We start from the raw sequence: 64,075 nt of genomic DNA on the forward strand, positions 1-64,075 counted from the left end.
TGGACACAATTCCCACCACCTTTCTCAAAGAGGTTTTAGACAGTGTGATTGGAGATATCCTAAAAATTGTAAACAGCTCTCTACAATCAGGCGTCTTTCCAGACTCACTGAAGACGGCTGTAGTTAGGCCCTTACTCAAGAAACACAATCTTGATCCCTCTGTGCTGGGTAACTACCGACCCATTTCTAATCTGCCCTTTCTGGGCAAGGTTTTAGAAAAATGCATCTTTCATCAATTGGATGTGTTTCTACAGAACAACAATGTGCATAACAAATTCCAATCTGGCTTTAGGAAAGGCCACAGCACAGAAACAGCACTTGTAAAAGTAATGAATGATCTTAGGGTGTCTGCTGACAAGAAACATGTTTCCGTTCTTTTACTTCTAGATCTAACGGCTGCATTTGACACGATTGACCATTCAATTTTAATACAGCGTCTGGAGCACTGGGTAGGCCTGTCTGGCACGGCCCTGTCCTGGTTTTCCTCCTACCTAACAAACAGAAGCTATTTTGTCAATCTAGCTGAGTTTGACTCAGACAAACACAACATCGGTTCTGGTATTCCACAGGGCTCGATTCTTGGTCCTCTGTTATTCTCCCTGTACATACTGCCATTGGGAGAACTCATTACCAATCACGGAGTCAATTTTCATTTCTATGCTGATGATACCCAACTATATCTTTCTGTAGCTCCAGATGATCTCTGTGCCTTAGACCCGCTGTTGACCTGTCTGTCTAGCATTAAATGCTGGATGAGTGAGAACTTTCTCAAGCTAAATGAGGATAAGACAGAAGTTCTCATAATCGGTTCTAGTGAGCAGAAAGAATCGATAAAAAGCAGACTTGGCAACCTGACTGTAGAAAGTAACAGTACAGTAAAGAACTTGGGGATCACTATTGATTCTGAACTGAATTTTAATTCACACATTAATCATGTTACCAAGATTGCCTTTTTTCATCTTAGAAATATTGCACGAATCAGAGCCTATTTGTCACTGGACGATGCAAAAACGCTAATCCACGCCTTTGTTTTTTCTCGGCTTGATTACTGCAATGCACTTTTTTCTGGATTGCCTAAGAAATCAACTGACAGATTACAACTTGTCCAAAATGCAGCAGCCAGAGTCTTAACTAGAACTAAGATGAGAGAACATATTACTCCAGTCTTGGCCTCATTGCACTGGCTTCCGGTTGTTTTTAGGATTGATTTTAAAATTATTTTACTTGTTTATAAAGCTCTCAATGATCTCGCACCTTCCTACCTACATGACTGCCTGCCGAAATATGTCCCAAACCGCCCCCTAAGGTCTTCCACTGCTGGCCTGCTCGCTTTGCCTAAAAAAATGGCAACTAAAAATACGGGGAAGCAGCTTTTTGCTTCTACGGGCCGACGGCGTGGAACAAACTCCCACTGTACCTTCGACAGGCAGCCTCTGTAGACATTTTTAAAGCTCAGCTCAAGACCCACTTTTACACCCTTGCTTTTAATTGATTTATTTGTCTTTTAAAAAAAATGTTATTCATGTCCTCACTGTATTGTTTATGCCCTGCCTTTCTTTTCTTTTTTGTGTAAAGCACTTTGAGCTGCATTTCATGTCATGAAAGGTGCTATACAAATAAAGTTTTATTATTATTATTATTATTATTATTATTATTAAACACCAATCCAATTATTTATTGCTTAACCCTGTCTTCTTCCCTGAAACTCAAATAGTGTAATTAGTGTGGCACAGCATTTCATCATCAGAATGAACAGGGTACCTTCACCCTCCCACTTCCTGTTGTCATGGGGAATTCCACATAATGGTATATAAAACAGGTCATAGCATGCATCCAGAAACACATTGTTACAAGGACTAGCAGCACACCAGTGTCTAAAGAGCAGCTTCATACTAATCTAACAACTGATCTAACAACTTCTACTCAGGTAAAATAGTTTTTCTCTCATGCAGTGCTGGTTACATTTTGAAACTTACTTACTACTCTAATCTTGAGTGTAGAGTAGAACTGCAATATAGTCATAAATTGAGGATTTAGTGTAAATTGAGTCACAAAGATTAAAAGAAGGTATCAAATCGGGGTCTGTAGCCTACTGTAGCCTAATGCATATCAAACTGGGGGTCCTTGAAATTACAAAGGTTGAGAATCACTGTCTTATTTTATTCACAGATCTCCCCACTCAGAAGACATGGAATTTGAATCTCAAAGTGCCAAGATGCCCCAGGGCCTGAACTTGGAAATATCCCACCATCCTCTGACCATGAGACGCGTTGTCAACCTTGTTGTCGCCATGGAGAGGCTAAAGGCCAGCAAGTCAGAGTTCTCCTACAGCACTGAGTTCAGAGATGAGGACCTGCTCAACATGATAGTGGAGAGTGCCATGGAAGGTAAGCAGACATGGGCACATGGACACATGCAAAACCACAAGTCTCTTCATGTCAACTTTCATCAAGGTTGACCTTTACATTTTATTGTACATTTTGTATATCTTAAAAAGGGAGAAAGGCATTGAATTTCAACTTCTTCTTTATCTTTAGGCAGACATTTTGTCCTGGCCCAAATCTGTGATGGCACACTAGTGAAGTTTTACAGATAAGATAATGGGGGAACACGCTTTTTCAGATTATTAGGAGGACCCTGTTCTGTTTAACCGATACAATGAGTATATGAAGCTCATTTTTACACTCTCGCTGTTCCATGTCATTGAAGTAGTTTCAGGTTTTACACTGGAATGAGGAATCAAATCACATATTAACTTCCTATAGTCCTTTGGTTCCCTGTGGTGGGAATGAGATTGATTGTGGCTCCAAAGGTGTATTCTTTAAGGTTTTTAAATTAATAACATCTCATTTCAGAAAGTTGTAAAGCCTTGCCCTTCGACCAAGTTTGCTCTACAAGACTCATAATTTTCAGTGTGACAAATGTATTGACAAGACATTCAAGTAACCTTAGTCAGGGCTTGTCTGTGTACAGGGAGACCATATCTGGGTTCATCAGGACACATTACGCTTATTGTTTTATGTGGCCCTTAAAGTGTTGCAATACACTTCCGGTGTGTCTGTGTCACCAGAAGTTCGGGCCAGGAAATAACTGTCCTCTAGTAATTTTATCTATTACCTATTGATGAATGAGGATTTGGTATTGACAATTATATAACTATCTAATTACATTAAAATAAATCTACCAAACTTGAATGATCAAAATACAGGGCTGTAGTTTACCTGTCTTTCAAGGAACTATACAGGGAAACTGAGAAATCTCCAATAATTCAGCACCACAGATTGTACATGTTGCTTTCAAGGTAGATTACCATTTAGACATGTTGAATATTGTATTATTTAAAAGGATTTTCTTTCTTTGGCTTTTCACTCTGAATACTGTTGTAGAATCTGGAGATGCTGTTGTTGAACATTTACATACAATAAATGCATTTAATTAAACCACACTACTATAGAAAGTAGCCTGCTGTCATGTTTTGCAAAATTGCAATAGGTCTTGTGTATTGAAAACTCATGGCTTACCGGTATAAGGACTTTATACTGTAGTGCTTATATGACAAATAACATTGGTGGTACTCGCAGAAAACAGAATTCTTGACTTGTGGTTTGAGGGCTTCCCTATGTTTTTTCACCCTATCAGAACAAATTGTGTTAGAGTTGACTTCAGAGCCAATGGATGAGATGGATGGAGCCGCTGCCTTCAGCAGGACAGGAGAGCACCAGTGCAGGGTGACAGACCGCAAGAAGAGAAATTTGGTGCTGGTCCAAGAAGCAATGGAGCTCCATGCTGTAATGCTGCAGGGTGGGAACACCAATCACATAGGTAAGTGACGGTTTGTCTAGAATAGTGAACAGCAGTTTATTGAGGGGTGCTAGACAAACGAGGAGTTTACCTAATGGTTTAGATTGACCTTTCTTTCTGTTCTTTTATCAGCATATCTGAACATGTCCACCTACATCCACCCGGCGCCCAGTGCCAATGCCCGCCCTGTGACCTTGGGTATCAAGGGCACAAACCTCTACCTTTCCTGTGCAATGGATGCTGGCAAGCCAACCCTGCAGCTAGAGGTAATATACATTACAGCCCAGTAAAAATACTCAAATACTCAATTATTCTCCTGACTCCTGGGCTACTGATTTATTTACAGTAGGCTACCACCTAAATGATTTGTTTCTGTTAATATGAGAATTAAGCCACTGACCATTGACTTTGGACCACACAGGAGCTGGAGGACAAGGAACAGCTGAGAAGAATAAACAGGAACAGCGACATGGTACGCTTTCTCTTCTTTAGACGGGACACAGGGCGAGATGCCAGCACCCTCATGTCCGCTCAATTCCCTGACTGGTACATCAGCACGGCCGAGCAGAACAGCATGCCAGTGGACATGTGCCAAGAGAGCTCTTCCCGCTACCAAAGCTTCACCATCGAGCGTCAGAGTTAGAAGATTTGTCTCTGAACATCTAAAACTGGGATGCACAAACTGGGGTCTGTGGACAGTGGCCCGAACTCAGAAGAAGGAAAAAATGCCCATTGCAGGCCCAGTGTAAAATATCTTGCGAGTATGTTTTTCACTCCGTCCTGCATGTGTCCGTCCGTCCCTCCGTCCGTTTTTCTAGTTCAGTTTGATTCATTTGTATCCCACCTCCCATTTCAAGCCTGTACAAAATTCTGGACCTTGATAAACCATGCATGGTGTGGGCACCCCTGTTGAACGTTGCTGGAGGGAACTACTGGCAAAATAATGTGTACTGTATGTACTGAGTACAGCAAGCTAACATTCGGTGTATTGACTTTGTCAAAGTTCACCACAAGGTGTCTTCATTGTGTTTATTGTTCTATGAGCATTCACATATTTATTGTAGTGATATTTCACTGTATTGTTACTGAAAAAGATTTGCTATTAATTAATTAATTTATTTATTTATTTATTAATTTATTTATTTATTTATTTATTTATTTATTTATTTATTTATTTATTTATTAATTTATTTATTTATTTATTTATTTATTTATTTATTTATTTATGTATTTATTTATTAATTTATTAATTTATTTATTTATGCAAAATTGTTACCAGATATGTATAAATATATTTCTATATATAATATTTATATTTATTTATTGATCATTTGTAATGTCCTCACCATGTTTATGCCGTGGAGTGCAACAAATATTTAACTAGATACATTGTGTAATTTCTCTAAACTATGTACAGCACAATAAACTTCAATTGATTTAATTGATAATGAGCTCATGGTTCATGGTTCATGTGAATTGCTCAGGTCAACTAAGACCCCTGAGATTCATTTTCAACCCTTTCTTACATGGATCCCTCCTGAACCCCAAAATGGAAAGAATACAAAATAGCATACAATTTTACCCCAAGGAATGCATTAAGATTCAATCACATCTTGCCTATGTCAGAAGTCTATCTATATCTCTCTTCTCACAAAATACTAGTGCTTCTGACAAAAGCAATTAGGTTATTATTGTAAATGATAATCTGTCCTAAATATTATAGTATGCTGGTGTCGGTATCCTGGTCAGTGGTCAGTATCCTTTTATTTTTTTAAAGATATGTTTTGGGCTTTTTGCCTTTATTGATACAGTAGGTTGACAGGAAACGGGTAGAGAGATGGGGGGGAAGACACACAGCAAAGGTCATCGGGATGGCGAGTCGGGACTCGAACCTGCAAAACGCTGTCAGCCTGACAGCGTGTCGGATTACCAGCCTAGGTGCCGGACCGCTAGATCGGCCCAGGCCAGTGGTCAGTATCCTGGTGTCAGTATCCTGGCCAGTGGTTAGTATACTGGTGTCAATATCCTGGTCAGTGGTCAGTAATCCTGTGTCAGTGTTGGTCTTTACTTTTCTAACATTATTTTTCACCCATATATCATTTAAATGCATTTTTTTGGATTGTTGTTGCTGTTATTTTTTTATGTTTGAAGATGCCACATTTAAAAAGCTTAACTCCATTTGAGCACTTTTTGATTAAAGATTAATACAAAAAGTACACCAGGGTACACCCCAGGGTGACACAATAGTGAAACACAGCTGAAGGGTACCAATAAAGCATGGATAGCCTCTAAGAAACGCGTTTGACGAGGACTAAAGACCTGACCAATGGTGTCTTTTGATGTGCCGAATGGATAAAGTTATATTTGAATGGGATGTTGGAATCATCTGGGGACAATGTAACAATAACGGGACATTCATTTGGGCGGATTGGGATACTTGGATTATTCATATTTCTTGTAAAATAATTGTATTATGGCCCCTTGCTTTAACAAACATCACCATCCTAATATCATACTATAGCATCGCCTATCACTTTTATGCAGACGATTCCCAAATCTATATGCCCCTAAAAAAGGAAAGCAACAGTTCCCTGACACCTCTTCTTAATTGTCTTAACGACATTAAGGCCTGGATGGTTCTTATCTTAACTTATAGTGTAAAAGAAAGCAAAACGGAAGTCATAGTGTTTTTGGGCCTAGTGGTCCTGGTGTTGTACCACTACCCACTGACCTTGGTCCCCTGCAGTCATATGCTCAACCTGTTGTCTCCAACCTTGGTGTCAAATTGGACAATGGATTCAAATTGGACAAACAGGTAAACGCTGTGGTTAGATCCAGTTTTAATCACCTGAGGCTGCTTTACTTGCTTTACTTGCCAAAATCAAGTCTGTGCTTTCTTTGAACGATTTTGAACATTCATGCTTTTATATCCATTTGTTTGGACTACTGCAATGCTTTGTATCTTGGCTTAAACCAGGCTTCCATGACACGTCTACAGCTGGTCCAAAATGCTGCGGCACATCTCCTAACTGGAACCTGCAGGAGTGACCATATATTACACCTGTTCTGGCCTCGATCTCTTCACTGGCTCCCCGTTCGTTTTAGAGTTGATTTTAAGATTTTATTGTTTGTCTTCAAATCACTGAACGTGCTGGCACCTCAGTAGTCAGTATCTCTCTGATCTTATAAAGGTTTATACTCCCTCAAGGCCATTGCCGTCTGCAGGCCAGTTGAATGTCAAGGTCACAAAAAAGCCACGTTTAAAGACCAGAGGTGACCGCGAGCCTTTTCTGTCGTAGCCCCCAAATTGTGGAATGAGCTTCCCTCCCATGTGAAACTGGCCCCCACCATCGAGACTTAAACCACCTTTACACCGTTTAATTCCGTTTGTGAGTTTCTTGTTTGGCGTTGTTATGTGTTCTTTTACTGTGTGATTTTGCTGGTATTTCTATATGTTTTAGCTTTACAGTGTATCTTTCTGTACAGCGCTTTATAAACCATGAGTTGTGAAATGTGCTATATATAAATAAAGTGGATTGGATTGGACAACTACCGTAACAGACTCAGGGATGGAACAGACTTGCCACATATAACGACCATTTAAAATTCTCCTTGGACCTTCCTACAAAAAAATAATCTAAATCCCTATTACTCTATGGACCCTTCAGAGATTCAAATGGACAATACTTGGAACTGGAAACTCTATGGAAAACTCTCCCAATGAGGAACATCCTGAGATATTCCACACGAAAAAGACTAGTACGAATCTAACATGCCTTGACATGGGGAGATACCTGTTAAAATCATACACAAGAAAAACTTCCAAAAGGAGATACGCATTCTCCATTTAATATATCACACTATATCATCCCTATCTCATCAAAACAGAGAACTTTTACCAAAAAAGCAAGAAGTCTTATTACATTGTACTGCATCTCTCTCTCTCTAACCCTCTCTTATAAGTCTTACCTGGAACCTTAGGTTTAGGCATAGCTTCTGTGAGGTAGGGTTAAGGTTAGGTTTAGGCATATTTTTGTGAGGTTAAATTTAGGGTTAGGTTTAGGCATAACTACACCAAAGACAAGAAGGAGTACCCATTCCAGAGATTTTCTTTTCCTTTCGACTTTGTACCTTTTTAACCTTGGATTAAATTAAAACTCTTGAAACCTGCACCTATGCCCAAGAATGTCATTACACATGGTCAGTATCCTGGTGTCAGTACCCTGGTGTCAGTATGGTGTCAGTCAGTATCCTGGTGTCTGTGAAGTACAGGCATGCACTCTCACACACGTGGTAAACATTTTTGGCTGCCTGCTAGGCTGCTCCAAACAAAACACCAACTGCTTGTATGATCAATTTATTGTTAAGAATTCTGACGTAGGCAATTCATTGAATATTTGGCAATCAATCTATGAATTGACAAATCATTGCATCAGTTTTTATAAAATGTATTTTCATGTATTTTCAAAATGCGTATCTGCATCTCAAAATACATTTTGTATTTGTTTTGTCATACATTTTTGCCTCAAAGGTATCAGTATCAAAATGTACTTAAAGTACCAAAAGTATAAAGTACTCTTTATGCAGAATGTCTCATTTAAAGTTTTCAAACGTATACAAATCTTTTGAAAATAGCAGATCTACAGCTTGTAGATTGGCTATTTTCAAATGACAGACATAGGGCTGAAAATATAAGTACTGAAAATTTGACATACACAAGTAAAGTACAAATGCCTCAAAATTGTACTTAAGTACGGTTTTATAGTTACTTTCCACCACTGTCCATCAGTACCTCCATGAGAGAAGGCAAAAAGGATGGGTCAAACCATACAGACAGGAATCACAGGATCGACCAGCTTGGATGAGGTTATGGAACTGAAGCATCTTACCATGCATCCAATCCAAATGGCTGATTTCGTTCATGCCCCTTGTTTTACTCAATATGACTCAAACTAAAGAATAAGAATGAGTTTAGACACCATTTTAGATTCTAAACTGTTTCACTACAGGCTCCTATAATAAAGAATAAAGCTTTCCATCCCTCTATCAGGTGGAGCTTTTTCCATCTCGTCTAATCTTGACATACAATTATTTTATCATTTTATCATCATTATATGTTGACATTTGCATCCTTCCGACAGATCTCAGCAAAATCCCCAAAAGTCATTTTTAATATATCTACATGTTTATAGCTTTGTCCAGGTCCACAACCTCCCTATTTTCCTCCCAACCTGTAAACCCTGAATGCTGCACAAGTTTTTCATTTTTACGTTGTCAGATTTATACTTTTTAGATGTATTTATACTGAAAGTAGCAGATCTACCTCACACACACAACGTGTCACATCTGTGAGGTGTCATGAACTTGAGACAGGCTATTTTCAGAATGCATCTCTGTTATACGACAATGTATTAATCAGGCAGAGTGAGATATAGGAGAAGAAATGAATGATGATCGATGGCAGGTGTTTACACACTTCAATGTTTGTGTTTACACAAACACTCAACGCTGGGCATAGGAAGGGGCCTAATCGTTGTATTTTTGTCTCTTTCTGCTATATATATAATAATATTCTATTTATTAATTATGTTTACGAAAAAGAAGAAAAAGAAAAAAAAAGCTCTGTCACAAGACAGAGAAATTATTGTGCAAAAAGCACCAATATCAAGAATCTTCTGTGGTGAATGCTGCAACTTCCCCTGACCACTAAAGAGGAAGTGAAGAAATATGTAAAATTGTGAATCAGTTAAGTCTATAAGACTGTCTAGTGTCTACTAAGCTAGCTACTTGAACTGATGGAAATTTTCGCGCTGCTTAAGAAGTTAACTAATCTGGGGTGACAGGGTCGGACATTACAGACGTCAAGATTAGGAAATTGTAGAATAGATCAAAGCACTGTAACATCTTGTCTGTTGTCATGTTTGAATGTTTTGAAGTAATATGTGCACACCAACTGGAATGATTGGAATTATTATTGCATTCAGGTGTTTTTTTTCCTCAGGCCTACTGGGGTCGATGGGAAAGATTATATTCTTATCAGAAGCTATAGCCCCTTTTGGGACCCTCGGTTACCTTTTCTGAATTTTGTACGGCGGTACCCTAGGGTTCCTGATCGGTTATTCCACTCTCCATAGGACGCAGATTTACATACTCTCTGTTCGCGGAAAGCCGCGCCGCCGCTTGAGTGTTGGTGTGATGTTTCAAAGATGCATAACACAGCTATAGGAGACACCGGAAACGTGTGCGAAAGAGCGGTAATCGGTGTTGCCGTTAAGTATTTTTAATATCTTTTTAAGTTTTGACTTCTCTGTAATTCTCTCTTCCTCACTTCCCATGTCCCGCCTCCCACGACACAACAGCATTATAAACATCCTGCATGTACGCGGTCGGCCAATCAGAGGCAGTAACTAGGACGCGCAGCTAGCCAGTCTCGGTGCGGGAGGCGGTACAATGGGAAGTCAACAAGGAAGTCAAGGAAGAGAGAGGAGAGAGAAGTTCAGCGAAGCAAAATATTATTTTTTAATTTAAGTATTAAAAATACTTAACGGCAACTCTGATTACCGCTCTTTTGCACACATTTCCGTTGTCTCCTATAGCTGTGTTATGCATCTTTGAAACATCTCACCAACACTCATGCGGCGGCGCGGCTCTCCGTGAACAAATCTGCGTCCTATGGAGAGTGGAATAACCGATCAGGGACCCTAGGGTACCGCCGTACAAAATTCAGAAAAGATCCCAAAAGGGGCTAATCAGACGCCTAACCAGAGGTGGCGAGCAGTGAAGCACAGGAGGATATGCCAATTTCCATGCAGGAGAAACATTATCCAAAGCACCGTACAATGTGCATTACATTCACACACATATTCATACACAGATAGTGGAGGCAAAAATGCAAGGCACCAACCTGCTCATTAGGAGCAGTAATGGGGTTAAGTGTCTTGTCCACCTCCCTCCCCTACGCCCCTACGGTATGTAATTTGCCTGAAGCTACTCCCAACTAATGCCTAAATTATGTTCCATTATATGATGAATTGTAAATTGGGCTTAGGCCCTAAATCTTTCCTTATATTCATTATCAATCATTTTGAGGAATCTTGAACTATGGGGCTGGACTATAATCAGTTCTGTGTGTTCTTTGCGTTAATAATGTATCTGGTCTGCCATTTTCTGATCTTTAGTAAGTGTGACCTTTCAATCTTGAAGCGCACACACACACACACACACACACACACACACACACACACACACACACACACACACGCACGCACCTGTGTTTTTATCAATTTATCACCGTTTGTAGCAGTAGCCTGCATAGATGACCATTAAACCAAAAATGTTGTATTATGTGGCAGTACAGCATTTCATCATCAGAATGAGTGTGCTACCATAGTTTCACCTTCACTTCCTGTTATCTATGGGGAATTGCACACACACTGCTAAGGGTAGACTACTACAGTATATAAATGCCACAGGTCACAACATGGATCCAGAAACACATTGTTACAAGGACTAACTAGCACACCAGTGTCTAAAGAGCTGCTTCAGACTACTATCTTCTACTCAGGTAAAATAGATTTTCTCTCATGCAGTGCTGGTTATGTTTTGAAACTTACTTGTAGTGCTCAATTCTACACTCAAGCTTGACCACAAGAGAGGTTTCAGTCATAAATGGTTTCTGTCTGTGTGCTTATGTCTATTGTGTGTGTGTGTGTGTGTGTGTGTGTGTGTGTGTGTGTGTGTGTGTGTGTGTGTGTGTGTGTGTGTGTGTGTTATATTAGCAAGGTTGAGCATGTTATCTTATTCCATTGGTTTTCAATGTGGTGTGTGGGGACTGGGGACCCCAGAGGCCTTTGAGGACTGTAACTCCAAGATGCGGACTTTAGATTGAAAAACAAACAAAATTGTATAAAGCAGTACTTTATTGTTAAGAATCACCCTTATTCCATTGTGCCCAGATCTCCCCACTCAGAAGACATGGAATTTGAATCTCAAAGTGCCAAGATGCCCCAGGGCCTGGACTTGGAAATATCCCATCATCCTCTGACCATGAGACGCGTTGTCAACCTTGTTGTCGCCATGGAGAGGCTAAAGGCCAGCAATTCAGAGTTCTCCTACAGCACTGAGTTCAGAGATGAGGACCTGCTCAACATGATAGTGGAGAGTGCCATAGAAGGTAAGCAGACATGGGCACATGGACACATGCAAATCCACAAGGATGTTGTCTGTTCATGTCAACTTTCATGAAGGTTGACCTTTAAGGATTTATCTCAAGTTTTGTAAGTTAAATCAGAGAAAAGCATCCAAAAGCATCTAAATCTGTGATTTCACACTGATATGCAGCAATGTTGCATGGTACTATAGTTAAACTGGGTGTCAAGTTTTGCATGGCTCAAGTTAAACTGATTAACGGGGGTTTTAGCTGCTTAGCTAAAACTAGAGAAAATCCTAAGAGCTGTGGAGCCAACAACGCCATTTATATAACTGTATTCCATTTATTGCAATATGATTAAATCTATTTATGATGCGAGTGTTCCTGACAGAAACAGAATTCTCAACTTGTGCTCTCTTTTTTCACCCCATCAGAACAAATTGTGTTAGAGTTGACTTCAGAGCCAATGGATGAGATGGATGGAGCCTTCAGCAGGACAGGAGAGCACCAGTGCAGGGTGACAGACCGCAAGAAGAGAAATTTGGTGCTGGTCCAAGAAGCAATGGAGCTCCATGCTGTAATGCTGCAGGGTGGGAACACCAATCACATAGGTAAGTGTGTCTAGAATAGTGAACAGCAGTATTTTAAATTAACCCAGAAGATTTTTGAACCTGATGTTGATGAACAAGGATTTTATAGTTCCCCTAAAGGTTTAGGTTTGATTTTTTCTACTCTTACTCTGTTCTCCAATCAGCATATCTGAACATGTCCACCTACATCCACCCGGCGCCCAGTACCAATGCCCGACCTGTGACCTTGGGTATCAAGGGCACAAACCTCTACCTTTCCTGTGCAATGGATGCTGGGAAGCCAACCCTGCAGCTAGAGGTAAAATACAGCCCAGACAATACTCTGTTCTCATTTTATGGTCCTGGCTGGGTGAGAGTAGGCTACTGATTAATACTACATAATCTACATTCACTATAGCAGTGGTTCCCAAAGTGGGGTCCGGGGACCCCCAGGGGTCCTTGAGGGAGAACCAAATGGACCCTAACGGGTCCATTTGTACAATCTCAGAATTAAATTAACATTGATTTTGCTATATGAATTGGGGTCTCAGAGTTATAGAAATGCCATTAAATCGGGGTCCGTAGACTAATGCATGTCAAACTGGGGGTCCTTGAAATTAAACTGGTTGAGAATCACTGTTAGAGCCGTTAAAATCTTCTCTTATGGGGGTCTCTGGCATGTCTTTTCGAATGGGGGTCCACAGGATATTAATTAGTGTCAATTTGGGGGTCCTTGACATGAAAATGTTTGGGAACCACTGCACTATAGCACAAAATTACTTGTTTCTCATATGAGGATGAAGCCACTGACCATTGACTTTGGGTTCTTCCTTGCATAGGAGCTGGAGGACAAGGAACAGCTGAGAAGAATAAACAGGAACAGCGACATGGTACGCTTTCTCTTCTTCAGACGGGACTCAGGGCGAGATGCCAGCAACCTCATGTCCGCTCAATTCCCTGACTGGTACATCAGCACGGCCGAGCAGAACAGCATGCCAGTGGACATGTGCCAAGAGAGCTCTGCCCGCTACCAAAGCTTCACTATCGAGCGCCAACGTTAGAAGATTTGTCTCTGAGCATATAAAACAGGGATGCTATAACTGGGCCAAACTTCCCCTGAAAATGGAAAAAAAGGCCCATTGTGTAAAATATGTTGCATTTTATTCAGTTTGATACATTTTAACACTATCAGTGATATAATGTATATCCCACCAGCCACCACCCGTTTCAATGTGTGCATCATTTTGGACTTACACCATGGTATGGGCACCCCTGTTGAACGCTTCTGGAGGGAACCACTGGCAATGCCTATGAGAAAATAACTTTTAAAGCTTTTAAAATAGTATGTATGTACTGAGTACAGCAAGTTAATGTATTGACTGTGTATTGACTTTGTCAAAGTTCACCACAAGGTGTCTCTATTGCGCTAATTGTTCTATGAGCATTTAGAGTGATATTTCGCTCTGAGTCTGATTACACTGTATAGCCTACTATTTAATACAATTATTTGCTATTTATTTATTTATGAACCATTTTAACTGATATTTATGAATATGTATTTGTAATTTGCTCACTACAACTAAACCTGTCCTGTCCCATGGATTGCAACACTTATGCAATAACTAAATCCTGTATTTCCTGTGCAACAACAGAAGTACGGCACAGTTAATAAAATTGCTTCAATTGATTGAATAACAGCATGGTCTCACAACTCACTTTTTGATGAATTGAACAAGGTGGACCCTCTTGTAAACAAGTGTAATGCTTTATTGGGTCGTCCACTCACGGTTAACAGTCTTTGTATTGAGTTGTGCTTGAAATGTAGGCCTACTGTAATTCTGCAAACTGTTAATAAATATTTCAATCAAACTGTTGCTGGTGTGTGTGTGTGTGTGTGTGTGTGTGTGTGTGTGTGTGTGTGTGTGTGTGTGTGTGTATGTGTGTGTGTGGGTGTGGGTGTGTGTGTGTGTGTGTGTGTGTGTGTGTGTGTGTGTGTGTGTGTGTGTGTGTGTGTGTGTGCTCAATTAAATATTTACATGATTGTATTAAATAAATAATTCTGAAAGAACCCCCCCAGGCCCTCTATGTCTATGCCCCAGGCCCCCACAGGTGACGATCAGGTGTTAACCTCACCCCATAGACTGGGCGGATGGTGGCTCCGTGATTGGCTTAAACCTTATACTAAAGGCTTAAACTAGCTAATCACAGCACGCCCGTGCCTCCTGGCCATGGGATAAACTCAGATCACAAACTCTGAATAGCGTTTCGAATATTTAAACACACCAATGGCAGGAGAGGAACCGTTAACCCGGCCGTTTCAAAACAACAGGCTTGCCTGTTGCCGACTTATGCGCATATGTGAGAGTGTAAACAAAACAGTTAGGCTAGGCTACCGTACCGTGAGTCCGTGGCCGGATTTCAAGTTAACCAACATAAGTAAACCGCCGGGAGTGCTAACAACAGCTAACCGTTTAGTTGCATCTCTGATTAGCGAAAGAGAAGAATTATTCTAGATCATGGATGATGAAGGGGGGACCGTGAAGGAGCCGGAGCCTTGCAGAAAAGGTAGCCAGTTGGCTAACAAACTAGCTACTGCTAACATTACTAGTCATTAGTGGTGATATTATGGTTAACCACTCATTACTACTACGACCACATTATTATTATGATTATAACATCTGTCACGTGATTTATTTCCACTGTCGAGTTACACATTATTTTATTTAATCAAAAACGACAATAACCACGAAATGGGAACTGAAAAGAATATAATTAATTTAATTAATAGGGAAAGAAATCAGATCATTGTTAATCTGAATAAATGAAATGGCAGGCAGGCTGTACTACTTGATCTAAATAATACAACAAGTATGTCAATTTGTACAAAAACACACACTCACAAAGCTATCCCAACTGTAACACTTGTTTGGCATGCAACTGAGTGTACTCAGTTGCATGATGATGATATACATCTTGTTACATCTTGTTATCTTGTATCAAGCCAAGGCTAGCATGGGCAATTCTTGTGAATAGGAGAACTAGGAGACATACCCACTTTTCTGGGCATATCTTGATAGTACACTACATGGTACATTCAATAGCCGATCTACAAGCTGCTTTTCTGAGAAGAGATTTGTTGTAGAGGGAAAGGGGCGTCAACAAAGTATACTGTAGACTAGAGTTTAAGTACATCATTATGCGTCAACTCTGTTTTTGTCTGTCACAGAGTTACGGAAGCAGAAGTTAATGGAATACTTGGCAGCAAAGGGGAGGATGAAACCGCCCAACTCTAAGTAAGAGAACTGTGTATTCATGATTGACATCTCTATTTGCCTCTTTGTGCATTCACACATGTAACATCGATTTCATTTACCTCCTCAGGCCATATCTCCGAGGTGGAAATGAGGCTAAAAAGCCTGCTATGTCCACAGTAAAACCTGACGTAAGTGTAATGCAATAAAATGCATGCTTTCTCTCTTTTCTCTCATTTATTTACTTTACTGTATTGTATTTTGAAAATGACAGTAGTTTGTGCCAGCTGTGGGAGGCAAGCCATAAAACAAACTGTTTTGTTGAGGCAACCAGTGGAGAGAGGACATCCAATCCACTTTATTTATAGGAATTTGGACAAGACATGAGATTGTTTTCTGAGGAAGAGTACAAGGAATTGCAGTAATTTAACCAAGATGAGATCAAATAATGCATTATTTTCTCAAGGGCAGCAGGATAGAAGTATTAAAACATTTTTCTTTAAATAAATGAATGGCTCTGACCTGACAAAAAATATCGCTCTGCATAGGAAACTATGCAATGACAAAGAACACCATGAACCCGGTTCGACTTGGATTCGTTGAGAGTACTGTAAATGTTTAATTATTGTAGGTGTGTGCATCTCTGACCTCATCGACTTTATCAGTGCATTTTACTCCCTTAGTAGGGAGGTAGAAGTCATTTGGTTCTTATTTTATATCACATTGTCATTTCACAAACCTTTGTTCCATTGAACTCTATCATGAAGAACAATGTTTCCGATGTAGACTTCTCCGTAACAATCTGCCATTTCAGTATAAATGCATACTTGTGAATGGATTTACTTGACATTATGTGTAACAGTTGTTTTCCTCTCCACACAGTCAGCCAAAAGTAAAGAGAACCAGGCTCCAAATGCAGGGAATATGAGAAATGAAGCCCAAAAGATCCAACCTCAGATAACTAAGGGTGCTTCACAGCCCCCAAGAACTGGATTGAGTGAAAATGGAGCGCATACAAGAAAATACACTATTGCATCCTTAAAATCCAACCTTAATGCAACCAATAAGCAGATTAATATGGGAATTAAACCACCCGTTCGCTATAGTTCATCCAAGTCTCTTTCAAACATTCCCCGCCCAACTGCATCCCAGCCAAATCGAGACAGTTGGGCTACCCGTGTAGCCAAATCAGGCACGTACAGTTCCAGAATGAGCCTTGGCCCCATTACCAAAACCAGAACCGGCCTCATTCCTGCTGTGCTGCAGCCTAGAACCACCATCCCAACAGCAACCACCACTGTGCTGCAGCCTAGAACCACCATCCCAACAGCAACCACCACTGCCAGTTCCACAGCTAACAGAGGACACTCCAATAATACCACAAGATTAGTCTCATCAGTTGCCCAAAAATCTACCTTGGCTCGAGGGAAATCAATTTCCACCACAGTTGGTCTCAAGCATACAAGAATCACGGCCACTGGGGCTTCCGATACTGTCATTAAAACAAAGACGCTGAACAAAACTGTTTCAAAACCACCTCCAGTCAAATCTCTTAAGCCATCACTTCAGAATCGACCTACAGCATTCAAAGCAACATCCACCAGGTCCACAACAGCACCCACCAAGCAACATCAGAATGAGAGAGTGACAAAATCCATTAAATCAGTTCAATTGTCAAAGAAGGCTTCAGAGCACAGATCTGGGCTTGAAGGGACTGGTAATGCCCAACCACAAAAGGTTGGCTCAGGAGGATCCTCTGGGGCAGGAGGCCAACGGCAGAACACAGTGTCGAACAGGACCACACATACTGCCGGGATGAAAGGGAAAGACAATGTGCATAGAGGGATGGACAACAAGAGTGCTACTGATTCAACAAAAGAATCGCATCAGAATCGACCTCCTACTACTGTATTCAAAGCAACATCCACCAGGTCCACAACAGCACCCGCCAAGCCAGAGCAGAAGGCGAGAGTGACAAAATATGCTAAATCAGTTCAACCATCAAAGAAGGCTTCAGAGCACAGATCTGGGTTTGCAGGGACAGGTAATAACCAATCACAGAAGGGTGGATCCGGAGGCACCTCCGCGGCAGGAGGCCAGCGGCAGAACACAGTTTCAAAGAAGGCCACACATGCTGCCGAGCTGACAGAGAAAGACAAGGTGCATAGAGTGGCGAATAATAACAAGAGAGAAGAGTGTACAAAAAGAGCTGGTATACCATATGTACCACAGACAGTGCCACGGCGTGCGAAGAGTCTCAGTCTGGTGGAATGGGCCACAGACACGAAGACCCCGAGAGCACAGCCTACAGTAGTGCCTCAGACAGAGAAACATAACTTGACAGCAGCTCAGGAGGATAGAATGTAAGTTTATTTAAATTATTTCCTCTCGCATACAGTGTTGTGCACAGAGAAGATGATCATGACACTACTATATTCATGAAATTGATGTTGCTTAACAGTAGCTCTATTATTCCCGTAGCAATCATTGCTATATAGTGTTTGTTCAATAACAAGGGTCCCCACATCTCTTCAGCACTTAGTTTTAAGTAAATCAAAGTCTGGGGAACTGGAACACAAGCTGGAAATGTGTTATTGTGTGGTTCTCTTTAATGCAATAAATTGTCAAATTAACTAAAATATCACAAGCATACCACTCTGGGTCTGAGGTAGACCTAGAATGCCTGTGATCATTTAATTAACTTCGTAAATTTTCATGTATCATAGGCATAGAACGGTCGCTACTGTCCCTGGTTGATTTCAATTGTGTGCGGCCTGAATGTGATAAATGCTCCGTTTGTACTCACCCATTAAATAATTCCAAAAACGTGGAGGGAAATATGGTCCTCTAGTTTTATATCCATGTGAAAGTTCTGGCACAAAACGTGTATTTAGTAAATTATCTCCACTTTTTCAAGAGATGCACACGGACTTCTTTCTCTCCGGCGAGGGGGGACTGGAATGATCGATGAACTGATTTTAGACGTCATCACCAATTGACAAGGGAAACACAAAAGTTTAGGTCACACAATTGGCAGGTGGTGTGATTAATTACCCAGCACCTATCGCAAGGCACCTGCCAATTGTGTGACCCAAACTTTTGTGTTTCCCTTGTCAATTGGTGATGACGTCTAAAATCAGTTCATCGATCATTCCAGTCCGTGTGCATCTCTTGAAAAAGTGGAGATAATTTACTAAATACACGTTTTGTGCCAGAACTTTCACATGGATATAAAACTAGAGGACCATATTTCCCTCCACGTTTTTGGAATTATTTAATGGGTGAGTACAAACGGAGCATTTATCACATTCAGGCCGCACACAATTGAAATCAACCAGGGACAGTAGCGACCGTTCTATGCCTATGATACATGAAAATTTACGAAGTTAATTAAATGATCACAGGCATTCTAGGTCTAGGTCTGAGGCAAGAGCACTTTCACCGCTTAGTGGTTTACTCTATTATTATTATTATTATTACTAGCACTCTATTAGCAATTACTCGTATTGGAGTTTAAATTACTTACTTACTTAATCCTCTTCGTCCCAGGTGGGACATAAGGCCTTAACGATCTTCCTCCATCCGGACCTGTCTTGGGCTGCATGTTGTGCCTCCACCCATGTCAGGTTCATCTCCTTCAGCTCTGCTACCACAGTTCGGCGCCAGGTTATTTTGGGCCGACCTTTCTTCCTTTTCCCTACAGGAGTCCATCCTAGAGCCTTAGGTATACGATCCTGTGCCATCCTGAACACATGCCCCATGTGGAGTTTAAATTGGTGTCTTTAAATTATTAGGCACTAACCTGGGAAATATCCTGTCTTTGACCTTGAATTAAAAGTCAAATAATTTTCAGTTTTACGCTCTATTGTTTGGTCTAAAGGCGAAAGCTCCGGGAATGGCGGGAAGCTAAGGGCATCTCTTACAAGCGTCCTCCAATGCAGGTGAGGCCTGCTCACGTCGGGCGTACTGTGGCGTTGCCACAGCCTTACTGGACCAACATGGACGATGACGATGATACCCGAGCCCTGATCTGTGCTGTGGACAGGTCCCTGGCTGACTGCGTGAAACTGCTGGAAGAGGTACTTAAATCTGTTCACAAATAAGCAAGTGCCAGTAATTTAACACTGTTGGCTTTTGGGCTGCTTTCAGTCTCCACTTCAAAGTAGTTTCAGACTGCAGATAAAATTGTGACTCAATGGCTTTGAAATGATATGCCCCACTTTATATTATATTAATAACTACCCTATATTTTGTTGTACATGTTAAAATAGGATGCTAGGGTTCATGTGGTTAATGATACAATAATAAATCAATGTCATGATGCAAACCTGCCTGTCTGTGAAATTGTATCCCTAAATTCTCATTTTGTTTTGTTTTCTGTGAGTTCTGAAGAACTTTCTTCAGAGACGTGCAGGGTGTGTTTATCTCTGAACTAGGTTTGTTTAGTGATGTGTTCGTTGGTATGCTCCTGTTTAGTGATGTGTTCGTTGGTATGCTCCTGTTTAGTGATGTGTTCGTTGGTATGCTCCTGCAGGGTTGTTTAGTGATGTGTTCGTTGGTATGCTCCTGTTTAGTGATGTGTTCGTTGGTATGCTCCTGTTTAGTGATGTGTTCGTTGGTATGCTCCTGTTTAGTGATGTGTTCGTTGGTATGCTCCTGTTTAGTGATGTGTTCGTTGGTATGCTCCTGCAGGGTTGCCTCCCAGAGCAGGTGCTGGAACACCTCTCTCGGTTGCCTGCGATGGCTCAGAAGTTTGCCAAGTACTGGATCTGTCAGGCCCGCCTGATGGAGCGACAGGGCAACCTGGAAGTCCTGCCCATGTTTGAGGAGGCTGTGCGTGTAGTTCTGGAGGTAAGTGTCCACAGTCAGGTAATGTGCTCTGCCCATCACCTGTCAGTACTCTGTTACTAGCTGTAAACCCATGGAATAGAATTCTTCAGAGTTTGCATTAAAGTCTTAAAGCACTTAAGCCACTTTTGTGGAGGTTTGGGTTGTGTACAGTAGTTGCCTTGCCATCATTTTAACTAAAAATATTGATGAGATGGCTTTTCAACAATTGTGGCCATCCATGATGAACTTATATAATATTTCTTGTTTTGTAATGTTAGATATTGGCAGAATCTGCTTTTGGTTGCTTTCATATATGTGCTAAATAGTGACTTTGAGACCTGTTTTACAGACCTGTGCAGTGTAAGTCAATGAGGAGACTATTTTTGGAATATCGGACCAGTTAGATGGTCTTGCTCATAATTTCTTTATCCCATGGCTTGAAATGTATCTCTGACTCACTGTTTTTCATACCTTAAGAGGGAGCCCCAGTAATAAAGCCAGCTCAACTTTGTTTCACTATGAACAGTGTTTGATGTGATACTGATTAATTACCAGTCCTTTGAGAACTTCACAGGTCTACCTAGTAACTTCTATGTTTGGGTCCCCCATATTCACACAAAAGATGATCACTTTTCACACCACTGAATATTTTTTGTTACATGCATATTCATGACATATTAACCCATTTTGGGCAGGAACCCCTTTTGGTGTTAGCATTATGTTATGCTTTAGCTATTGAAAAATAGCTGAAAAATCGAAGAACGACTGACATAGAAACATAGCTTTTTCAGAAAACTGTCAGGATGTAGAAGACATTTTTAGAATCTGATCTCAGGTCAAAATGGGTTAAAAGCATAACACAAAAAAAGCTTGAGAGCTTATTTCCAATGTAGTCCCATAGCACAAAAAAAGCTTGAGAGCTTATTTCCAATGTAGTCCCATAGCAATGTACTGTAGATGGGCCATAATGATGACCATTCTTCCATGTTCACAGTGTGTAGAATCATGTGTCCACATCAAACAAATTGATTACTTTATTTCCTATTCCATGTGTGACACAGAAGCATGGTGTTTTTGCGAACTGCAGTGAGCCATTACTATGGAAGCTTGCCTGGCTTGTCTGTCACGCTGTAACACCACCCGCCCGCCACCAGAGGGCGCATCTGTATCACACACAAAAACATACACGCACAGTAAAAAAAGAAAAGAGAAAAAAAGGTCTGTGTGTGTGTCAGACTGCCACAACAGCTGCGTTCGCTTCCCGCGTTCACACATCTTACTTGTTGCTATAAAGTCACATTGTGTAGGTCCTAGGTGCTGTTTGAGATGGTAAAATAATAGCATGTCAAATGCCTAGGTATTAGTTAACACTCACACAATGTGTTTTATAGGGGAATCACATTATGGTCCCGGGTGCGCACTCGGACCACTTGGCAGATGTTTTGGTAGTGTGAACGATGCGTACCGTTCCCGGTAGCAGATCGCCCAACCGCACCCGGGACCGCAATAGTCTCGGATACGGATTGCTGCAATGTAAAAGCCATCCGTGCTAAAAGGAGGAAAATTTAACTAATTCAGCAGCAGTAACCGAGTTTTCTCTCAGTCAGTTGATTTTTCATATCCATATGAGTGAAACGGCCGTGATTTGTTTATTTTTCAAACAGTTCTTCTATGAGGCCATCTAAAATCCCCCTATGGGGATTACAATGCAAATAAAAAGTACATGAACCAGTGGACTTGGCGCCCTCTACTGATATTGACGTCAGACTTCGGCGCTCTATACAGACGAGAGATAACTTTACAGTCCCATTGAGCTGACCATCAGCGCACACTGCTTTAGTTGTGTATTGTTATGTTATTATAACTCAAGACAACGTCAGGAACACAGCCAAACTTTATTATTTGCTCTAAACTCTGAAAGTGACTCGTCTGTGACATTTTCTGTCTCCCAAAGCCCCATAGTCCACAGCGCCCCTCTGAGGCACATAAGTTGAATGAAGTGTACCCGGGTGCGCTGTTGAATCTCGGCCAATGTGAATCATGGCCAGCGGCGACCAGGCAACCGTATTCGGGAACGGTTCGAAAGAAACTGACTCAGTCCGTCTCAGTGTGAATCCCCTATTAATGGTTCTGGACCCTTTAGGTATCCACCCTATCTACTCTTATGTTTTACATGTGTGAAGATTGCCAACGCATTTCATGATAGTGTCACATATGGACCACCGCACCCTGGTGATAATGGAATGGTAGCCATATCAATATGATCTGTATTTGCCTTTCACTTATACAATCTTTCTCCTTTGTTGTAGCCTGTGGACGGGCTGCGTGATGTCGTGTTTGATATCCTGAAGAAAAAGGATGAAATTCAAGGTCAGGATGCTGTACACACCAATAGTTGAATTGCTGCCTTCCAAAGTTAAAATGGGTTTATTGCACTTTCACCTCTCTCCTGTAGTATTAACATGTCCCCAGTCCATTGTATATCATCCAATATTGTACTTGCCCTCATGCTATATTGGCTGATCACCATCACTTAGTTGATTATTAAGCACATTATTATCCTGGTAATGGAAATGCAAACTGCTTTCTTATCACCAATTTATGGTGGTTAATGGACACATCATTCTTTTTTTTCCCAGGTCGTGCATGCACACCTCAAGAACTGCAAAAGCAGGAGGAGTCACCCGTACAGGGGCAGAATCTTTCTGAGGCTGCAGAAACCCCCACATTTACCCCAAATCCTGTCAGAGCACGAATCTATGGGGAAAAAGGCAGCTCATCCATGGTCAAGTACAAAATCACATCAACGCCGACTCCGAAGTATGTGAAGACTTTACTAAGTAGTAGTACTAGTTATAAGTATAGATGATTTAAGTTATGGTTAATCCGGTTGTATGCAAAGTCATTTTGGTCTTGATAATGACTTTATGAAGCTGCCTGAACACTTTACAAACTACTACATGACTGTTTAACCACATTAATGCCATCCTCCCTATGCATGCTATGCATGTCATAATTGGCGAATGAACATAGCCGATCTACAAGCTCACAATGTTACACGTAAACTTGTAGATAGTCTATTTTCATTTAAGTGTTTTGGCACAGAGGGAAATAAGGTACAGAACCCTGGACGACCTGAGTCAATGATGTGAGTGGTTAACTCCCCAGAGGGTGAACCGGGTGAACGTGAACAGCACTACTATGGCAGGAGGAAATGTGCAGTTCAGTGGGGGCGTCCCTGAAACAACATATTTTCAGATGGGGGTCCGCGGCCAATGTGCAGTTCAGTGAAGGGGGGCGTCCCTGAAACAACATATTTTCAGATGGGGGTCCGCGGCCAATGTGCAGTTCAGTGAAGGGGGGCGTCCCTGAAACAACATACTTTCAGATGGGGGTCCGTGGCCAAATACAGATAATTCTGGCATAGACATAGAAACATGGGTTTTTCAGAAAACTGTCATGATTTAGAAGGTATTTGTAGAATCGTCCTCGGGTCTAAATGGGTTAAGATGTTCAATTAGTCCCATTTTACTGCCCTATCTATTAGCTTCACTCGTTATAAATAAAAGGGGAAATAAATCATAGGCACAAGTTTCTGACAGGCAACATTCCCAGCCAAGACCTGTTCTGACATGATGAGGCAGTTGTGACTGATACATGTCCATTCAAACTCTAGATGGGCCCGCCCCAATACTGTAACTTTGGGGCGGGCCCGTTATTAGTGCAGCCGTGCCCGGCAGCCAACGGAAACTACAGTTCTCAACCGGCCCGAAAATTAAGGCTCGGCCCTACCTGAGCCCTTATCAATCCCTGTACACAAGACACTGCCCCGCTGCCACCCTTAGATCTCCATATATGGAGCTGACCTGTTCTGACATTCCATATGTTGATCTGACCTCATCAACCCCTGTACACTCAAGACACGCTCTATATATGGCCTGTAATGCAAACATTCCATATGTTGATCTGACCTCATCAACCCCTGTACACTCAAGACACGCTCTATATATGGCCTGTAATGCAAACATTCCATATGTTGATCTGACCTCATGAACCCCTGTACACTCAAGACACGCTCTATATATGGCCTGTAATGCAAACATTCCATATGTTGATCTGACCCAGGCGGATGCATGCACGCGACCTCGCATCTGCCCTCAGAATTGGACATGCATTGTTGTTATACACTACAATGATTTGGATGTGAACTATTCTAATTCATTTTGTCTTGCTTTGCCTGCAGTGGCAAACAGAGGGAGCCAGTGCGGGTCAATGGCCAGGAGGTGCGCTTCATCACTCCCGTGAGGCGCTCCGTAAGAATTGATGGGGCCTCTCTTCGCTACCCGGCCTCCCTCCAAGACCATGACATCTGTGTGTCCACCTACAATGACCTCATGGTCCAGGAGGACGGAGATGGGGAGGCGAGAGAAGCTAGCCCATCCAGCCATGGCACTCCCATGTACGTCTACATGGAGAACGAAGCCCTGAAAGACAAGGTGCATGTACAGCTATTTACCAACGATGATGATTAGAGGGCTTAGTATACTTCATTGTGCAAGGTCTCACGCACCAAAAATAGCCATTTAGCTATTTTAGGTGCACACCGCCACACAAAACTAGCAAAAAATAAATCGGCCATAAAGAGGACTACAGAGTCGGGACTCCTATCTCAACCACTTAAATATTCTAAATCCTAAATATTCAGGAATTGTTTGGGGGTGGGGTTTTAGTTTCCCATGTTTCCTTTTCTCTTCCCTGTCCTTATCGTTCATTAACCTGGTTGTCTGGGAGTGAAAACTTGTGGAGTCTTCTGGGGCATGCGTTTGAAGCAGAGTGGTTGGTTTCAGACATGCACTCATCATTGTTATACTTTTATACTTTTTATACTATATTTTAAAAAAATGTTTTTTATTTTATTTTTACTGGCTTGTATTGTTTATGGGTGTTTGTAACTTTGTAATCTACTCCTCTTCTAACAAGGGGGAAAGTGCGGAGGGGCGGGTGCCGTATTGATCAATGCATTTGCTGCTTTTCTTAGTTTTAGCTATTTTAGCTATTTTTGCAGGGCAGTGGCATTCGAACATGGGGCTAAATGTCGTTTTTATTTTATTTATTTTTACAATTTTTTTTACAGCGATTTCTTAATTAATATTTACTAGAGTCCTACTAGACCCCAGGAAATTACATCTGGCCACAAAAGATCATGGGATCTACTGAATGTGAAGGGGGATACTAAGGGGATGCCATAATGTGTCGTAGGCTCAATATGTCAGATTGTCACCTCCCCCTTCACATTCAATAGATCTTGTGAGCTTTTGTGGCCAACTGTAATTTCCTGGGGTCTAGTAGTAAATAAAAAATCACACCCGTGTGAACTGAGTGGTGTAAGGTCACACGGGTCTGACGTAATGAAATCACACCCGGGTGAACAGGGTGAACATAGCAACCATGCTCATTTTTTCTGCACAGACTAACAAAGCCAGTTGTAGGAGTGGTTTACACCACTCAACAACCATGCTCATTTTTTCTGCACAGACTAACAAAGCCAGTTGTAGGAGTGGTTTACACCACTCAAAAAAGAATCGAAAAGAAATACATATTTAGCCCCATGTTTGAATGCCCAGGCCCCCTGTCAAAAATAGCTAAAATCTCTAAAGCGAAAGAAAGCAGCAAATGAAAAGAGAAAGGAAAAAGAACACTCGTCTTTTACTTTCTCTAATAACAACCTAAAACGTGAACCTTGGTTGGAAAAATTGCAGTTGAATACATTGTGGTGATGTATAGTATGCTATGAATCGCACTGAATGTTATTTGGTCATTGTTTTCTCTTACAAAAACAATGTATGTACAATTTTGTACATAGCTATGTATATAATACATGTTTCTTTAAAATAAAAGAGCGAGAGAGAGCCTGAACTCCTAATTTTCAGAAGAAATGTTAAGTTAAATGTACTCCAGTTGAGGAAGGAATTATAGAATGTATCCCATTAATTTCTGATGGGCTTTACTGTCTTCAGCTGGGATTATTCACACCTGTCAGCTATGTCATACAACATTGCTGATCATTTGTTACGTCAATTCTTGTCTAGACATATATCAGTCCACGTATCGGTCCATATGTTGAGTACAGTCACCCAGGGATCTGTACTTGAGTCCTCTACTTTTTACCACTTTGATGAAAATAGCCAACATCTACACAGTATCGGTGGTTATCGTTCACCGAACAGACATGCCCAGAATAGGGACGCTAGGGTTTATGTTATGGGTTCACGTGGACGTGGTTGCGTGAAAAAACAATGATATTGTAATTTGTAACTTTGACAAATTCTGCAATAAAGGTTTGTGTTTAACTGCTTTTCACAAGTTTCAGTTGATGTTGATTTTTAATATCGTACTGAAATTAATGTAAAACATCTGGGTGGCCAGTGAAACATATATGCTAATCTAAATATGCCAGACCACTGTTATGGTCTGCCTGGGTGATATGGACAAAATCAAATGATCACAATATTTTTAACCAAATAACTTGATATTGTGATAATATTGTACTTACTATATACAAATGCATACATACATGTGTGTCTATGTCTATATAATATACAAAATGAGCTGATTTTTCTACAACTGTTACTGTTATAATAAAAGGTGTTTATGAATAGCCTCAGTTAATCTAATCTACCACATATTTTATAATTTCTATTTGTTGTATTTAGTTTTGAATGAGGTCTTAAAAGTTGTAACATTTTGTATTACATGAAGTGAGATCGGGGAAACTGGAGTTACCTCTGTGTGGCATGAGGTGGTATTGCAGACAGTTCTGACAAAGATGTGGTCATTCTTATACCCACGTGTGTGTGTGGTGCACGCACACACGTTTGCTGATATAGGCTGTGTAACACCTAAATTTAGCTAACATCCTCCTTGTGCAAAAATGCCTTATCCAAGTGTGCGTGTGTGAGGTGTGTTTAACATTGGTGTGTGTGTATGTATATATATGTGTGTGTGTGTGTGTGTGTGTGTGTGTGTGTGTGTATATATATATATATATATATATATATATATATATATATATATATAATACTATTACTATAGTATATCATGGGAGAGAGTAAAACTCAGAGGTGGTGTCGTGCAGTGCAGCCCTTAGCAACTGGGTGAAATCAAGCTGGTGGTGTTCTCATTCATGCATGGGATTAGTATGATGATGTGTCATGCGCATAGAAAATGTACAGTTTGTGTGTGAGCACAGTGCAAGCATCTCAGCCAAGCACATTCCCCACACATGGCAACACTGGCTAAAAATAGCTTAGAAGCCCCCTCATTCACTACTATAGGTTATTTGCTCCAGCAGGCACAGGATCACCCCATCTCATACCGCTACAATCACTCACTACCAAACCTCTTCTTTGTCATTTTACGCCTCCCATTTCTTTTCACCCACTTCTCCCCCTCATTCTCACCCCCTCCCATACCTCCATTTGTCTCTAGTACATCACACTCTTTCTCTCTCCCTCTATTTGGTGCCTCTGGGCTTGGATTGGCGAGCCTGTTGCCAGGGGGCAGTGGTGATGCATTTCATTTCATCAGGCTTTTATTAAGGCAAATTAAAGAGGAAACTCAGCAGGGGTGCTTCTACCAAGCTAGGGTGCCACCTCTCTCACACTACAACATTCTTGCACAGTGGTGCAGGAATAGGGATCATTAGCAAAATATCTTTCTTTGTATCTCTCTCACACACTCACAACATGTCATGATGTGATGTTGGTGGCCTGGCTTTCTGGCAGATTGGTCATTTTCACTATTTTTTTTAAATAGGGCTTAACACTCATGAATGAAGTAAGAAATGGTATAAGTAGCCTATGCTTAAATTCATAGTTAGAAAATGTTTCAGATGTAGAAAAATAATCAGGTGATTTGATATATTTAGGAAAAGTCATGGAAGGGGAATCTTCTAAAAGCTTCATGGGCAAAGATAATCAACTTTAAAATCTCAAAAAATAGGTCAGAATACAGTGCATATTTTTGTTTGCTCAGAGTTTGCAAAGATAATTCAATTCCCTGGGCCAGTGGGACATTGGGGAGGGAAAGAAATCCAGTTACTGACATCAGATCAACATTTGATCTGAACTGGATTTTTTTGTTTGGGTTTTTTAAGTAGTAAAATCAGTAAATGTGTCAACCAGTGGAATAAAAGTAATGTCTTACTTTACTAACCACAAGCTGCTCTCTCACTTCTCAATCTCATCACAGGTGGTATACCAGCACAATATCTAGCATGGTGTCTCAGTAGATAGCACTGTTACCTTGTATCTAGAAGGTCCATAGTTTGAACCTGCTTGGGGCCTTTCTGTGTGTACTGGAGTTAACCAATCGATCTGAACTAGTAAGTAAAAGTATACAGTATGTAGGGAGAGTGGAAACGGAGCGAAAGAGAAGCAACTAGAAAAAGTGCCCCTCGGGGCACAGGTCTCCACCAGGGCAGGTCAGGTTGTGGCCTCCTGGTGGCGCTATAATAAGCCAATGTGAAAAGGGTGCCATTTCTTCCCACGCCTTGGATGGCAATTGGATGATTTGACTCATTTTGTTCCAAAAATGTGTTTTGCAAAAATCTACCTGTTGGTGGCGCTATAACAGGCCAATGTGAAAAGGGTGGGATATATTCCTCAGCCTAGTAGGAACCTCTGTGAAAGATTTCACGTAAATTGCACGCTGTATTCATGATTTGAGGCTTTTTGTTCAAAACAGGCCAATCCTGCAAATTTTGAAAGCCAATATTAGCCAATCAGGATGGAATATGAATATGATTTTTGGACAAAATATGGAGGAGTAATATCAAAAAATGTGTTTTACAAAAGTCTGCCTCCTGGTGGCGCTATAACAGGCCGTTCTGGAAAATTTGGGCCAGAGGTTCATCGTTGGCATCCAGAGAGTGGGTGTGCAAAGTTTGGCATCGACCGGGTTAACGGTGCCGAAGATTAGCTGGTAGTAACAGACGGACGGACACACACGCGGACGGAGTGCAAAACATACTCTCTCCCCATGCCTTCGGCCTGGTGGAGACAAAAATGTAAAGGGTTGATTTAAGCAAGCAGCAGACCTAGCAAGCCTGGGTTAAATGTAGACTACATAGACTTGGTGCACCAATATGGATCACTTTTATACATTTACTTGTGCGTTTTTCTCCTCAATAGAAATTGATTGAAGCTGAAATTTAACGTTTCCTAAATGTAAGCAGTTTATTAGCATCTTTATAGTTTTTACAAATATGTACAAAAATAGTAAATCTACAAGCTTGATGCATTTTTTATTATTATTTATTTAGAGTTTAATTGGTTAGGAGTAAAGACAATGAAGCATAACTGAACACAACAGTGCTGACAAGTTGCTTTATTTGTGTGTGTCTGTATGCATGTTTATGTGAATGATAAACACACTCTCTTCCACACACTACTGAGCAGTAGGCCTACAATAACCTCTCCATGCCTGCTGCATGGCCGGTGATGGACAGGCGGCTCAGTGAGACATGTATCTCTGGAGCAGGCCAGCAGGGCACCCAGGCCATGTGAAATAATCCCTCTTTCACTGGCACAGCGCCCAGTGTGGTATTACATGCCCTTGAGCTGTCCCCTCTCTCACACTCTCTCTTTCTCTCTCACACACACACACTGTTCATCACTCAGTGCTCGGAAAGGTCACAGAGGCTGTGTGTAATGTGCAGGGGAGGGGTAACCAGGGGTGTAAGTGAATGAAAGTGTGTGCATGTGGAAGGGAGAGAGACAGTGACCGTGCGTGCATTAGAGTATGGCTATGTAGAGGAAGTGGAATAAGCTGCAGTGGATTTAGCATCCTTGTCGTGGCTGCAATCGCGGATCACATGATGATGCACCGATGACACATTGTAGAAACACAACGACGCACACAGCATGCCTTTTAAATAGACAGGGAGCGTTAACTTCTTAACACCGCCGCTTACCAAACCGTCATTACCATCTCTCCATCCTATAGCCATGGCCTCACTGCTTCACACAGTCGTGCTGCAGATTTATTGTAGGGATGAAGCCCGGTGATGAGTTTTCAAGGTCACTGGGCATATGCAGGCTTCCTGTTGATGGTACATTTAAGCTTGCACAAGGCTTTCATTGACTGCACAGCAGCAGTTGGTTTCTGGCACAGAAAAGATGTATAGCGCAAATCTTTGAAAATAAAATCACTTGTCATGACATATGGTGGACAGCCTCTGCGCTCCCTTCGGAAGTCGCAAAACTGATTTTCTGAAAAGGCCTGTAATGCTTAATTTGTGCAGGCAATAGCAGATCTAGAAGCTCACAACATGCTTGTAGATCTGATATTTTCAACGTGTGATAATGTTGTATGGCAAAGTATAAGTCAGGATTAAGGTCCCCACAAAGTTCATGACAAGTCCCTTTGGAAGGATTTCAAGTCTTTCTCAGTAAAATGTGCTCCCTACATCCAAATAGGCCATGAAATGCATCATGCAATCAATGTTGTGATGTCACTAGTCCGGAAATTCCATCACCACTCAGGGCCAACACCTTTTTCCAGCACGATTCCAACGTACACTGTGATTCTTCATTTTATTGTAGGCAATGAACTGCCTCAATTGAAACAGTCAAATATGCCGTGTCCATTTAACTCTAAATGTGTAAAAATGTACCTGAGAAGAGATCTTGTTTTGTTTCATGTGTTGCACTATAGTTAAGTTCGCTGCCTGGTGCTTGAAAACACTTTCGGAAATACAGTCTCACTTATTTTTCAGCCATATCCTAATATGAATCATTTCCATTCCATCGTCTGGCTTGACAGAGAGGACAGCTGGGTAACATCCTCCACTCCCTAAGTAAAAATGCACTGTTAAACACTCAGATTGGCCTTTGACATGCCCTCTACCACATGTGCCTATTTTTAGGTTGTGTGAACTCTGAGGTACATGAAGCTCAGGAAGTGTTTCCTGGAATATTATAGATACATATGTGTAGTAGAGGTTCAGGAAATAGGGAAACTGTAATCCCACCACCTACTATCGACTATGCATACATTATGTACACATAATGTACTTTCTGTATTTGTGTGCAAAATGTATTGTATCTGGTAGTGGTTATTGTACCATTTTGGAGTATTGTATATATTGTATAAGTTTCTGGAGGTATTGTCATGGATTTATTATTGGCATGTACGATGTAGCTTTGAAGTGTAATTATGTATTCTGCCACTTGGCCAGTTCCCACTTGAAAAAGAGACGGTTAAATAAAATATAAATACATAGTATGAAGCCCAATTAATGATATGGGTGGCCGCTATACACCTGTATCCTCTAATATAAATATACTACTACATGTTCCAAATATCTATCAAGTTGTCATGATATGTTAATAGTCCATACTCCCGCCATACATCCTTAATGTTATATAAAATCAAAGAACGAAAACTTAAATCAAGTTCCAGGTTAAATTAAACTTTGTTTTGCTTTTTATATCCCAAGTGAACTTCAAATATAAGCATATGCCACTACCAACATGTTTAACCGAGATAGGAAAGAGGCCCTTCCGTCATTTTCAAGAAGCACCTGTTGCTGACATTGCTGCCCAAGTATCAACCTTTACTACGCAGTCTGACTAATATTACAAAACCTACACTGTCTAATCCTGAAACTCGTTTAAGTGAAAAGTGGTCCTCCGGTGGGAGAAGAAGAAACACCACACCTCTCCTGAGCAAAAACCTTTTTTTATTTCTCGTTGAAAGGAACTTGGTAGAATATTACAGCAGAACACACGACTGAAACAGCTGCCATTTCACGTAACACAGTACAGGAAGAAGGATGTACTTCAATCTCATGTGTATATTATATATAGTATATTTATATCGATAGAAAAGAAAAATATTGCTCCCAGATGTTTTTGTATGGCAAATTATCTGCTGTTTTGAGAGGGTGGATTTGGGTAGCGTAAAATTCAACGAGAGGTTCACACACTAAAGGAAGTGGGACAATGAAAGTGACATTCCCCAAAGCATGGGGAAGCTGTGGCTTTTTTATGTTGAGAAGTAAACTTGAACCTTTTTTTCTCCTCCATTGCAGTTGCACCGTTTCAAGAAAACTTGAAACTGTTCACAAAATGGATAAATACCATCATACAGCAATCAGAATATGCAAAAGAAAATAACACAAGGCAGCTCCATATAGAAGCAGGCATGCAAAACATGATCATATTCAAAAAGGAGCAGTAAAGACATGTATTCATGATCGTTAATGTTTACGTTTGCGTCATATGGCAACTGATGGTTAGCCAATTTGCGAGAAAATATTGTAAAACGGGTGTACTGAGATGAGGGGACAACTTGATGTTCTGTAAAGTGTACTGGAGTGCTGAGTGTTAGAGGATATACTATCTGAATGAGGTTGTATCTAGAAATTGCTAATATACTGTGTTAAGTTATTTTTTGTACTCTTAATTTCCTCTAAGGAAGAAAACAAATGTTAGGAAAAAAAAGCAGGTATGAAATATCACCCTGGATAGTTGCATCCAAGCTTAGTGTTTTAAATAAGCCACTTTAGGCAGCATTATCTAATAAATTTCTCATTTCTTAGACATATTTCAATATATCTCTTTTGAAAAATAACTCTATCTATACTTGATCTTTTAGTAAGTAAATCTTTTCCAGTATGTTTTATATATATATATACTGTATATATATATATATATATTTATTTATTTTATTTAGGTACAGCACCCAATTGTGGGCTTTGTTTTCCAAAAGCACCTTTCTTTTTTTTTCTCTCTCTCTCTTTTTTTTTTTTTTTTTAACTTTTTTTTTCTTTTTACAATCAGACTGAATATTGGTTCAGTCGTTAATGGTCTGAGTTCAAGATTAAAGGATCCAAATGGCGCACTGTCATCAAGGTAGATTCCATTGAGACTGTAGCTCAAGCCCGGCAATAATAAGCTTTGATAATAAACCCCCTGAAATGAAGACCAGCACTAAAGGTCCAAGCTCACCACCTCCCTCAGAAGGAGGGTCTGACTTGGGCCTCCATCGTCAGACATCACCAGTTGCCAAGGACCTGACTGCAGTGGCTGGCTGACAAAAAGTGTACTCAACACGTCATGAAAGTGGTGTACAGGTATTGCTGATATACCCATACAGATCATGGGCCATGTTCGGGCCCTGGCACACAATGCCATAGTATTGACTGTTCACTGCATTTCAGCTATATTGGAGCAGGGTTGGCACCTGAGGGACGGTGGGAGGCACCAGTCCTGCTTTGATATAACCAGGTGGCGTTCTGAGTCCAAATGAGCTGTGTGCTTTTAACAGATCACCTTAAGCGACCTTGCTGAGTGGATGTCCTGCAATGCCAAGGATGCCCCCTATAGCTGAGAAAAGTGCTCTGGTGTTCTCAGACAGTGTGGCTAATGGCTATACCTGGTATAGCCACACAAGCCACTACTAGGACAAAACACAGCCGTGGTTAAGCGATGCAGGTGCTTTCTTGACATCTCTAGCTCTGAAATGTGTCACTCTTGCCACACTTCCTAAATATACAGGTCAGGTCCAGGTGAGCTCTTACCATTGGATATCAATCACAGAGTGGGACTGGCAACCTACTGCGTTGTGTGTCTTTGAGCACTGTCAAACTTAATTTGCTGGGCTACATGTGTGAGGTTATCAAATGGACAATCAATAATATATATTTTTTTCATCAATGGGGAATCTCATACAGGAGCTGACTACTGCAGTCCGCACTCGTTTAGCTATGACATCCATCTAAAACTTTAGAACACGATTCTCTTATATAGACAGTAATTTCTCAGTCAAATATACTTTGTATTTACTCCATGTTTTTTTATCATTTTAAGTTCGATTCGTCATGCACATAATAGTCGTTCCTCTATCTCGTTTCGCTCTCCTGGCTTTGCATCATGTCACCTTGAATACAAACAGCCGTCGATCAATCGTCGTCCACGTCGTCACCCTCAGACTCCTCTCCAGCTCTCCTCTCGTACATTTTATCCCTGTGCCTCTCTTGGATCTCTTTCATCTCTTCGGCGTAGCGGCTGAACGCGCCCCCGAACTTGCCCCACGCTTTGAATGGGATGGTGATAGAGTTCCTGTAACTGGGCTTAACTTCGCTCACCCTCAAGAAAACTCCGTACTTGTTGGATCCCACGTCGAAGAAGAAGCGCTTGGAGTCCACCATGATGGAGGTGCCCTCCGGAAGCTCGCTGTAGCCCCCGGCCCCACCGCCGCCACCAGCGGCCAGCTCCTCGTCATCTCCGCCGTAGTCATCTATCAACTTGGCCAAGGCGTCGCGGAACTCTATCAAACCTTGAGCGGGGAGTGCGATGGTTTGTCCGGCCTGCATGCCGCCTCCTCCGGGGATGCCGCCGCCCCCGACGCCAAAACCAGGCCCACGGTTGACGGTCTGTCGGATCCGAAGGAACCTCCCCCGCTGGTTCTCCTTTAGGTCGAGGTAGTATTTGCGGTTCTCGCGAACCAGGAACTCGCTCTTCAAGGCCCGCCTAGGCCCAGTGTCATCGCCGCCGGATGACTGAGCGATCTGCTCCGGGCTGCTAGGCCCCAGTTGGGCGTAGTGCTCTATGAAATCCCCCAGGTAGTCGCGGAACTCCGCCGCCACTGACATGGACAGGGTCAGGCGACTTTTGGAGCCCCCGGCGCCGACCTCGGCGATTTTGATGAACCGGCCTTTGGCGTTCTGCTTCACGTCCAGGTAGAAGCGTTTGTTCTGAATGTCCAGCCGCTTCGAGGCCAGCTCCTGGGTCTCCGGTTCCCGTTGGTGGTGCTGGTACCCGCCGCCTCCGCCTCCGCCTCCTCCACCACCACTGCCGCCGCCACCACCGCTCCCTCCGCCGCCACCACCGCTCCCTCCGCCGCCACCACCACCGCTGCTGCCACCGCGCTCACTGCCACTGTCCCCATCCGCCATCTTCGCCACCAGCAGCCAGGTTCTCTAGTCTCTCTCTGCGTATCTCTGACCCTCCTCCCCCGCCTCTTCCCCGCTGCTCGTCGAGCTCGCACACGGAGGAAACCGGACGCTGACTGCTGCGCCGCGATAGGCCCGCCGGGAACGTCCATCACGGAGTCGGCCCGGAAGCAGGCATTTTAATTGGTGGATTCTCCCTGTCCATCAAGGCATACTCCGCCCCCCATCGATGACGTTTAAGTACTTTTTAGCATAGATATGCTTTTTAGGGTTTTTACGTTTGACTTTGTTGCGCGCGCCTAAAATAGCAGATCTGCAAGCTCATTACGCGTCTCGATTCGTCGTACAGTGAGCTTGCAGTTCTGCCATTTTGGGCGCATGCCACTGGCGCGCAACTAATACGTATACAAATTAGGCTTTCTTGTTATTTACAAACAATATTTGGTCTTCGTTTCCGATGTGTAATATTGCTACACAATTGTTTCCTTTTTGAGTATATTTACATTATAAACCAGATTAATTTAATAATTTAATCCAAACTATGCCCCCCCCCCCCCCAATTCGTGCATTTTGTAATGCGTTTAGGGAAATAATAATACATGTACTTCTTCAAATTGTATCACCGACAGCCCCGCCTACTTGTTGGTATCGTGTGCAAAGGCTCGCGGAGGAGTGTGGGGGATGGGGGAGAAACGGCTCAACGCTCAGTGAGATAGTCGCACAGCGATTGGTCCAAGGGACGATTCGAAGTAACAACGCCCCACCCGATTGGCGTATTTATTTTCACCCGCGAGGGGTCGCACCACGCGCATGTACATTTTACGAAAGGGGGCTTATTGTTTCTCTCCTTTTCCTAGAGCACGATTTTTTTTTCATTACGGTCTTGACTTGAACACTTCTCTTTACTCTACAATCAAACACACAACAGGAAAATGGTACGGATCTATTGCTGTTATTCATTGAACGTCGTGTTGCAGTTCATGCATGATTATATATGTTGTTTTATCCGTTCTTCTCACTGAACTATTAATTTGTTTGGGTCAGAAGCCGAACGGTGCAGCATTTTGACTAAAACCGAACGAGTGTTGCTAAAAGGTTAGCTGCTAACAGGCTAACCACCGTCGGCTAACGCGCTACGTTGACTCTGGGTCGCGTTTTTACCCGGCTCGTTGGCGGCGGCTTAACTACCTGATGGACGGGGCTCTTCTTGAGAGAAATGATTTGCAACATCACGTAAATTGTGGACTGTGTTCTTAAATCGTGTGTTTGGGGCACGAAGCTTTTTGTAATGGGTTGCAAATAGCCACCGTGCTACCTAGCCAGCTAAGCTAATGCGGGTTAGCATATAGCCTCGTTATACTTAGTCGTGCGACGGTGTCGCCCGCCGTAAATGGTAGACCTACAAGCTCAAAGGGGTTGCTTCCGCTACGTGTTGTGTGAGCTTATACATTTGGTATTTTTCCCCACGGGGTTTTTATCCGTGTTTACTCGCCGGAACGTCGATTGGTGAGCAGCTGCTTGTGTGTGATAAACCAACATTGATAACATAGTAATAGTTCATTCAAATGGGTATGAACCCAGAATATCCCCAGGAAGCCCCTTTTGCACGATGTGTGAGACTTTACTTAAAGTCGTCGGTGAACAGAATCCGTTGACTGACATCAAAGCCGCCATTCAGAGTGGCGGTGCTAACAGTTTTATGATTATCAGCCCGACGGCTTGAATCATCCGTTCCATAAGAACTTTTGGTTTGCATGTAATTTCCAGTGTAACATTAGCCTACTGTACTTGCCGGATCCTCTTCCACCTGCTACTGAATGTTGGATGGCGGGAAAGCCGTCCCGTCAGTCTGGCTGTACGTGTAGGAGCATTAATCTGTTAGCCCTTTGACCTGCTTGCATTTGATTTGACTTGTGACATCACCGGGTCCGAGTAGAGCTTGCATACAGATTGGTGAGAACTTTACCAAAGAGCCAGTGGCATTCTCAATTGGGAGATATCTTATTATGGAAGGAACATTTATGATACAATGAAATGCGTATGGCTCTGTGTTTTCTACTGCTGTATTTTGTAAGCTAATGCATTCATCTGACTGCAGGCTGGTGGCAAGGCAGGAAAAGACAGTGGCAAGGCCAAGGCAAAAGCAGTGTCTCGCTCCCAGAGGGCTGGGTTGCAGGTAAGAGTTGTCTGCCTTTTTAGAACTTCTAGTATGTCTTCATCGCTTTTGCACGTGTCTTTTGATCATGTCAAATCGGTCTCATAATGACCCGTTCCGTCTATTTTACCTGCCAGTTCCCAGTGGGTCGTATCCACAGGCACTTGAAGACCCGCACAACAAGTCATGGCCGTGTAGGAGCAACAGCAGCTGTTTATAGTGCAGCCATCCTTGAGTACCTCACCGCTGAAGTAAGTGGCTCCCATGCCCCATGTAATTCGATGTGGTATCATGCATTGTGGTTGTTGTAGATATGGACTGTTTATTCTTTAGATTAATCATTATTGCCTTTTCTGTCCCAGGTATTAGAGTTGGCAGGCAATGCCTCCAAAGATCTGAAGGTGAAACGTATCACTCCCCGTCACTTGCAGCTGGCCATCCGTGGTGACGAAGAGTTGGACTCCCTCATCAAGGCCACCATCGCTGGAGGAGGTGAGATCAAACGCAACACATGGCTCAAGAATGCACTGTCCTCCCATGACAGGAGATTTTTTTTTAATTGCTGTACAATCCTGTATGATAACCTGCACCACAAGACTGCATCTTTCTTATTCTCTTCCCTGAGATTCAACCAATGGGTTCTGAACGCCACTCATCCACATGAGCCTCAAATATTGAAATGTACATGTTGCTGTTTTGCAGGTGTGATTCCACACATCCATAAGTCCCTCATTGGGAAGAAGGGCCAGCAGAAGACTGCATAGGTGCCATGTTGACCAGAAATGTGGGTGCTTGGGCTCGGACCAGATCAGGAGTTCACATTCGTTCTTTTTTTATTATTATTATAGCTAACGAAGAGTGATTGTTAGGCTTTGTGTTATTGTAATATTTTCCCATAGCTAGTGAAAAAAAGTGGAAAACCCATAAAGGAAGAAAAAAAAAAACCTTTGTATGTTATTGTAGAACGTCTGACTGGGGAGTTTATAATTTTGTCAAATGGTGACAGTGAATTTGTTTGATTGGCCTGGGATTCTGTAATGTTTTATACTGAAAATGGAATTGTTAAAACCATTTTTATAAGAAAAAGAAAAAACGTACTTTTGTGGTTATTTGCTTGGCCTTTTCAGCTCTGACAAAATCACTTATGAATACAGATAGGATTTGACATGAGTAAATCAATATTATTAATAACATTTTTAACTGACTGTCTTTGTAAAGTGGTGGTGTTTTAGGGAGAGTAACATTTTCATTGAGAGATCATTTGACTCAGCCCCTATCACACACAGATCTGTGTGTGCTGCTGTAAATTGCAGAGTTTAAAATTGTTAAATGTGAAATGCTTGGCATTAGGACTGCACAATATATGTCGGCATCTACATTGCAATGCACATAGTCACATTGCAAAGGATGCACTGCAGTCAGTGTTGCCAGATGGGATTTTTTTAATGGTCTTATGGTGGCTTAAAATTTTCGTATTTGAAAGAACTATCGTACACGGCCCAAAAAAATTAATCACAGGTGTAAATATGTAATTTCACAATGCGTATTCAAGAAACATTGAGACTCCTATGAGATTAAAAATGCATCACACATGCTGTGTGGAAGCAGGCAACTTCCTGGACCTTATACAAATAAAAGCCTGAAATGACTAGAGAGATGCAACCTGTGTTTTTAATGTCACAAAGTACAGATCTAGAGTCAGATTTACTGACTAGATCTGAACCGGATCTTGAATTGGCAGCCAGGGAAGTTTTGGAATTATTAATTGTACAGACTACAATTATAGTACATCTGGCAACACTGACTGCAGTGTACAATAAAAGTAGCCTCTTTGGAGCCCCCTGTCCTGCTGTATGAGCACACCACCTGGACATGATGTTAGGGTCCAGGAGTATGTCACAGGGATGTTGGCCTCGATACCCTGGCTTTTAAACTCAAGTAGGGAGGCATTGGGTTCCATTTTTAGTCTTTGGTATAACCCGACCGGCGGATTGAACCCAATGTGGATATGGCAAATTCACCCAGTCATTCACATTTTACTAAACTACTTAGTTCTTAATAAAAAAAAAAGATCTAGCAAGGTTCATGTTAAAAAATAAAAGATCTAGCAAGGTTCACGTTTCCATGACAATCCATCTGCTCTAATGGCTTCTTGGTAACTGGTCTTGTCCATTCACAGGTGTCATGTTGAGGGTGCCTTATTTCACCTAAAAGTAGTGTTGCTACATTTGAAGATGTAATTACATTATTTTCAATTGGAGCTATTGTAGTTTACACCTACATAAAATTTGTAACACTAACTACTTTATACTGCTTTTGCTTGTAGTTGCGGTGTTCCATAGCAAGCCGCCTGATGCTGCTGTATTGGCCCTTTTGTGGAGAAAATGGCTTACCATCTGATCTCACTTGAAGGTCAATTCCATTCTCAATGTTTGACCCCCAAAGTTGGAGAGGTTAAAGCAATGGTTAAAAGCTAGCTGAGTCACAAATATATCAACCATGTCAATAAGTCGAATAGTATTAGTTTGACCTACATTTTATTCATGCTTTTGTATATATTGTATATATATATATGCTGCATGAATAAAGACTATTGGACATTCTACAACCAGAAACAGTAATGAAAACAGATATAACATTATCATTTCAATATCCACAAGCTATGGCATTTTTCATTTCTCTCTCACACACAGCTAGAAAATATGTACCCTTTTCTATCTTCCCTTTTATAAACTATTTACTGCACTGTTTGTAGCGCTACAAACTCAAGCTGTGTGACCTTGTGTTTGTGTTAATATTGTGGCCAGCAGAGGGTGCCAGTGATATTCACAATGACATTACCATTCCTTAGGCTTATTTGAACGCTTCCTCAATAGCTTCTCAGTCTTTAAGGAACAGTGGCACTATGATCTTTTACATAATAGCAAACAACAAAAAGTGTTGTACCCTTCCCTTTATTCTTCTTTCTAATTATTTATTCGGCCCAAAATATTGTGTTTGTTGTCATGATTTGTCACAATCCGAGTTTGCTTTGTTCGAGGCTTACAGATCTTTAAATAAATACTTTTTGAAAAATGCATGGGGAATTATTTCCTGGACCTTTCGTCGTCATGAAAGGGGACGGGACTGCGACCCTCTATAGTGGTTGCTGAACTAAATCCTTGCAATATTTTAATTTGAATACAGAGATGGTCCAAATTTGTTCTGTTCATCATTTAACCCAGCTGAACAGGTACATCAGCAGGCTATTATGTAAAAGATCAGAGTGCCACTGTTCCTTATTATATCACCATTGAACCAGGGCACTCAAACTACAGATCCAACCTAATTTCCCCTACCCCAAGTACAAACCACTATTAAGGTGTCTATATTATTGGATGCACTTGGATTACTGGAAAGGGCTAGGTATTTACAGAGGTTCAAAGGGTTACACAAATATGTATATTCAATCAAAGAGATCGAGAGTCCACTTTAAGATAATGTATTACATTTAGAAGTTAAGTTTATTAGGGGTAGTATTTTGTTTAATATTAGATTATGTCATGATTAGATTAGGAATTATGCTTTGAAGACTGAGTGGGGATTTTGTCTTGTAGGCAAGCTTCCATTCATGTTCCATATGTAACATAATTTATGTAGCAGTTCACTAGAGTTTTATTATAAACGTGATACATCACTAGCCTTTTTATATTTGTCCAAATAATTGGCACATTGATTTTTGCCTCAAATTTGCTTTAATGCAGCTTAGCATTTAAGTTAAAGCATTTATAAGCTTTAGAGATACATTTCTTACTATATGTTTTGACAAATCTCCGGTGCCTTGAAAGAGGACAGGCAGGTCAGCAACAGAATGGTTTGTACTGTGAATGTAATCTGACAAGGCCTATACACATTTGTCATTGATGTTCCATCAATGAAATTTGATTCCTACTATATGAGCTATGTTTAATGTTGGCCCAACATTATCTCATGCAGAGAAATGTCACTGGGACAATTATTGTCCCAGAGTCTTCAAAGTTGATGAAAGTATCCATCAGAGGTCAGATTACCTCATACATTATTTGTCATGCATTTGCACCTGAGCAATGGAGGATTTAGGGATGGAACATTCATGTTAATAAACTAACATAATTTGATCAACCGTTGTACCCCCAAACCAGTCAGGGCCCCTCATTTTGTCCCTCCCCCCTGAGTTCCCAGAAATTAAAAAAAGACTGGTCTCTTGTATAGTGATAGCTACACCTATACATATAAACTAAACTGTTATATGACATTTGATCAGCAATCTGTAAAACTGTACCGTAACTGTAAAAAAACGACTTGTGTCTTGTATTCTGAAGTCATAGCTACACCTATACATTTACTAAACTGTCATTTATAAAGACCTGTCATTTTGAGATTGAGATATTATATATAATTTTCCCCCCAAATTGTAGCTTGTAGCTTGAGTTGCTAAATTACAGTGACTCAAAAAGTAGCTGATCTACTTGACGAGGTACACAAATATGAATGTAGCTCAGCTACTGTAAGTTACAGAAATGTAGCTAAACTATACGTAGCTCAGCTACATGTAGCTTAATCTGCCTAACACTGCACCTGTGTGAGTGATCATCACCAGGTGAGGTGATGATGATGCAACTGTTATTATTGGGCTTGCCTTATTTGGAGTGTGTGCAATATCGATGTGATCAGTTTATGATTTGTCCTGAAACCTGCTTATTGGTATCTGAACTCTTTGTCTAGTCTTATTGACCATTTTGCAGACCGCGGCCATCAGAGTTTAGAAGCACTCGTTTTCAGTAAAGCAATGTCCTGCTGCTTCTTGCAAATATGTGAAAATTCAAAACAGGTGGTACGCAGGGCAGTTGAGTGATATCTAACGAGCACTTCCAAACTGCAACACAGAAAAAGAATCACCCGCAAGGACACAAAGTAGCTCATAACATGTCTACAGTGGATTTTTTATGAAACAAACACTTGTTGGTTTGGTGAGTTTGACGTTGTGTAATACAATCAGATAGGACTTTTCTGTTTGGATGAATGGGCTGCCAATGGGAAGTTGCACCTTGTTAGCACCTTGCTATTAACTTATATGGTAAGATGGCCGCGGTCTGCATATGGTCCAGGATGATTGTGCTTAAGCCTTCCCTGGCACAGATATAAGCATGATGCCCCTGTAGTTGTTACAGTCTTTCAGGTTACCTTTTTGAGTAGTTTCACCAAATAGTGGTAACCCTCTCTCTGTCTAGTCACTTGGCACCTTTTTATCAGATCTGTACAAATTGACCAGATATGTCCAAATTGACCAGATCTGTCCAATGAGTTGGTGAAGTAGCGTTGCTGCTGTTGTCTGCAGTTTTTGTTTATTTGACTTATTAATAACCTATGGGATGTACAGATGGAGGGGTGTTGGCTAGTTCAGTATTGGTGGTTTAGGTAGTTTACATTTCTTGTGTTGGCATACCTCCTAAGTTTTGCACCCTTGCCTGCAATAGATGTATGCCTGCAGTGCCTACTGTTATCACACAATCTAAGCATGACTTTGCTATTGATCTTATTATCATACACACACAAAAAACCATCCGATTTACAGTAGAGCCATTGAAAAGTAAGCTCTGTATTTACATTAACGGACTCATTGCCTGATCAGAATTGATTTACATTTTTTTTGCATGAATCAGTGCTATTGAACACCCTTTACATCTGTGTGTTGTTTCAAACATATTGAACCAATGGAAAGTAGTAAAAAACGCTTTGGAAAAAACCTCTTAACTCCATTGGACCCTCAAACTGTCTGCTAAGCAACTAACTCCACCACCGCTTCCCCTCTCATGCAAGTAATTGGCAATATATAAACTCACAACACCAACTGTGATGGGGCAGTAGGCCTATTGCTTTGTTTTGAAAATATAAGGTTTTCTTAATTTCCTGAAAAACGTATAATTTTCATTTCCTGAAAAATGAACAAGTTAAAGAGGTTTCTTCCCGACAGCAGAGATTTGCTTTTTCATTTGGAAGGAAACCAGATTTTGCTCATCAGGATCAGACTGTTGTTGTTTAAGTATTACTGTCATCAAGGTAAGATATTCTTCATTGTGCTCTAATCATGGCAGGCTCTCGTGTGATGTCTCACTTTTGCGCATGCAGTGGGTGAAGTTCTATAGTGAAACGCATCAATGAGTGCCATTCTCAGTTCAGTTGGGAAGACATGTACATATTTATTTAGTAGGATTATATGACATGACATTCACTGAGGATGGGATCAGACCCTGTTCACAACACGATGGGCCTCAGAGGGAGAACATGAAAGACGTGGCTTGCCTCACATCTTCAAAGAGCAAGAATCATTTGTTTATTCTTACCTCTCTCAAACTCCCTCTTGACTGCATGTCCCAGCTCACTTTACATATTAGTCTTGAAGGGTCAATGGGAAACAGCTGTCTCCCAAACATATGGACCAGTTTGTATGGGCTTGCAAGTAAATATCCTATTCTTTTTTTAATCTTTCCTATAGTTTTCTTCTCCATAATTATTATTTATTATTATTTTCTCCGCCAGGCCAAAGGCAGCGAAGTTTCACGGCAATCACAGCGTCCGATCGGCGTTAAACTCCACAATTGGCCTGTCCGATTTTTCATTAGATTGACTTCTACTACCTTGGAGACCTGAGCACATTTTCTAGTTATTTTTAGGGCCGAGAACTGCTTTTATTTAGGCACTAAGCGTACAAAATAGTTGCAAAACCTTTCACATGCATCACAATAAGTGGTGAAAAAGTACGTATTTGAATGGTCTCAAAAGGGGCGGCTCAATAGAGTATATGCTCATGACATCGTCATCATACCCGCAAGTTATGCGGGAACGCCTACTGAGTGGCAAAAAACTAATTTCTGGCCTTGACATCCCATACATTCAAACAGTAAAGTCCTATCTGATTGCATTAAACAACGTTAAACTCACTTTGCCCCTCACTTTGCAACTCGATTTGCCACACTTTATGCACGTGCATACCCTCTATAGTCCCCTCCCTACGAAAGTGTGTGCTTGAAGCATTATGGTTTCACCTGTGTATGAAAATCGGTACACTTGTATCATGTACTGATGAAACCAAACAGGAAGTCAGCCATTTTTAATTTATCGTGGCGTTTTAGCACATTTTACTGCAATTTTCACGGGCTGTACCTCTAAGAGGATCACCTGAAACTCCCTCAACGTATAAGAGACCTATTAACAATGAAACGTTATCATAAGTGTGAGTTTTCATAAAATGGCGTGACCTTGGCGAAGCGTAAAACTTTCTTCGCCAAACAGGAAGTGAAATAATAATAAATAGCTGAGCCGTCCTATTGTTGTTTTCCTTCATTGTAACTTATTATCTGATTGCCATACAGACTTGTGGGTGGTGTCATTGGAATCAGATCAGAGTCCTTCATTGGTGTAATTTGGTTCCACCCCCTTTTCTGATTGGTCGATAGTTTATAGTAACTATATTTTACCATAACGTTTGACCTGCTAGTCGTAGCCACTTGTGAGTGACTTAATTGGACTAAAGTTCTTGTCCTTTGGTGTTACTTAGCTCTGCCCCCTCTTCTAATTGTTAGTTCTTATGTTTTGCCATAACTTTTGAACAGTTTGGCATACAGACTCATGAGTTGCATCCATAGAGTAATAAAAGGATCGAGACCGAACCGGAGCGACAGCCCCGCCCCCCCGCTATTCATTTCAGTGAAAGTTGCGGAAGTGCAAACGAGCGCTCAATGTTAACGCCCAGCTGCACAGGGTTTCCTCGTCATAAATCCACGGGTCCGTCTGCAGTTCACACTCTAACCACTAGGGCCGAGTGCTTCAACGCTGGAGAACCTCCCTGGGGGCTTGGTTGCATTCATTGGTGTTACTTAGCTCCACCCCCTCTTCTGATTGGTCAATATTTTATAGTTTCTATATTTTGCCATAACCTTTGAACAGTTTGTCAATTGTCCTACAGAGTCATGAGTCGCCTCACTAGACTCATTTGAATTACTTATCTCTGATCCTTGCATGCTCTGATTCGTCAATATTGAGCCCTAACGTGGACAGGGATGACAGGGCCTGGTCATCGCTGAGTGCAGCTTTAAGTTTTTATTTATTTTTCAGAACATTAGAAAAATACCCAAAATATCTAGTTGCCTCTGCAGACTCTCTTATCCAGGGTGACTTATAAACTTATAAACTAAAAGTTCAATGGACAGCATGGATTGAGTTGTCGGTGAGTCAGAATGAATTCTGATTTAAATTCTGTATCCCAATGGAGAGGAAAAAAACCCTGCTGACTGTCAGTCAAATACAAAGCCTTGCCCTTCAGATGACCGGCATGTGTGATTTGTCAGAGGGTGGGTGTGAATCTGAAGGTGATTCTATGGGGGATATGACTCCATGATGAAAAGAAATGCAGCCTGCTTTGATCTTTGATGTAGGGAACATCTTCTCAAAGTGCGGCCCGTGGGCCAATCATTTTGGAAATAATTTTGCCCACATTAAATAAATAACGTATTAGCAAGAAATGTATTCGATTAAAAAAAATCACACCTGTGTGAACTGAGTGGTGTAAGGTCTTATATAGACTGATCAGCTGTGGTCTGACGTAATGTCTGACGTAATTAAATCACACCCGTGTGAACTGGGTGACCATAGCAACCATGCTCATTTTTTTGGTACGGACAGACACGTAAACTAACAAAGCCAGTTGTAGGAGTGGTTTACACCACTCAAAAAAGAGGCTTGACTGCTTAACTGTTTTCAAGAATTACAGTGAGTATGTAACATGCTTTACTCTAGCCATATTATCTAACGAAATTTGCAATTCACCATTCATTGGTGGAGAAGTAGCCTGCCCCAGCCTAGCCTCGGTCCCAGTCTTACTCATCTGCGAAGAGAAAAGCCTGGTCACAACCTAAGGCAGAGGCGCTATCAGCGGAAGTGTCGGTCCGGAACATCCTTCAGATGTATTTCCCCCGGATACGATATTTTTCTGACCAATCACAACACTTGTTTCATTCACAGAGAATGTAAACTGATTTGTAAAGCATCAACACGTAATTTCCTTGAGCGGTACTTCCGCCAAAATCCTGCAACTTCCGCCCAAAAAAATGATAGCGTCTACAGCGTAGGACAGGTCTTGCCCAGCGTGGCCCCAGCCAGTGTGAGATCTAGTCTAGAGGGTCCAATTCAATGGATCCTATTGGTTCACCGATCTGTGCGCTGAAGATGGGTTCAGAATGTAGTCACGTCACGTTGTGTGTTCACACTTTACAACTGTACACGTTTATTAGGAGAACATTTTAGAAAACACTCTACGAATACACTGGCAGCCTTCAAAGTAAAGTAAAAACAATTGTCTTCAAAAGTAGCTAATTCCAAAAGGACAAAAATAGAAATGTCTATTGAATGTCTGAAAGTGAAATATCAATCTAGCAGAATAGTAACAAAATCATCATTCATGACTCAGTAAAACATTATCAACTAGCAAACGTTTTACACCAATAATCAGTTGAAGTTTAGAATCAGTTCCTATTCAAACTGATTGATTGAGTCTTATAATTGATTGACCTTGTATGCAATATAAGCATTCTACTGTATACTCTATCATACAACGGTGTTCTTTGGCAAAATACACTATGTTTGGCATGGAACACCATCTTATGACTAAGTATTATAAATCAGGCTTTAGTGCAACATTTACATTCCATCCCATTCTTTCTCTTTTTTAATTTCCTCATGTCTTCTAAATCTGTGCGTCTTCTTTAAAAGTCCCATACAAAAAACATGAAACATGAAATTCAGTTCCTCTGCGCTGCGGTTCTCAAAATGTGTGTATGGCACAGGTGTTTTTGTTTGTCAGTTCCAGTTTGTACATCAGGACCGGACATAATATCCAAGCAGGCACCAGTGTGGTCACAGTAAAGGGTTGTGTTGGCCTGGTGTATAGAGAACCTCAAAAACCTTTCCAGTGTTTCAGTTATTATGATACTCTTGACAATGGCTGCATCCCAGGTCTCTATCATGCTCATGCATTTTAGTTTCTATCCCAGCGAGGAAGAATGGAGGAAACGAAGCAAGGAGGGAGAAAACAAGGAAATTATGTCCACAGAAGTTGCATGTCAGCTCCTTTGAAGCGTCATGTTAAGCAACGTCCATTTTGGATGACAACACAGCTGAGCCTCACCAACCACCTTCATGACTGTTTGTTTGATGGAAATGAAAGTTGGATATGCCACAGTTTAATGTCCCCCTCATGACACGTGCATGTAACAACGTTGCCAGCTAGTAAAGTCGTCCTGTAAGGATACGTAAGGATAGTTTTCCCGCTCATACAGTAGCTCCTCAGAGATCCTAATCCTCAGGAACAAGAGACTTCACATGACTATCAAAATGGGAGACAGAATTGAACTTCCGGGTCAAGTGAGGAAAAAGAAAACAATAAGCAAGAGACTTGGAATCCAGCCAATGATTATCATGTCACCCTGCAGGTGATTCTCAATGCCCACTGCTTATGTCTGGCAAAGTAGCCGCACCGATGATGTTCAATGCTTAATCAAGCTAGTGTCCATCTACCCAACAATAACACCACACACAGTCTCTGTCTCCTGTCTCTATTCCTAAGCCCTCTGTGTTCAACACACACTCAGCACCAGGAGAAGGATCTCCCAGTCATCTCAAAGAAGAGCTTGTTCGGCTTCCTGAAGTAGTGGCACAGCTTCTTGAAGGCCTGGGTGCTGAGAGGCGCGTGGGGCCTGCCCTTGGATTCGTCCAGGCACTTGTCATGGCCCGCAGAGAGCAGACAGTAGAAGCCCTTAGTAGTGTTGAAGTAGAAGTTTTCAGGGCTGATCCTGGGCGGCAGGTCCAAGAACCTCTCTGCCTTCCGCAGCTCAGGAAAGGGGTCACGGATCAACGCATCGCCATCCACCACGTGGATCTGCTCGTGGGGGAAGACCTCAAGCCATCGCGCCAAGTGCTGATGGTAGAGGCTCCTCTGCAGTGCCTTGTACCCAGGGTTCACATGGCCATTGCGGAGGAGGAGCTCCTCCAGAGGCTGGTAGGGCTTGTGGCGTGTCAGGCGGTTGTGCAGGACCTGGGTGTAGTCGGAGACCAGCCTTTCGGCTGGGTCACGGACAATGAGGAGCAAGCGCACGGCAGGGTTCATGTCCCACACCCGTGCTGGGACTTGGGGGGATGTAAAGTAGCCGGGAGTCTTTTCCACAGTGAGCAGACCAGGAAGGGTGAAGGGCATCTGGGCACGGTACCACGCCAGCCCCCGCCGAAAGTGCTCTTCCACGTTGAAGTAGTGCACCTGAGAAACAGAGATTTGTAGAAAAGAGTGACAAATGGAAAAGAATGCACAAAATCTGAAATTAATACATTTTGTAATGTCAATAAAATATGTTAAAACATATGACAGTTGCTAATATGATCATCAAAGGAATTACAAAGTGTATACTACTATTATATATTAGCCTATGAAATCAGAATCTATGCACATGAAAATAATATGACACCATGTTATACCAAAATATAATCCTCATAATGTGTGAGTGCAATTTAACGACTGAGTGGAAAGTGTTGTAATCTAGGCCTTTTATATTTTATGTCTTGCAAATGTAAATGGTACTTTGAGCGTAATGCTGAAGATAATGGTTGAGCACAGCCATAGTATGTAACAGATAACCTTTGTATTTTACCTCAGCCTTTGCCACCTCCACATCCGGGTGGAGATTGAGCATTTCCAGCAGGGCTCTGGTTCCGCCCTTTCGCACTCCAATAATAATGGCACCAGGCAACCTCTGCTGCTGGGTGGCCTCAGAGGAGGACGACTGGGGCGAGGAGCCGGGAGCCTTATTATTGGCCCGTGCACCCCATATGCATGTGCAAAACTGGCTCTGCAGTAGAAAAAGCACCAGCAGTGCTAGTAGCAGTGTCCACAGCATGGTGTCCTCTGGGCAGAGAACACCCACACACTTAAACACACACGGAGGCGCAGTGGAGGTTATATGCCCACACTTTCCAGCTTCCAGGCGTGCACCCAGATGACCTTGCTATCAGTCAGCAGCCTCCTTTGTAGTGGACAACCTGCAGGAAAAGAATATCACATTAGTGTCCGGCGTCAAAGAGTTCTTTCACAATGGTCTTTTGATAGAAATCACAAGAGTGGGTGAAATGCCTTTACGTTAAAGCTTCTGTGATTTGCACAACTTGCAGTTGAAAGGATCAGCATAAGAAAAGGGAAAATGACAAATAGCAATGTAACAACTATCAAGTAAACGTCAGGTGTGTATATATATACCTAAAAAAAAGCCCTTTTGAGGGATGTGTGATTAGTGAGAACTTCTTTTATATATTTATCAATTTACATCTCAAATAGTTAGACCGTTTGAGAAGACTACAGTCTTATACAGCACTTGCAGAGTACTGTAAATTCATGAAAGTAGAATATAGGACAGTGGTATGATTACGGCCAAGGGATATGAAATATTCATTCACATCTAAAGCACAGAGAGTGCAATGTATTGAAAATTAATGCAGCTATGCGGTTTAGGGCTCTCCCAGGGGCCATTAAAATGCTTTTCCGAGTTCAAATGAGCTACTTTTACAGTGTAGACAATTTGTTGTCTTTATGGTTTTAATATGAGGTTATTGACTCGCAATAAAAAGCATAGTACATGCATGCTTCGAAAGAGGCTTTGTAACTGTGGTGAGTTAACTTATTTCAACACAGCAGCAACATACAGTACCAGACTTACTAACACGCGAGCTGGTAGATATTTTCGCTATAGTGCGAGACAGTTGTACAACAAACTACAAAGGCTAGTCAATGAGTCAATTATTTAAAAAAAAATTATGTTAAGCCAGCATTCTTCCCTAGTGGGTGCTCTGCTTTGGGGTGGGGGCTGGTCTGCCCTTTGGGTATGGGGGGGTGGTCGCCCGGGCAGGGGTCTCGATGCATTGCGTCGGGGCCACTTCTTGGGGCGGCGGCCCTGCCGCCTGGAGGGGGGGCGGTTGCCGCCTTTGAGTGGAGTATGCATGGGTCTGCTCTTATTGTAATGTTTTGGTGCCTATGATAACTGTATTGTCTGCCTTTTTAACATGTATTTATATACTGTATGGATGTATTTCCTGAATGGGAGTCTATCGAAACTCAAGAGTCATTATGGTTCATTGTCCTTGCCATGTCTTTGTATGTTCAATCTTTTTATTTATAATGGTGTTGTGCCTGAGCTGTTTTTCTTTTCTTTCTTTTTTTTTGTTGTTTGTCATTATGTTCTTGTTGTGTAATGTATGTTTGTTGTCAAGTTTGTTAAAACCAATAAATATACTTTATAAAAAAATAAATACAAAAAAACGTTTCTTGATTATTCTAAAAAGGCCGCTATGTCGATAAAAATCGCTAAGAAACTAGTCGATGCAGCCCTACTCACAATCATAAATGTTTGCTCTTCCCAGCTGTTTAATGTGGTTGTGGTGCACAGTGGTGTCACAACACCCGTCCTTCTGTTTGTCCCACTGCCACTACTGTTTGCTAGTCTTGTTATTGTACTGGAGATGCTGTGATGCGGTGGAGTTATTAATTAGTTCAGACAATGTGCTGGTCCAGAGGATAGGAACCCCGTCTAGCGCTGTTCCTGTGCCCAGGTGCTAATTGCACCTTTAGGGAACATGGCTGTGTCCCAATCCACCTCAGCGCTATCCCCTGGCTTGGTGACATGGCGTCATCACTGTTACCATAAACTCTGCCCCCCCCCCCCCCCCCCCCCCCTGTTCTCGTGTGTGTGTGTGTGTGTGTGTGTGTGTGTGTGTGTGTGTGTGTGTGTGTGTGTTTACATGTGTTGACTCCACTGACTCTACAGTGGAACATCCCCCTGGCTTCTGTAGACTGGCGTGATGTTCTACATCCCTCCACATCTCCTCATAACCCATCGCGCTCTCCTTCTGTTACTGATCGCCTTTCTCTCACATTAATGTCACTCCCTTTGGCTGTAGGCTACTTTGTGTCCGGCACCTCCAACTCAGTCTGCTGTCTGTAAGCAGTTAGATTCACATTTACATTGATGCACTAATCTATTTCTATTTAACCACATGAACCCTAGAGCGTCCCTATTCTGGGCATGTCATTAAAGGCGAACATTTGGAACATTTAGGAAAATAATAACCCATATTATATAAGCTCACAACGTAGCATGTTGTAAGCTTGTAGAGGGAAGAAAAGTCTATATTGTACCGTAGTGGAAACACTTTAGTGGAAACTATTCTTCCTGGGGTCCAGAGTATACTATAACTGTAGTAGGTTATTGGTTAAGTAAGTCTGCTAATGAATACAGTGCTACGCTAACACAGGCAGCCCACAGCAGACTCCCAACTGCTCCTAAATTAAATTAAATATTGTAATTTTGGGGCTTCAACTATTGGATAGAATTTAAACTTGCCTGTGGCGTTGTGGTGATAAGAAGAAAAAAAATAAACGTTTTACTTCGTAGAGTTGTGTTCCAATATAGAACCTTGCCTAATCTAAATAAATAGGACATGAAATCACCATAGCCATATCCAAAAATACCTGCACTTTGCCCGACAAAATGGCTGACTTCATTAGGCGCTCCTAATGGGCGTGCCGCTCTTTATTATTGGCCCATATGAGAGCTCAGTTGGCCTTGTTCAATGAGGCTCACATGAATCATTGCCAAGCCCTCATCATTCTCCCTCCTTTCTTCTTGTAATTTAAATTAACCAGCAGGATGGTAAAAAAACAAAAAACAAAAAAGAAACAAAACAACTACAACAATGCCAGGATTGTAAACGATGTACAAGTTCTCTGTACGGACATCAGTAGCTCGCTAGTTGGGAAAAAGAAAAAAGGGTGAGAGTTGGGTCCAGCTTGTTCAAGGGGGTCCAGCTTGTTCAATTCATCATAACATTTAGAGACGTATAATATCCACTTCTATATAGCCAAAGAACAGGAAATCATCATAAAGGAGGTAAAAAGAGAAAAGAAAACATATACAGTTAGGGGAAAAAGGGGTGGGTGGGGGATTCAGATTTTATGGGGGCCAGTTTCGAATTGCAGCCGTCCATAGGTGCCCTTTGAGAGCGGTTTTGAAGGAGTCAAGGGATTCACATGTCTTAATGACTGTTGGTAGGGCATTTTGGTGGCATAGGAGCGAAAATAATTTAGTCCCTTGTTTGTGCCGAATCTGGGTTGTGTGTGTGTGTGTGTGTGTGTGTGTGTGTGTGCGTGTGTGCGTGTGTGCGTGTGTGCGTGCGTGCGTGCGTGCGTGCGTGCGTGCGTGCGTGCGTGCGTGCGTGCGTGCGTGCGCGTGCGAGCGCGATATCTCACTTACTCTGCATGTGTGTACTGTAGCATCCCTTTGTGCTGTGCGCTCAAACACGAAGCATGTGTGTCTGCTGGCTGGCCATGCATTGGAGATATATTTTGGGTGAGTGCTGGTATTTGGGGTGGGGGTAGGATTATCCTGCACAGGGAGGCGGAGGGGTGGCACGGTTGTGTGCACGTGTGTGTGCGCATGCGTGTGCATGTGTTTCTACACTCAGTATTCTTGTGAGGGCCAAATGTGCCCATAAGTGTACTAATATTTCGTTTTAGAAATAGACAATTATCCTGGTCCACACAAGAGAAATGGAAAAGATTCAGGGTCATACTAGTTACAGGGTTAGTTATACTAGTCTGTCGAGACAGACTGAAAGGACGGCACTGTTTTCCCTTTGTTTTGCCAATGGGTACCCAGATTGGGGTTATACGAGCAGGCATTTAGAGGTTAGGTTCAGGGGTTAGGTTTGGAGTTATGCCTAACAGTCAACCTACAAGCTCTCAACGTATCATACTGGGAACTCAACCTCCGCCTTCCCACAAAAAGGAAGGCCATTTATAAATTTGCCGTCATAAAACGACTGCCCTCGCAAGTATAGTATACACACACACGCACGTGTGGGTGAGTGCGTGCGCATATGCGTGCGCTCCGCAGGAGGTGTGAATGTAAGGCAGAGAGGAAGATTGTCCCTGGTAGGGGGTACCACAGTGAAAGCCGGTGGATTTCGGAGCTCGCCATATCAGCATGGCTGTGGGACTTAGATAAAACTGTCTCATCCCCACCCCCACCCCTTTCTCTGTCACTCTCTTTGTCCCTTCATCTATCTGTCTCTCATGGCCCTCCATGGTCTCCTCTGGACTCCTTCCTCCCTCCCTCACTTCATTGTTGCCGGGTCTATTAAAAACAAGCCCAAAAGAAGCGACACTTTAAACCTATAGCATAGCCTACTACAAGCTCACAATGCAACGTGTTGTGATGCGTTGTAGGCTTGTAGATCTGCTATTTTCAAATTAATCTGGGGGGGGCATTTAGTATGGGGGTTTTCAGATGGGGATACACAGACAATTACATATTAATCTGGGGGTCCTTGACATGTAAAATGTTTGAGAACCACTGGTTTAAACAACATTAGGAAGCAAGCCCAAATAATCAACTTACACTCCACATTAACACATTAAAAAAAGAAAACTTTCCAGAAAAGCAAGCCCAAAGTCGCTTATAATAAGTAGACATCGGGCAACAAAGCTGTCTCCCTTCCTTGCAGTCTCTCTGTCTGCGATTCCCTCCTCCTCGTGTGTTCGCGTGTGTGTGCGCGCGTGTGTGCGCGCGCGTGTGTGCGCGCGCGCGTGTGTGTGTGTGTAGGTAAAGGTAACGCGCAGCCCCATCCTCCCTCCCCGCCTGGCGCTTACAGCATGTATACATCACAGTGACACAGATGATTGCCTCTCAGAGTAACAAAAGAAAATGTATGCTCCCATTTCCCGCCCGGAGTGGAGATATCCAACGGAAACCGAGGGGGGTCCATAATCAGGATAGATGAAGCCATTTGAGAGAGAGAGAGGGGGGGGGGGGGGTCGGTTGAGTGGGGACCACATTGGAGTCTTCCTCTTGTGTTCGTCAACAAGAAAAACAAAGAGTGTTTCTCCTGTATGCCGTGCCGTGTATGTGCAGGTGCAACAAATATGTGCAACCTGACCAACATTGACTATATGTTATATACTATTAGTCAAACAAAAACGAGCCAAGGTACTTGAGCCGAGGATGACGGAATGAGAGAAGGTGTGGCGTCCCATCTCCGCTGAACACGCCTCATCTCTCTGTGTGAAAACCTGATGAACTCAGAGAAACACCCACCCCACCTCCGCAGAGAGAGAGAGAGATGCTTCATGAACGGGGGCTGTAGTGTTTAGAGACGGATCTCATCTCCTCTCCTCTTTCAAGCGGATTGAGATTGAGAGAGAGACTGGAAGGTGGAGAAGCAGAGAGAGAAAGAAAGAGAGAGAGGGGGGAGCGGGAGCGGGGGGTAGTAGTACTGTAGCTGTGGAGATAAAGGGCGATTACTGAGTCCTGATTCTCTCTCTCTCTGACCTTCAGTGAGACTGTCTGTCTTCGGCCCATCAACTCCCTGCTGATGTTCAAATTAGACTCTTTAGACTAGGGACCCACTCGCACGCGCGCACGCACGCGCGCACGCACGCACGCACGCACGCACGCACGCACGCACGCACGCACGCGACACACACGACACACACGACACACACGACACACACACATACACCCCTCGTAATCTTCTGCAGTTCGCATTAAAGATCTAGGTCAGTTGTACCAAATGTCAAAAAGCACCCTCTCCTCATCTCTTCTGGTGTGCATGCGTGTGCGTGCATGTATGGGGTATTGATAATGAGCATAAGACAGACAGACAGACAGGGGGAGAGCTAGAGGCCATTGCAGCAGGGAGTGTGTGTGTATTTTGCTCTAATTAAAAGGGCTTTTGGCATGGGGTGTCTGGGCACACGCCCCGGCCCGCATGTTAATTTCTACAGGTCTGCGTGCGTGCGTGCGTGCGTGCGTGCGTGCGTGCGTGCGTGCGTGCGTGCGTGCGTGCGTGCCACACCTGGCGCAGGGCCCAGTGTGTGGAGAGGTGGGACAGGGAGAGGTAGAAGGTTGTCTGCCTGGCAGGTGCACCGTGGTCCCCTGAGACAGTCACACCACCACCCGGCATTTTCTTACTTGTCACTTTGTTTCTCTAAAGGTGACCACACGCTATCAGAATCAGAATCATCTTCAATGTCACATCTCAGAAATTAGCTAAAGAAAATTGTCTGTATGACATTAGTCGTCTTAAGCCTGGTTTAATTAATTAGGGCATGGTCTCACAGGCGCTTCAAAACCGTATGTGTCCTGTTAACGTTCCATTCTATGACACCAAGTTGTGGACTGGAGACTCCACTTGTGGCGTTTTGGCATGAAACTTGTGGTCTTGCTTCTGAAGCGTGGGTGGGTGGCGTTCAACATGGATGAACTTTGACCAGGCATTTGACCCCGATTGGCAGCCATTTTGCTTGCAATTGCCAAACACTCAGAACGTGTAGTAGATATTTCTCTTCTATTCATCGTACGACAAAGCTTATACGTCTTAAGTGGTTATGGCGCAAGCTTGCAGAGACCTAAGGACAATTTTCTCACTTCAATGAACATGAAGTCTCAACCACTTAAACCCTAGTATACTCGGTTGACCGGAGTCCCTCAGGGCTCTATAGTAGTGGCCTTTCTGTTTTTACATTAAATATCTTTGCTGAAAATGGCCGATCAACAAGCTCACAGCGCATCGCCTTGTGACGCGCTGTGAGCTTGTAGATCGGCCATTTTCAGCGAGACGTTTTTTTTTCTTCCCAGGATGCGGTGGCGGGGTTTAAGTGGGTAAGTGGTTATGGTGCAAGCTTTCAGGGTAGCAAAGGACAACTTTCTCACATCAGCGAACATACACTTATACCGCATGCAACACTCCACCTAATTCAGAGTGTCCCCATCCCCCCTTCCCTCCCCTTCTCCCCCGCTGTTTACTTTGCGCTGCATGCCAGGGGCCACATATGTCAGGCAGACAAGACAGCGGAGCTGACAGCTCGGCCTGACAGTATAAGACGAGGCTGACCTGTCACTGTGGATTTAACCCACACGGCCTGACACTCCCAGCGCAGAGGAAGCAGGGCAACCAGGGGTGATGCAGAAGGGAGGGAGGGATGGAGAGAGGGAGGGAGGGGTGCTTCCGTTGTGATCCAACCGCCTGAGGTCAGCGGGAGCTCTAGGGGGACAAATCTCCATCCACCCCTTTTTACACGGTGTGTAGTATGTGTGTGTCAATGCAGCCACGTGTTCGTGGTTGTGTTCGCGAGCACATTTGTTCGTGCGTGCTTCATATTGATCCGTAAGCGAGGTGCATGAGTGCTTTGTATGCACACACTGAATGTTAATTTAGCCATTTAGGGTTATTTTTCATATACCCTCAGAGTTGGTTTATCACTCAGGATTTTGAAGTGCAGGATTAGCTCAGCAGAATGTAGGGTCAGGCTTAGCTTGCGGGGTGAACTATTATGGAGGTAGGCATTTATTTGCAAGAATGTGTCATGTATGCTTGGGTTACTGTACTGTGTGTGTGTGTGTGTGTGTGTGTGTGTGTGTGTGTGTGTGTGTGTGTGTGTGTGTGTGTGTGTGTGTGTGTGTGTGTGTGTGTGTGTGTGTGTGTGTGTGTGTGTGTGTGTGTGTGTGTGTGTGTGTGTGTGGACGCGTGGACGCATGGACGTTTGGAATGGGGGCAAGTTGACAGATGGAGCCAGCCTCACTGTGTCTCATCAATGTTATCATGGGCCAGTGCACCCAAATATTGTTTGGGTTCCTCAACTATGCAGTTTCTGGGTTAAATACAGTCAGAGAGGATAGAGGGAGAGTATAGTGAGAAAGTCAAGTGAAAGGGCAAAAATCACACCCGTGTGAACTGAGTGGTGTAAGGTCTTATATAGACTGATCAACTGTGGTCTGACGTAATGAAATCACACCCGTGTGAACTGAGTGGTGTAAGGTCTTATATAGACTGTGGTCTGACGTAATGTCTGACGTAATGAAATTAGATCACACCCGGGTGAACTGGGTGACCGTAGCAACCATTCTCATTTTTTGGTACGAACAGACAGACAGACAGACAGACAGACACGTAATCTAACAAAGCCAGTCGTAGGAGTGGTTTACACCACTCAAAAAAGGTGCAAAGGGGGGGGGGGAGAAAGAGGTTCAGATGCAAGTGAAAGATTGATGGTGAGTTAGAGAGGAGATGAGAGGAGAGAGAGCCTGCCTTGCTATGGCAACAACCATTGTTTAGATTCAACTCGCCATGGGGTTTGGACTCCAGAGACAAGGAGCATCCAGGAGAATGGAGAGGGATGTGATGGAAGGACGAATAACAGAGGCATTGTAGGGAGGGAGGGAGGGAGAGAGAGAGAGAGAGAGAGAGAGAGAGAGAGAGAGAGAGAGAGTGTGTCAGATAAAGAGTGAGAGAGAGTCGATGGAGAAAAAAGAGAGAAAATTGTTCGATGGAAGAAAAAGAGAGAAAATTGTTCGATGGATGAAAAAGAGAGAAAACAGGGGGGGGTAAGCAACAGAAAAAGATCGTATTGAGGAAAAGACAAAGGCATGTGAAAGAGTCGGGGGGGGGGGGATAGAGAGAAACAATGGAGAGGCAAAGAGCAGAGAGAGGAAGCAAGGGTACGACATGGAGTGGGTGAAGAAAGGAGTGGTACAGAGAGAGTGAGCAGGACGGGTGCATGCAGGGACCAGGGTTGCTCCAGGGTTACAGATGATGGCACAGTTGGCGTGGTGTTGCGGCCAGGCGGTGCCCTACAGGGACAATAATAAACCCCACGGCTGTCCACAACGCATGATTGGTCTCACTGCTGTCTGAACTCAACAGGCCACATAGATGGATGGACGGACCAACGGACGGACGGACGGACGGACGGACGGACGGACGGACGGACGGACGGACGGACGGACGGACGGACAGACATACAGACAAGACAGACACAAATACATAGACACAATACATAAACACATAGACATGCATCCATGCAAACGAATGCATGTATCACAATTGAGGTAACTATACAAATTAGACCTAATTAGCTTGTCAATATCTGATGTGAGAAAGCACATGCAAGGGCCCATACAGGGGAAACCTTTTACTTGTACAGTTTGTGGTAGAAGCTTTGCTCAAACTTAAAAAGCTCCTGCATTGATCTCCTTTGCCCCCTCCTCTTCCCTTTCTTTTTTCTTTATCATCATACTATAATTCTCTCAATGTCTGTCTGTCTGTCTGTCTGTCTGTCTGTCTGTCTGAAACACTGTCGTTGCTCCTCAATGGCTGCACCAATCGCTTTTCACACAGGCATTGACCATAATATTACGGAGGTCTTAACGAAGCCCTTTTTTCACTTTAACAAATTATTGATTACTAATTCATTTATTAGTGCATTAAATTACCCATCCACTTACATGGGAAAATGCACAAACTCACATCAAGTATTTTTCTCTCAGAAACCGTGGGAGCTACAGTTACAACACTTGGAGGGGAGGTTCATAATAATGAATACAATTAATGTAATAAATAATTAAATCAGTCGGCCTCATGGTGGCGCTATAACAGCCCACTTTACATTTCGCCTTATAACGCTTGAACCGTAGGTCGTACAATCAAAATTGCGTCAGGATACATTCTCCGCTTTTATTCAGAACACACTTTTTGCTCTTCCACCTACAGCTTCTGTGCAAATCTCACAAAAAACGGTACACATGATCTCTGGACCTATCCGATTAAAACACCACAGGCAGAACTTTCATAGTCCGTAGGCCTATCGTTCGGCTGTAATCAGCGTCAAAAGTTAGTGGGAGGGGCCTGTTTTACAAAAAATTACACAAATCCACCCCAAATTTCATTCACATGTCGAGGGTGGTTTCATCAACGATGCCCAAAGCAATTCCATTTTCATCCATAGGGGGCGCCGCAAATGCAGAATTTTAGAATGTTTATTGCCAAAAACATGATTTTTGGGGGATAAATCCGCTGTTTGCGATAGCGTAGCCTACGTGCTCTATAGCGAGACAGGACAACTCCCTTCCAATCAGTAATGTGGTCTATTACATCGCATTACCCACACTGTATACATAATTTGGTGTTCATATATTCAGAACGGGTAAGGTCTAGTTGGAAAAACAACAAAATGGGAGCCATGCACAAAAACGAATTCACACTTTTACAAGTTTATACTTGTAAATCTTTGATGTGACATGCTGATGCTGATTCTGATACTGCATATGTTGCTCTGACTCTCTCTCTCTCTCTCTCTCTCTCTCTCTCTCCTCAATCATGTCAGTGTTGGATCAATTTGTAGCATATAAAGCCTCTGTGGCCACTAACGATAATACACTGCCCTCACACACGCACTCACACACACACACACACACACACACACACACACACACACACACACACACACACACACACACACACACACACACACAGGCACGCGCGCAGAACACAATGCACTTGGCAGGAGGTGGTTTTGATTTTTGATTGACCAGGCACTTTATGACTCTTAAATGGCTTTATTGCCTTCCCCACTTACCCCCAACTACACCTCCTTTCTGCTACCTCCTTACCCCCCCCCCCCCCCCCCCCCCCCCCCTGAGGCCGGGGTCCTCAGGCCCTCCCTGTGACTTGAAATTAATGACACCATACGCTAACGGCCGCCGCTAACCTCAGAGCTCCCCAACGCACGCACACACACACACACACACACACACACACACACACACACACACACACACACACACACACACACACACACACACACACACACACACACACACACACACACACACACACACAAATGAAAACACACACATGCACACGCACGCGCACAACACACATGTACACCCAGCTCATGTCTCAGGTCCCCCTCCCACTGTCTGGAATTCATCAAGGTGACCCCGCAAATCTAGAGCGGACTTCCTCCCCTGGAGTTTTTTGGTTTGCCCTCCGTTGACCTTGGCTTTGTTCTGCGTGTGCGTGTGTGTGTGTGTGTGTGTGTGTGTGTGTGTGTGTGTGTGTGTGTGTGTGTGTGTGTGTGTGTGTGTGTGTGTGTGTGTGTGTGTGTGTGTGTGTGTGTGTGTGTGTGTGTGTGTGTGAGTGGGAGGGGGCGTTCAGGTCTATCGACTGACTCTGTTACTGTAAAAACCATGTCGATAGGAGGGAGATTGGCTTGACCGATTTCATTTGTCACAACACAGGGTGGGCGTGTGGGGTCTGGTTGCGGGACACCGATTTGGAGGACCAAAGCACAGCTGCGTAACCACTTCCAACCTGGCGTCCCTATTTTGGGCATGTCTTACATTTTTTTGTAGCGAAAAAAACATGATGTGACAAGGTACACCAACAAAGTACACTGTGACAGTGTCACACCGTCAAACAATTAAATTGAAAAAACAAAACAAAACACTGAGATACGCTGGGGACTTGTATCGTCTCTTCTGTAACCTCTGCATAATGTTTTTCATATACTTCTATGTACACTTTGGGGAGGCGTCCAACCCCCCGACGGCCCGACCACACAACCAGAACCAGGTCATGTAATTAAAGAGCGCCGGCAGCGCCGAGACCCAGACTGCACCTCCACAGAGTCCCAGCTCGGTCCCCATAACCCTGTGTGTGTGTGTGTGTGTGTGTGTGTGTGTGTGTGTGTGTGTGTGTGTGTGTGTGTGTGTGTGTGTGTGTGTGTGTGTGTGTGTGTGTGTGTGTGTGTGTGTGTGTGTGTGTGTGTGTGTGTGTGTGTGTGTGTGTGTGTGTGTGAGAGAGTGTGTGTGTGCATGTACAAAGGTGGGACCTCTCCGGCTCCCTCCATCTGCTGGCTGCCAGGGGCTCCTGTCACCTCCACTCAGAAGCAGCCATGTGTGACGGCCCGGCCCTGCCTGTGTCTCCACAGGTACAATTTATAATTTAGGCATTTAGCAGACCCTGTCCAGAGTGACTTTAAGAGGGCAGGATCAGGGAAAATGGCACGGACACTAGTAGTCAACAAACAACAGGGTGAAATGGTCATGTACAATACATAGAGTACAAAGATCAGCAATTCAGTGATACAAAGGAACTAGGATACCAGGCAAACATCAAACAACGTGCTGTCTAAATTAACATTTTCTGTCGAGCAAACAGGGTATATCTAATATACATAACATGTGAACAAGTAACCAACATAGGCCTACAGTACATAATATAACATCTATCAAAAAGAAACAAGAACAACTGACTCTTATAGGGTCTGGTAGTGTGTGCATGCATGCGTGTGTGTGCTAAGGAGCGTGAGAGCGTGCGCGCATGTGTCTGTGACTACCGTATGTGTGGGCATGCTACCCTGCCAAATAGCAGTGATCATAGGCCTTCACTGTAACAGAGTGGGTGGTTGCCAGGTTGATGAACTCTCGCCCCTAAGCTTCTACAAACACAGTTAGTAAATATACTGCCCTCCTGTTAGCTTAACCTCCTGATGAGTATATGGCAACCCTGGAGCTCAGCACGGCCTAAATAAACCTCCTCATAACCTCAAATGAGACTTAATAGCTCACCCCATAAAATAGCTCTTAAATTGTATGAGAATTACTTAAGGGTACATCGTGCAAAGGGAAATAGAGAAATCTGGCAGCTTATTCAGTGTCACCACTGCAGACCCAGTGATTCATCAGGTCATTTCAGATCAAGCAACATCATATCTAGAAACCAGCATATCATTACTGATATGCTGACCAGCTATACTGTAGGTTTACCCTGAGTAGGATACCTGAACAGGCTTGTCGGGTCCAAATCCGTTGTTTCTTTTTAATTATTTTAAAACGGCGAATTAAACGCATTAAACATATAGCGGGTTTAGCGTGTTACGCGCAGTGGAACCCTGGATTAAACAATTTAAAGCCCTGAAAGTGTTAAGCTAGGTAAGATCTACATTCACCAGACAGTAAAGAATTACCACCATTAAAAACTGTTATTACAGCCTAATTATAATTATCTATAATACTAATCGAATAATTCTAAGTAAGTTTAATATGAAAAATAAAGGCACAATCAATTATATCAAAAAGTGTTACATCATGCAAAACATGATTTATTGGACCTTTAAAACACTGATGACAGCACTCGATCCAGTTTCATGTACAGTATAGATGCGTATGGCTGAGAATCTGCAGTTCCTTCTTTATTTTTCATGGCCTGAGAACTAAGTGTTTGTGGTGTCATTGGCCCGGTTCCCCAAAGGACACCTCTTACACTATGGTGTAAGAGGTATGGTGCATGTGCACATGCTCAGTTGCCCTCTAGGCCGCACATGAAGCCTGTGTGTGGCCTAATTGGCTGCATGGCAATTAAACACTATGTCCTTTTTTGGGAAACACTGTCAAACACAACAACATAGAAACACACAACCTAGACTATAGAGCACAGCCATACCTGTCCTCATACACACCTCTTACGCTGCATCGTTGTTGCTGATGAGACAAATGCATTTCCCATTTCACGACTTAAAAAATTTATTCATTATATATTTTGTCTCATGGCGTCTGTTCCCAAACTAATCATCATTAGTTCATTGAGACACTTCAGCTCAGATTGGCCATAAACCATTTATTGCAAAGCTATTGCATGTTAGTATGGCGGTGTGGCTCTGCTCATGTGATATTAGATAATCTGCGTACCGAGACACAGGTCTGATATCACATTTGATATCTCTGATTATCTGTGCAGCGAGACACAGCTCTGATATCAACGACCCCCCAGAGCAGAGCCAAAGATACAATAATCCATGAACAACAATACACAGTAATAACACCTGATTCAACACAATGAATCTACACAATCGCAAACAATACAATAATATCCCATAACCCCTGGACTAAGAACTACAGGGAGGAGGCTGGGGAGGTGCATGGGGGAAATTTTCACGCAGACGCCGCACAAGCTGCTTGACAGCTCAGCATGGAGAATGAAGTGAGCTGAGGCTGCTTGACAACACAAACAATATTTTGGACCAAACAAATAATTAGAAAGAAGAAAAACAAAAAAAAAAGTGTTGTAACCTGCCGTTTTTTTCTTCTTTCTAATTATTTGTTTGGTCCAAAATATTGTTTGTGTTGTCATGAGTTGTCACGACTCGAGTTGGCTTTGTCCGCGGCGTAACCGTCTTTAAATAAATACGTTAAGAAATGTCTATGAGGAAAATGAACGGAGAATCATTTCCTGGTCCAGGGTAGGAGTCGGGACTGCGACGCTCTATAGGCCGCCTGAATTGCACTGTGGGAATGAGGGTGTGGCCTGGAGAGGCAGCTGATTTAAAGAAGCAGAATGAATTACTAGGGGGAATGAATGAGGGGAACTATATATACATATACTGTATAATAACCATCTGCCTTCCGTGCCGCA

At 42.6% G+C, this 64,075-nt stretch overlaps 6 protein-coding genes across 7 annotated transcripts; 4 read left to right on the forward strand and 2 right to left on the reverse strand.

Moving 5' to 3' along the window:
- Positions 1 to 2,215: 2,215 nt before the first annotated feature.
- LOC306934336 (interleukin-1 beta-like) lies at positions 2,216 to 4,444 on the forward strand (the record flags this gene model as incomplete). The annotated part of the gene is made up of 4 exons (XM_079516905.1): positions 2,216 to 2,387; positions 3,640 to 3,822; positions 3,934 to 4,067; positions 4,223 to 4,444. 4 exons carry the CDS (start codon positions 2,216 to 2,218, stop codon positions 4,442 to 4,444), a joined length of 711 nt encoding a protein of 236 aa, XP_079373031.1.
- A 7,358-nt stretch (positions 4,445 to 11,802) lies between these two features.
- LOC306934337 (interleukin-1 beta-like) lies at positions 11,803 to 13,580 on the forward strand (the record flags this gene model as incomplete). Its single annotated transcript, XM_079516906.1, has 4 exons — positions 11,803 to 11,974; positions 12,385 to 12,561; positions 12,705 to 12,838; positions 13,359 to 13,580. 4 exons carry the CDS (start codon positions 11,803 to 11,805, stop codon positions 13,578 to 13,580), a joined length of 705 nt encoding a protein of 234 aa, XP_079373032.1.
- A 1,241-nt stretch (positions 13,581 to 14,821) lies between these two features.
- On the forward strand, positions 14,822 to 26,955 carry ckap2l (cytoskeleton associated protein 2-like). Of its 2 annotated transcripts, XR_013791208.1 has the most exons (10): positions 14,822 to 15,084; positions 15,746 to 15,812; positions 15,901 to 15,961; positions 16,653 to 18,133; positions 19,651 to 19,849; positions 20,463 to 20,621; positions 22,910 to 22,970; positions 23,240 to 23,420; positions 24,844 to 25,968; positions 26,205 to 26,955. XR_013791208.1 is itself a non-coding variant. In XM_079515440.1 (9 exons), exons 1-9 carry the CDS (start codon positions 15,036 to 15,038, stop codon positions 25,130 to 25,132), a joined length of 2,547 nt encoding a protein of 848 aa, XP_079371566.1. In that variant the 5' UTR covers positions 14,822 to 15,035; the 3' UTR covers positions 25,133 to 26,955. The 2 variants fall into 2 exon arrangements, 1 of the variants encoding a protein (XP_079371566.1); XM_079515440.1 differs by having other exon boundaries at positions 24,844 to 26,955.
- Positions 26,956 to 32,323: 5,368 nt separating this feature from the next.
- LOC306933301 (transcriptional regulator protein Pur-beta) lies at positions 32,324 to 35,577 on the reverse strand. The gene has a single exon (XM_079515463.1). The coding sequence runs from the start codon at positions 35,560 to 35,562 to the stop codon at positions 34,567 to 34,569; it is 996 nt and encodes a 331-aa protein (XP_079371589.1). The 5' UTR covers positions 35,563 to 35,577; the 3' UTR covers positions 32,324 to 34,566.
- Positions 35,578 to 36,337: 760 nt separating this feature from the next.
- On the forward strand, positions 36,338 to 39,363 carry h2az2a (H2A.Z variant histone 2a). Its single transcript, XM_079515467.1, has 5 exons — positions 36,338 to 36,494; positions 37,658 to 37,735; positions 37,852 to 37,965; positions 38,077 to 38,206; positions 38,417 to 39,363. The coding sequence occupies exons 1-5, from the start codon at positions 36,492 to 36,494 to the stop codon at positions 38,476 to 38,478; spliced, it is 387 nt and encodes a 128-aa protein (XP_079371593.1). The 5' UTR covers positions 36,338 to 36,491; the 3' UTR covers positions 38,479 to 39,363.
- Positions 39,364 to 48,186: 8,823 nt separating this feature from the next.
- Positions 48,187 to 49,674, reverse strand: hs3st1l2 (heparan sulfate (glucosamine) 3-O-sulfotransferase 1-like 2; the record flags this gene model as incomplete). Its single annotated transcript, XM_079515465.1, has 2 exons — positions 48,187 to 49,040; positions 49,429 to 49,674. The coding sequence occupies 2 exons, from the start codon at positions 49,672 to 49,674 to the stop codon at positions 48,375 to 48,377; spliced, it is 912 nt and encodes a 303-aa protein (XP_079371591.1). The 3' UTR covers positions 48,187 to 48,374.
- Positions 49,675 to 64,075: the final 14,401 nt, after the last annotated feature.

Source organism: Electrona antarctica (genome assembly GCF_951216825.1).
Source record: "Electrona antarctica genome assembly, chromosome: 12".
Classification (NCBI taxonomy): Eukaryota; Metazoa; Chordata; class Actinopteri; order Myctophiformes; family Myctophidae; genus Electrona; species Electrona antarctica.

What these genes read in the sequence shown, in the direction of transcription:
- ckap2l (XM_079515440.1), top strand. Translation starts at nt 15,036, where the DNA reads ATGGATGATGAAGGGGGGACCGTGAAGGAGCCGGAGCCTTGCAGAAAA. An exon ending in GCCGGAGCCTTGCAGAAAAG is followed by an intron (nt 15,085 to 15,745) that starts GTAGCCAGTTGG and finishes TGTCTGTCACAG; the next exon opens with AGTTACGGAAGCAGAAGTTA. An exon ending in GCAGCTCAGGAGGATAGAAT is followed by an intron (nt 18,134 to 19,650) that starts GTAAGTTTATTT and finishes TTTGGTCTAAAG; the next exon opens with GCGAAAGCTCCGGGAATGGC.
- LOC306933301 (XM_079515463.1), bottom strand. Translation starts at nt 35,562, where the DNA reads ATGGCGGATGGGGACAGTGGCAGTGAGCGCGGTGGCAGCAGCGGTGGT.
- h2az2a (XM_079515467.1), top strand. An exon ending in CCCAGAGGGCTGGGTTGCAG is followed by an intron (nt 37,736 to 37,851) that starts GTAAGAGTTGTC and finishes TTTACCTGCCAG; the next exon opens with TTCCCAGTGGGTCGTATCCA. An exon ending in TTGAGTACCTCACCGCTGAA is followed by an intron (nt 37,966 to 38,076) that starts GTAAGTGGCTCC and finishes TTTCTGTCCCAG; the next exon opens with GTATTAGAGTTGGCAGGCAA.